The 67,071-nt window shown below is 42.5% G+C and overlaps 1 protein-coding gene across 1 annotated transcript; it reads right to left on the bottom strand.

The window, feature by feature from the left end:
• Window positions 1–8,716: 8,716 nt before the first annotated feature.
• Window positions 8,717–56,832, bottom strand: C4H3orf20 (chromosome 4 C3orf20 homolog). Its single transcript, XM_056574311.1, has 20 exons — window positions 56,791–56,832; window positions 52,870–52,936; window positions 50,547–50,609; window positions 44,048–44,151; window positions 43,253–43,815; window positions 40,822–40,896; window positions 39,009–39,108; window positions 36,886–37,110; window positions 35,226–35,369; window positions 34,544–34,664; window positions 33,502–33,633; window positions 33,307–33,417; window positions 30,175–30,328; window positions 29,741–29,987; window positions 25,336–25,428; window positions 21,803–22,124; window positions 18,649–18,765; window positions 16,456–16,598; window positions 12,084–12,159; window positions 8,717–9,234 (listed from the first exon to the last, which is right to left on the bottom strand). The coding sequence occupies exons 2-20, from the start codon at window positions 52,930–52,932 to the stop codon at window positions 9,205–9,207; spliced, it is 2,883 nt and encodes a 960-aa protein (XP_056430286.1). The 5' UTR covers window positions 52,933–52,936; window positions 56,791–56,832; the 3' UTR covers window positions 8,717–9,204.
• Between the last annotated feature and the right edge of the window lie 10,239 nt (window positions 56,833–67,071).

Raw genomic sequence — 67,071 nt, 5'->3', positions numbered from 1 at the left:
GCTACGTACATGGCAAGCAGTGAGGCACTGTGTGTTCCAATACTTTTTTTTCATATCAGCTTTGAATTTTCATTATTTTGTGCTACAGTTGCTCCAGATAGGTACTAGCTACAGCATAGCAGAAACCCTCTACATAACCTGCCCTTTTAAAGATGATCTGACTCAGTCATCCAGCCACCACAATTGGGCCCTGGTCAATCAGACACTTGCACTTGCCCATTTTTACTGCTTCCAAATCAACTGTATCAACATCAAGAAATGACAGATCACTTCAATACTGTATTGAGGAGTTATTATTTATATACCTTTTCTTTTGTGAAGAAAAGGTGCAGATGCTCCAGCTCCCAAATGGAAATAATGTTTAAAAGTCCAAAATGTAATTAATCCATATTAAAAATAGGGAACAACAAAAATCCACGTGAGGTTAAAAACAAAGCTGAAACACCGACGCGTTTCGAACCGTGCGGTTCTTAGTCATGGGCATGAACCATTTGGGAGCTGGAGCATCTGCACCTTTTCTTCATTTGATATTGTTCACACCAAGATGCGGCTTGGACTGCCGCTCCCTGCTCCCAGACTTTTCCTGATCCTCCTGTTAAGATGAAATCTTCAAGGCGGTGGAGCTGGTTGCTTTTTTGCATTTATATATTTTTTCCTTTTCTTTTGTGTCAGAGCTGTGGAGTCAATAAGAAATCCAAACTTCTGACACCTTTAATAGATTTCAGCTTGGTCTCTAACTTGTTCATAAAAGGGGTTTTCCTATCCGAGAAAGTTATCCCCTATTTACAGGATAGGGGATAACTAGTTGATTGCTTGGGGGCTGACCACTGGGTTCTCCCATCCCATGATTTTAAGAATGGGGACCCCAGTCTCCCGTTAGAATGAACACCAAACTGGGTTGTTTTTTTCCTTAGAGAATGAATGGAGCGCAGCATGCATGTGCAACCTGGCGCTCCATTCTGATAACTTTCTCAGATGGGAAAACCCCTTGAGTAATGTAAAATATCAGGTAACTGTAGTAAAATTGTAACATTTATCAATGATATATATGTCAAAGCCAGCACAATTCTTCTGACTCTGCCTCTTCTGACGCAAAACTGAATCCACAGTCCTGCTATGTGTTGGCAATAAAGAAAGGCACAGCATCAAGGGAATGATATCATGGTAAACATTTCTAGATTTTAAATGTATTTTATTCTACCTTTAAGTTATTTTAATAATGACTTGCACTGTTGCCCCACAGAAATTTGACTAAAAGTACTTCTTTGAAAAGTGTAAGTCCACTTGAATTGGAATGACCAGATAGGATAGGCCATCAATATCAGTTTGGTGGGAGACTGTCCCTCGACACCCCAACCCCTGGCTGTTTGAAGGGGCCATCCTGCTTGGTTGAGAACAACAGCCTCTTCTTTGTTTACATTGTTCAGCAACCCTGCAAGCACTACACTTTTTAGTGAGTTTGCCAGCTATTGCAGCCTTGTCTAATTCACTTGAATAGAACAAGACTGCAATAGACTGCATAGCCGGTGCTAACTTTATGTTGTGCTGGAGTATGAACCAATGTAAACAAACAAGTGGCTGTTGTGCTCAACCGAGCAGGGTGGCCCTCCTTCAAAAAGCTGAGGATGGTGGTGCTAAAAGTCAGCCCACTCCAATATCACATTAATGGTCTATGCTATGGATAGGCAATATTTTTATCTCAAAAAAGTAATTTCTTAACTCTTTATCTTTATAACTGTATAATGGTTCTTTATTATGAGAGTTAATTCTTAAAAGTCTCCCTGTCTGTACTTGGGGGAAGCTAGGAGTGTACTGCATATTGCTTTATTATTGAGTTCATTTAATAAATGTATGCAGTAAACTTCAGGTATTTCCCTTATGTTATACTAAGAACCAGGTTTTTTTCTGCCATTTTTTTTTTTTTTTAAAGAAAACTGCAACTTCAGTTTTTTAGCAAAAGCCAGACATGTATTCAAAAGGAATAGGAAATATAAAGGAAGGACTTACACTTCCTACTGGATCCACTTCTGATGTTGGCTCAAAAACTGCAGTGGCAGTATTCCAAAAAACAATTATGCCAGAAAATAACTGGAAACCTAAAGCCTAAACATGTAAACCGATATGGCAGTACATCCTGTAGTCATGACGATAGTATGACTACTGCATTTATTTCCAATGTATGATTTTTATGTCTAGGGCAAAAAGAGACTCAAAGTTTCCTTACTCTTCAGATTTGCAAACCTATAAAAGGTACAAAATAAGGGTTTCCGGACTATTTTCGTGATCGCAAGTCGAAGTAGAATTCAGTATTGTTTCTGTTTACAGCCTTTAACAATGTTTTCTCTTATCCACTGCCAGGAATTAGAAGCTTTTCTTATTGTAATTATGAAGCTTGTCAGCCCTGCCTAGGGGTTGTATGGGCTCATAGACATACTTGATCACACAATACGGCATTTTTGTAAACACTCTTTTCTCTACCATCTCGCCAAAGAGAACAAAAATGCAGGATGTAACCAAAATGAAAGGAAATCTTTACTCTGAGGTTGTGTGGGGTAAAGTCATTCAGTAGAAAGAATTAATAGTCTTCTGTTGTCACATGACCTAAGTTATTCTTCCTAGGCAATGTAGAAAACAAGACAAACTAACCTCCGTGCCAGCTAAAGCCTATTACACAGAGAAAATAAAGTTCTAATTACTGAAACAAATGATACAAGCTCCTGGTTATTTATCAGAACTTTCTCTGAAGGGGATTAAACACAGTGATACAGACAGATTTAATGTATTGTTCAGTATAAGCTGCCATTTCTGGCTGGATGAATGATGGCTTAGTGTGCTTTAATAGGATTACGGAAGAATATGTTACTTTACCTCTTGTTTTGAGGACTTCCAAAATTACAACACATTTATTTTTCTTGATCTGTGACATTTCTCTGTTTCTTTACTGTCACTATGTTCATTATTCCCATTACAGTGTGACATCACTATGACTATATTCCTGTACTGTTACATCACTTTAGTCTGTACATATGTGCTGTGATATCATTTGCAATATTATCCCTGTCCTTTTACTGTCTTGTCTTATTGTGTTTATTATCCCTGCACTATGACTTTATTTGGTTTATTATCTCTGTGATGTGTTGTCTTTGTGTATATTATCCTGGTTAGACTTTACTGTCAGGACCCATTCACGGTCCAGAAATTCCACGGAGGCTTCGCTCTGTGATGTGTTGTCTTTGCGTTGATTCTGCCAAAAGATTACACATGTTCAACATTGTGATGGAATCCACTGGAGAAGTCCCGGCACTAAGCTATTGTGAATGGGACTGCACTTACTGCCCATGTCAGATTGTTGTGATTCCGGAGGAGGCTGCTGTAAGTAAAATTTCCTCATATAAATTCTGGGCAGCAGACATCAAGTGCCATTTCATTCACTACAGCGCAGTGATGTGAGTTCTATGGCAGATTCTTCCAGAAGATTGAACTTGCATGGGGCCTCAAGGTGGCTGTATACATTAGACGGACATCAGCAAAAGTTTTGGCAAGATCTGTCATCATCTAATCTAAAAAGCCTTTTTACTTAGCCGATTATTGACAAAATGATTGTTCCTAAGATAATTGGCCTTCGTAAAAGGGCCAGCGCTCAGGCAACAAATGAGAAAACACACATTGGACAGCTAATATCAATCTTTTGTGCAGCCAATAAGATCCAAATTTTTCCACATATTGTATAAACAGGATGTTAACAGAAGCCCATTGGCATGTGTAAAAGGGTCTTTAGGGGGGTGTCCCTTTTTTTACTCAGTTGCTGGTTTCAACATGCTTGATGTTATGTTCTTAAGGGGAAATCAGGTGCGTCTAGCCCAAATGTGACTGCTAACTCTGCACTTCCTATAGTTACACCCCTGGTTATCGAATTATTATTAGTTTTTCTACAGGAACATGCAGAAAACCCTGCTCTCTGCCAAATACTTGGGATATTTACTTCCTATTAGTTAACAGACTGTAGGACAGCCGTACCAGACTAGCTCTCATTTTTCACAGCCCTATGTAAAATAAAGGAACCCTATAGGTTAACAAGAGTACTTCCATCTCCTTAAAGTTATCTCCTGTATAATGCTTTATTACATTCACAACCACAATGTGATGGAATGATATTCTGTCTATAAAATATGAAAAATAAAAAGAAATCTGCAACTAATGCAGAACAATATATACTGATTTAGGCTGCATTCACATGGCCGTCTAGACCCGTCCCGTTCTTCTCCCGTCAAAAATAAAAAAATGGACAATAACCGATGCAAACGGATGTTATCCGTTTAGATCTGTTATTGTTCAGTTATTAAACAAAAAATAATTTTTTTATGTTCTGAGCATGCTCAGAAGTAAAAACGGATCAAAAAACAGATTGAAAAAACGGATGCAAACCGACGACATTAAAGGCTCAGCCATTTTCCATAGACTTCAATGCTAAATTTACTGTATCCGTTTTTTCTACAAAAGAAAAAATGTGCCGTTTTTTTCTGCCCTCAAAAAAATGGACATAAGTGTAGACTGGTACAAATGGACCTATTCGGATTGTAAAAAAAATTCCATTGACATGAATAAGATTTTTTTTAAACCGTTTTTAACCACTTAAGATGAAGCCCATTTTCATGTTAAGGACCAGGCCAATTTTATTTTTGTGTTTTTCTTTTTTCTTTTTTTCCTCCTCGCCTTCTAAAATCCATAACTCTTTTATATTTCCATCTACAGACCCATATAAGGGCTTGTTTTTTGTGTGACCAATTGTACTTTGTAATGAAACCTCATTGTACAGCGAACCCAAAACATTTTTTTTTTTTTTTTTGGGAGGAAATTTAAATGAAAACTAAAATTTTGCACATTTTGGAGGGTTTTGTTTTCACACTGTACACTTAACGGTAAAAATGACATGTGTTCTTTATTCTGTGGGTCAATACGATTAAATTGATACCCATGGCTACATACTTTTTATATTTTTGTATCGCTTAAAAAAAATCGAAAACTTTTTGTACAAAATCAGTAATCTAAAATCACCCTATTTTGACCACCTATAACTTTTCATTTTTCCGTATATAGGGCGGTATGAGGGCTAATTTTTTGTGCCGTCATCTTTACTTTTTATCGATACCACATTTGCATATATAAAACTTTTCGATAATTTTGTATTAATTTCTTTTGAATAAAATGTGACAAAAAAAAGCAGCATTTTTGGACTTTTTTTTATTTTTTACGTTTACGCCATTCACCGTACAGGATCATTAACATTATATTTTGATAGTATATTTTGGTGATACCAAATATGCTTATAAAAGAAAAAAAAATTACGCTTTTTGGGGGTAAAATGGGGAAAACAGACAATTTTAATTTTTATTGGGGGAAGGGGATTTTTCACTTTTTTTTACTTTTTATTTTTACATTTTTCAACTTTCTTTTGTACACTTTTTATGTCCCCATAGGGGACTATCTATAGGAGACTAATACTGTTCAGTGCTATGTATAGGACATAGCACTGATCAGTATTATCGGTCATCTTCTGCTCTGGTCTGCTCGATCTCAGACCAAAGTAGAAGACCCCGGGAGACGGCCGCCATACTGGATGATCAAATCGCTGCGGGCGATCCGATCATCCATTCAAAGTACCGCACTACCGCAGATGCCGTGATCTGTATTGATCATGGCATCTGAGGGGTTAATGGCGGACATCCGTGCGATCGCGGATGTTGGCCATTACCGACGGGTCCCCGGCTGCTGCTAGCAGCCGGAACCTGCCGTGTATGACGCGAGCACCGCTCCGATGCTCGCGGTCATACACAGGACGTAAATGTATGTCCTGGTGCGGGAAGTACCTCCAAAACAGGATGCACATTTACGTCCGTGGTCGTTAAAGGGCTATCAGTTTACAGCCTGCAAGAACGGAACCAAAACGGGGATAAAAATGGGGACAGACGGCTGTGTGAATGCACCCTTAAGTGTTATGTTCAAGTTTGTATTAGCCCAGTATAGTAAACATTACATTAAATCACATTGTAGCCATTGACCTGACATATTCTTTCAGTTTTGGGTCTAATTGGAGGAAGTAGAAACCAATATTGAGCAACCATATAGGTCACAGCTGACTTTCTTATTATGTGCATGGGCTCCAAAAATGCTTCCTGCCAACAGTCTGAGGAAATCAGAGTTGGTTCTTGTTTAGACAAGTAACAGAGGTGCATTGTTGTACAGATAAGGCTTAAATAATTCATTTCTGTATACTATAATTATACAAGTCAAGTCATATGCCTATATAACCCATTAGAAGGAAGTGTCCTAGCTTTAAAGCAGTACCCTGGTAGAGTTTTTTTTTTCTAATCAACTGGTGCCAGAAAGTTAAACAGATTAGTAAATGACTTCTGTTATAAAAAAGTACTTATCAGCTGCTGTACGCTCCAGAAGTTGTATAGTTCTTTCCAGTCTGTCCACAGTGCTCTCTACTGACCTCTCTGTCCATGTAAGGAACTAATAATACTAAGAATTCTGGCACTCTGGGTCACAGATAACTGGGGCACACTGTGAACTGGTTTAGTTGGACTCTGGGCAAGCAATTTTTTTGGGCCAGCGTGCCTAAACACAGGGTTAATAGAAATGCATCACATGCTCCGCATCACATGCTTTTCCATTGCGGACTCATCATTGCAGATCCTTCTAACTTGAAAACCGCGCCTCAAATTCACAAGGCTGCGGCATCCACATAGTGGAAACATTTTATTTGCCAGCGCCCGATCTAATCTAGCTACTACTTGCATGCTTCACCGCCAGGTGAGATTACCTGGCAGCGTGCAGACTCTGTGACAGCTATCTGCACGCCCAACTGCCCTGACCGGACTTGAGAGCAAGACACAGCGAATCCGACGGCATTCATCCTAAGCAAGCACATCGGCATCTCTGGCAGATGTGGCCTATTCCTAGCTCCAACACACTGCAACCCTGTACTCACCCTACACCCAGCCAAACCAGAGCCAGGTGAGCAGTGTATAACACTGTCCTGGTGTCCTCTATGAGTCTGGGTACAGAGGACTCCACACCGGGTGAGAGGTGCGGTGCACCAAAACTTTAATATAAGGAAAAGGATTGCATTTAAACTTTCCATATATAAGGTCCGGATCTTGTTGCACTTAAGTGCAGGATATACTTACATTCCGGAGCACTCTACCAATAACCCATAAGTGGTTTGTTCATTTACATTTTCGCTTAAAGACTTACAGGATCATCTGCTAAGACTGTATCTTATCTACAGGTGATTGCCCAAAGCAACAGATCGTTACACTACTTGTTAGTGCATTTTAACATTATTGACTCTACCTAGGTGATACAGGAGAGTATTATTACTAAATCTCTCCCAATTCCACCCTTATGTTATCTATGGAAGTACTGCATTTAATGTGAACACAGCCTAAGCACCTTATTTTTAATACCATTCGTTTATTATTTTTACATTTTTTTGTTTTACTAATCATGTATCAATCTTTATTTTTACATATATTGTAACTGTTTATTGGTTTGACTTAAGTGGCGAGCAAGGGCCCTGCAACCCGCCAGTCATCCAGTGTCTCATTATTTGAATATAATAAATTATCCTTATATTTATAACTAAACCAGTTCACAGTGTGCCTCAGTTATCCGTGACCCAGAGCACCAGAATTCTTAGTATTATTTGTTGCCACTTTTTTGTCACCTAGGGTATATATCTGTCTAGCTCTGGATTTATTGACATTCAACAGTCTAGAGCCTCTCCTACACCTTCTCATGTCAGGAACTGTTCAGAGTAGGAATAAATCACCATAGTAAACCTCTCCTGCTCTGGACAGTTCCTGACATGGACAGAGGTGTCAGCAGAGAGCACTGTGGTCAGACTGGAAAGAACTACACAACTTTCTTTGTAGTATACAGAAGATAAGTACTGGAAGGAGTAAGATTTATTTATTTTTTTTTATAAAAGTAATTTACGAATCTGTTTAACTTTCTTGCACCAGTTGATTTGAAAAAAAAAATTCTACTGGAGTACCCCTTTAATGGAGTATGCGCATGTGAGGGTCCTAAAACAGTGGCCCTCAAATCAAAGTAAAATTACAGTATTACCTCCGATATTTTCCAATGGAAGCAAAGGCCTCTAACTTTTTTTCTTTGCAGGAAAACCTTGGCACCATGCATGACTTGTAGTACTGTAGCAAATTTACCATAAATTCTGAGAAACTCACTTTACATCCCTAGTCTTAATTTTTCTTTTACACCAGAGGTTCAATCCCTGGCAAAATATCGTGGCTTCCAGCACTCAACAAAGAGTTAACTCTTATTTTCAATAATTCAGAATTCTTGACACAATCCACTTATTAGAACGGAAGGGTAATCAATAACTGAAAACTATTTTAGTAGTTTTTTTTGGGGCTGCAGTTAAGAATAAATATATGCAAAGAAAAATGGGGGGGGGGGGGGGCGGGAGAGTTATCATTGCTTCTACATGTAAGTGAATTTTTGGGCCTGCTCTTTTATTTTTAATGTTTTTGGGTTATGTGGGACAAATTTATCAAAAGTCGCACATTATAATAAATTTGTATGTATAAATTTGTACTGTCGCAAACTGGCGCAGACTGGTGCAGACATGTCTCAGACACTCTGCGCCAAAATAACCAGACACAAACTGGTCGGTTTCAGCTTAGTAAATGAGGCCCAATAAGTAGCAAAAAAGAAAAACTTTTCAGCCAAAACAATACAAAAAAAAAACAACACCAATAAATCTCCCCATAGAGTGCATACAGCTATTACCTTTAGTGTTGGTTGATAACAAGGTGTAAGGGTAGTACAACAAAAAAGTTAGATGCAGTGATAAATGTATTTTATAGTATTTACTTTGTAAACTATCTATACTGTGATCCTGTTTTAAATACTTGATCTCTGCCGGTATGGTAATAATAGTCCTACCCCATGTGCTCTAACCAGGTGGTAATAACAGCATTGAGCTTGTTATCAGTGATGCCAGTATAAGTTTAATGACATTGTGTACATTAAATCCCAGGTAATGTAGATATTTGTCCATTTTATAAACACTCATCATATAGTGTCAGACTGTAGTCTGTGATATTTTAGGATTCTGCTCTGATGCTGTTGTCCACTTATACTGGTGCTTGCGTGAGGTTGTCGCCTCCTTCTCTACCATATCTGCTGATTTAATGGAGCAACCTGTGGTGAGATGACAAAACAGAAGTTAGACTCGTGCCTCATGATTCATTCACCAATGACTACACATTGTTCTTATGAATATCCTTTGTGCTGTCACTTACGCAGTTTAAAACATAGATGCTATAAATAGTTATTCATTAGCTAATGAGGACAATTTGCACACATAAACATGTCAGTGAAGATATATATATATATATATATATATATATATATAGAGAGAGAGAGAGAGAGAGTCAAAAAAGTACTTAGTCAGCCTCCAATTGTGCAAGTTCTCTCACTTAAAAAGATGAGAGAGGCCTGTAATGTTCATCATAGGTATACCTCAACTATGACAGACATAATGAGAAAAAAAAAAATCCATAAAATCACATTGTCTGATTTTTTAAGAATTTATTTGCAAATGATGGTGGAAAATAAGTATTTGGTCAATAACAAAAGTTCATCTTAATACTTTATTTACCCTTTGGCAATGACAGAGGTCAAACGTTTTCTGTAAGTTTTCACAAGGTTTTTACACACTGTTCCTGATATTTTGGCCCATTCCTCCATGCAGATCTCCTCTAGAGCAGTTATGTTTTGAGGCTGTCGCTGGGCAACACAGACTTTCAACTCCCGCCAAAGGTTTTCCATGGGGTTGAGATCTAGAAACTGGCCAGGCCACTCCAGGACCTTGAAACAAAGCAACTCCATTGCCCAGGCGGTGTGTTTGGGATCATTGTCATGCTGAAAGGCCCAGCCATGTTTCTTCTTCAATGCCCTTGCTGATGGAAGGAGGTTTTCACTCAAAATCTCACGATACATGGTCCCATTCATTCTTTCCTTTACAAGGATCAGTCATCCTGGTCCCTTTGCTGAAAAACAGCCCCAAAGCATGATGCTTCCACCTCCATTCTTCACAGTAGGTATGGTGTTCTTTGGATGCAACTCAGCATTCTTTCTCCTCAAAACACGACGAGTTGAGTTTTTACCAAAAAGTTCTACTTTGGTTTCATCTGACCATTCTCCCACTACTCTTCTGGATCATCCAAATGCTCTCTAGCAAACTTCAGACGGGCCCGGACATGTACTGGCTTAAGCAGGGGGACACGTCTGGCACTGCATGATCTGAGTCCTTGGCAGTGTAGTGTGTTACTGATGGTAGCCTTTGTTACTTTGGTCCCAGCTCTCTGCAGCTCATTCACTAGGTCCCCTCGTGTAGTTCGGGGATTTTTGCTCACCGTTCTTGTGATTATTTTGACATCACAGGGTGAGATCTTGCATGGAGCCCCAGATTGAGGGAGATTATCAGTGGTATTGTAGGTCTTCCATTTTCTAATAATTGTTCCCACAGTTGATTTCTTCACACCAAGCTGCTTGCCTTTTGCAAATTCAGTCTTCCCAACCTGGTGCAGGTCTACAATTTTGTTTCTGGTGTCCTTCGACAGGTCTTTGGTCTTGGCCATAGTGGCGTTTGGAGTGTGACTGTTTGAGGTTGTGGACAGGTGTCTTTTATACTGATAACAAGTTCAAACAGGTGCCATTAATACGGGTTACGAGTGGAGGACAGAGGAGACTCTTAAAGAAGAAGTTACAGGTCTATGAGAGCCAGAAATCTTGCTTGTTTGTAGGGACCAGATACTTATTTTCCACCATAATTTGCACATAAATTCTTTAAAAATCAGACAATGTGACTTTATGGATTTTTTTCTCATTATATCTCTCATAGTTGAGGTATACCTATGATGAAAATTACAGGCCTCTCTCATCTTTTTAAGTGGGAGAACTTGCACAATTAGTGGCTGACTAAGTACTTTTTTGCCCCACTGTATATATATAAAATTTCCTGTGGTATCTGGCATAAAGATGTTAACAATGGATCCTTTAAGTCCTGTAAGATGTGTAACCTACATGGATCAGGCTTGTAGTGGCAGCACATGTCACAGATGCTTGACTGGATTTAAATCTGGGGAATTTGGAGGTCAGGTCAACACCTTTCAATCTTAACCTGGACACCCTAAAAGACCTTCCATTTAGAGATGTTCTAACTAGGGATCAACTGATATTGATTTTTTAGAGCCGATACCAATAGCCTGTAACTTATACCGATATTCCATGCATTTAAATTTTTGGGCATTTTAAAGCAGGGCCATGTACACCTAGGACAAGCAGGGCTCTGTACACCTAGGACAAGCAGGGCTCTGTACACTGAGGACAAGCAGAGCTCTTTATACTGAGGACAAGCAGGGCTCTGTACAGGGCTCTGTGCCCTGAGGACAAGCAGGGCTCTATACATTGAGGACAAGCAGGGCTCTGTGCACCGAGGACAAGCAGGGCTCTGTGCACCGAGGACAAGCAGGGCCCTGTATGAGAGAGAGAGCAGGGCGGCGGGCTCACTGATCGGTGGCACAGTGAACTCAGACGTGGCGCTGCTGTGCTTAGACGTGAGGTCACTTCATCCCCACGGTGACGTGACCTCATGTCTAAGCACAGCAGCGTCACGTCGGAGTTCAAAGCGCCTCTCCAAGGCTGCCACTGCCGTTCTCTTACAAGGCTGCTGTGGCTGTGTGGGAGATGCAAAATAGCAGCCAGCAGCACCGTTCTCCGGGCCCGGGTGTTGCAGGCAAGACGCATTATCGGCAAGGTTATATGCCGATACGGATAACTAACAAAATCGTGAATATTGGCCGATAATTTGGGCCAATCCGATAATCGGTCAATCTCTAGTTCTAACCCGGTCATCTAGCCATCACAATTTGATTTATTATTATTCACCTATCAGTGATTTTAATGTTAGGGTTGATGTATGTACATAGTGTGTGTGAGGTCGATTACACAATATACACAATAGTGTCTATGATGATTCATAATACCTTGGGGTAGACTTTCTCAATAGTTGTGCTTGTTCGAGTTATATCGAAGGATGTATAAGCCATGTGTCCTTCATAGCTTTAGAAGCAAAAAGAGTATGAGATTAGAATGATTAAAATGTTCCTTTAACTTTAGCTAAAAACTAATGCAGATAATATATTATCTAATGCAATGATAGGATTTTTATTGTTTTGGGTGGCAACATTCTGAGAACTCGATGCACTATTACACCTTTAATAATAGTATCATATTGGGTACACTTCTCTGGTTTAAAAAAGAAATGTAATGCAAAATATGAGATTCAGTAATAGCTATCATACAAATATTTAATTCATTTTATAGATTTGCAAACTGATTCAACTCATCATATAGAGGCATCTGCATATTCACAAAGAGTATTTATTGTACAATTTACTTAACAAGTGCTGCTATACTTTGAGGAACAGATCAAAGTAAGGCACACATTGGGTGTCCTGACAGGACCAGGTGCTATTCTTGGAACTAAATATACAGTTCATATTTTGTGTATTTTGGCTGAACACAGCCTAAAATTAGGTTTACACCAGATTTAGCAATTAAAGGTGCCCATACACCTCTCATATTGGTGGCCAAATGCTTGTTTAGATGACAGATACACCTCCCAACATCCCCAAATACATGCTTGCTCACCTGTCTTGTGTTTTCAATGAGAAAAGAAATAAGACTGGCAGCAGGCTATATCCTGCAGAAACAAAGGATCAGGCAAGCTAAAAGTAAACATGCCCAATTCTTTTTTTCTCCCTCCAAATTTTAGGTTCAGCTGACATATAATGTGTATAAACATCTTAGGCTGAGTGGGACTGTCAGAAATCGAATCATCTATTCACTGACGCTATAAAAAAAGAAAAAACACAACATACCACCTGACAAACCAAAATACCATAAGGACCTATTATAACCTTCTGCATGCACTGTAATGCATCTGTGAGCACAGTCTTAGACACACTCGCTGACATGTCTGTACTGAGGGTTTGATTTTCTGACAAGACATTTTAGTAACCCCTTTTTTCATATCTAATAGAAAATATAGTGTTTATTAAGGCTAATAGGGTACTAGGGTAAAAATAAAAATTAGAAATGCTAAATAAGCATATAGAAGTGCCAAAAAATCCAGTTGTTTGGAGGGGGGAGGGGGGGGGGGTTGTCTTAGTCCTGTACTTCCTGGTTAAGTGATTTCTCAGCACTACAATTACTAAACTGCTTTACTTTTCTTTAGCTTTTCACAACAGCCCTCGGCTCCCACCCTCCCTACTCCCCTCCCACAGAAATCCTGCCAGTTCCCCAACCAGAGATGATGCTGAATATTTAATTTCACAGCAGACTATTGCAAAGTGAGGTGGCACCTGCTGCTTTCATTTCCTGTCTGCTCCTCTGCCTGTGGCATTGTTCAGAACAAGGTAGCATGCTGTTAACACACCTCATTCTCCTTAAAGGGGTACTCCGGTGAAAAAATTTTTTTTTAAAATCAACTGGTGCCAGAACATTAAACAGATTTGTGAATTACTTCTATTAAAAAATCTTAATCCTTCCAGTACTTATCAGCTGCTGTATACTACAGATGAAGTTCTTTTCTTTTTGAATTTCATTTTTGTCTCACCACATTGCTCTCTGCTGACACCTCTGTCTCAGAAACTGTAAAGAGCAGGATAGGTTTGCTATAGGGATTTGCTCCTGCTCTTGACAGTTCCTGAGACAGACAGACAGGTGTCAGCAGAGAGCACTGTGGTCAGACAGAAAATAAATTCAAAAAGAAAAGAACTTCCTCTGTAGTATACAGCAGCTGATAAGTACTGGAAGGATTAAGATTTTTTAATAGAAGTAATTTACAAATTTGTTTAGCGTTCTGGCTCCAGTTGGTTTAACATTTTTTTTTCTTCCTGAAGTACCCCTTTAATAATGCTATTTTATTAGCTATATCTCTGCTGTACCACCACGGCACTGTTGTCTTTTTACCAAGATTTTTCAAACTCATGCAATTTTACTACAGCGCTGTAAAACATGCCTTTTTATGGCAATTTCTTTAAGATTCTTTAAAATGCCATGTATAAGCACAACCTAAATGTCCCAATAAAGGAATCTGTGTAAATGACAGGGAGATGGTGATGTAGGCTGTAGGGCTGTTATGAGGTGATGACATCACTTAGCTGAAGATTTAAAGGGGTATTCCAGGCAAAACCTTTTTTTATATATATCAACTGGCTCTGGAAAGTTAAACAGATTTGTAAATTACTTCTATTAAAAAATCTTAATCCTTCCAATAGTTATTAGCTTCTGAAGTTTTCTGTCTAACTGCTCAATGATGATGTCATGTCCCGGGAGCTGTGCATGATGGGAGAATATCCCCATAGGAGCTGTACAGCTCCTGGGACGTGAGTCATCAGAGAGCAGTTAGACAGAAAACAACAACTCAACTTCAGAAGCTAATAACTATTGGAAGGATTAAGATTTTTTAATAGAAGTAATATACAAATCTGTTTAACTTTCCAGAGCCAGTTGATATCTAAAAAAAAAGTTTTGGCCTGGAATACCCCTTTAAAGCTGAGGGACAAAATCCAGCCAGGCCTCCTGAGACATCAGAGATTGTTTATATTACACTTCTGTCACGTGTACCTTAGAACAGAGAAAGCATATGACGTGGACGGCAAATTGGAGCAGGGCTAATAGTGGTGTTTGTGTGTGATTCTTTACTAAGCAGCGTGAAGACACTCAGGGTTTAAAAGAGCAAACCACACTAAACAACTTTGCAGAACATAGCATTCCAGCCCGTGGGATGGCGGCAGAGTCTATGTGTTGTACAAAGATGTTATACAAGCAGGGACCAAACAATGACTTTGTGTAATGTACCACCTGCTGTTTTCTCATTTGAGTCCCAGTGTGACTGCACCGTGCATTAGAGATACATCCACAACAAGGTCCGACCTCTTTTATCCTTTCACTTCTATTAGATCACCTTGGGTGACTGGCGTGTTCTAAAGCACATAATATAGTGATGACTATAACATCATGCCCATTTATAAGGAAACCTATTGTTTACTAATATCAGAAATGTTTCATATTATAACACATGTAAATAAAAATAGGAATACATAGATACGTATCAATATTGAGAATCTAAATCACTTGCCCTGACATTTGCCTAGTAAATGATGTTATTATTTATTTTTATTATCATTAATTCTGGCAAAAAAAACCAGGGAAATAAATTAAAGGGGTATTCCAGTCAATGACATCTTATCCCCTATCCATAGATAGATATATAGGGGATAAGATGTCTGAACACGGGGGGGGGGGCACCGCTGGGACCACCGCGATCTCCCTGCAGCACCCTCATTCTATGTGGGGCTGCTGCTCCAGTCTCGGAAACCTCTGTGTTTCCGGGACTGGAGATGTGACGTCACACCATTCATGTCTATGGGAGGGGGCGTGACGGCACGAGGTGTGATGTCATGTGGCGGACCCCCCGGGTTCAGACATCTTATCCCCTATCCTTTGGATAGGGGATAAGATGTCTTTAGCCGGAATACCCCTTTAAGATCTGCACATTGCAGGACTGGAGAAAAACTCCAGCCCACACATAATTCAGTTCATATTTTTTTTATTCATGGTATTTTCTACAATATTTATCTTTCCATTTGCAGGAGTCCTTTTCACTACTTAAAGGGGTATTCCGGTGAAAAACTATTTTGTTCATATTAACTGGCTCCAGAAAGTTAAACAGATTTGGGAATTACTTCTATAAAAAAATCGTAATCCTGCCAGTACTTATCAGCTGCTGAAGTTGAGTTGTTCTTTTCTGTCTGACAACAGTCTGTCTCAGGAACTGTCCAGAGTAGGAGCAAATCCCCATAGAAAACCTCTCCTGCTCTGGACAGTTCCTGAGACAGACAGAGGTGTCAGCAGAGAGCACTTTTGTCAGACAGAAAAAAAACTACTTAACTTCAGCAGCTGATAAGTACTGGTAGGATAAAACATTTTTTAAAGAGTTTACAAATCTGTTTAACTTTCTGGAGGCAGTTGATATGAAAAGAATAGTTTTTTCACCGGAATACCCTAGTAATAAATATTTCTAGCCTATTCACTGGATAGGTGATAAATGTTAGATCTTTGGGGACTTAATAAGAAGAATGGGGATAAGCATACATGCTGCTGCTCAAAATAATTTTGTAGTGCTTACAAAAACAGAGTGAAATGAGAAAAAAACACTTGCTGTACAAAGTGGTTATCCATTACAAAAAGCGGTAACTGAATTTAATATTAACAAAAAATTACTAAACCAAAAGACATAAAAGAAATTTGAAGATCTCACAATACATTGAGTTAAATTGTAATAAATACCTGAATTTGAAATCCTTGGGCAGATGGCATCCTGTTTGGTAGTCGCTCCTAGTTTTTGTTATCTGTTTCTGAAGGTCTTTTATTGATCTGCTGTATCCATTAAAAATGTAGTTTGCAAATACCAGCTTGCCACAAATATACATCTAGAGCATAATACAACAAACACATGTACCTTCAGTATTACTAACAATTACTACTTTTATGCTCACAATATATATGGTAAGTGCTCAATATTGAAACAATAACAACAATTAAAAAAAAACTTCAAGAGGTTCACCGCTCCTAGAGATCTTAGGGGGTAAGATGTCTGATCGGTGGGGACCACGGCGATCTCCCTGCTGCACCCGACATTTGTTTAGAGCGTTTGGTGCAGCGCTTGAGGCTTGTGATGTCACAGCCACGCCCACTCAATGCAAATATATGGGAGGGGCATGATGGCACGCCCCCTCCCATAGACTTGCATTGAGGGGGTATGGCCATGATGTCATGAGGGGGGTGTGACTGTGACGTCACGAGCCTCCGCCCCGCATCGCCAGTCTTCCGGCACAGAGTGAAGTTCGCTCTGTGCTCCGGATGTCTGTGGTGCCGCAGCCGAGATAGCGGGGGACCCCAGCAGTGGGACTCCCGTGATCAGACATCTTATCCCCTATCCTTTGGATAGGAGATAAGGTGTCTAGGGGCGAAGTACCTCTTTAATTCCCATTACATGAACAATCTGTGTTGGCTTTATGTTCTGCCAAAGGTGCGATTGGATCACAATTGAGGAAATTGGAAAAGCCCACTTTATGGGGGAAAGTTTTCCCTCACTGAACCCAATCTTAGTCTTAACACACATTATGCACCCCCTTCATATCAATGAGCATCTGAGTGCCAATAACCCTGTTGCCAGTCCACTAGTTGCCCTACTTTTGACAACTATTTATAAGTATTAACCACTGTATACTGCAAATAAAGGACAAGGCCTGACGTTTTGGAGATGCATTGTAGTAGTTGTACTGTACATTCAGTTAAAGGGACAGGGGATAAGATGTCTTGGGGCGGAGTACCCCTTTAGCTCATGAGAACAACATCCAGGGAAGGATCAACAATGATTGAGATGAGATGGTAACGTCCTAATAATAAAGGATATAATTGTTCACCCACACTTACAGATAGCACAGTTGCTTCGTCAGATAGAATACAACCAACCACAAGGATCTGCAAACTACATATCACATGGTAGTGTTGAGATTTAAAAAAATGTCAATGCTAGTTTTTTGTGTACCCTTCTTTCACCCAGGTCTTAGCAGGGCATGTTAAAGACAGTAGAGATGAAATGAGGTCATCCCTCTGAATACAGTAAACAATGTATTCAGCACAATTTCTGCTGGGCCACCGCCAAACATTAGATCCTTGACTAAAGAATGCGTTTCACAAAGTTATGGAAATTGGGGCACTCTGTGTTATGCACCTGGGAATTTATGGTGAATAAAATAATATCTATTTTATAAACAAAATACATTAAAATAGCAATGCAGTGTCAATTGAAACATCGCCGATGACACATTATATAAAATTACCATAGAGAAAGACAACATTGTATATTGAATATAAAAAAAGCATTGTTAAAGGAACAATAGGAAAACACTGCAAAGCACAAAGTACATAGAAGGAAATATCCGTGCAAAGCTCTCAGTGATACAAAGAAAGGGGTTTGTGATCAGACAGTGGAGGGATTACATTGCCACCTAGTGGACAGTTCAAGAAGGGTTCATATTATGTATGTGCACAGTTATTTTACGTCATTTACATAAGTTTAATGACTATGCTCTGGGCCTGAGCTGTAATAGAAATATGGAACCTCTTTAAGGCTGCATTCACACCTCGTTTTCAGCCCACGGTTGCCGGATCCGTCTGGGGGAGTGGAAAACCGGGCGCTCCCGTACCTCAGCCGGACCGGCGCAGAAATCCATTTACTTTAACGAGCCGACCGGAGTCAAACGGTGTTGACCAATATCCGGTTTTGTGACCGGACCTAAAACCGTAGTATACTACCTACTGTTTTAGGTCCGGTCAGGAAACAGGATATGAGTCAAAAATGAGCCGACCGGAGTTTTTCCTCTTTTACCCCTTTTACCCCTCCTTTTGCATTCACATACATAGAAAAATATGCTTAACAATACAGAACACGTAATTAAATACATTTGTCATTACCAGGATCATTCCCGGAGCTACATTGTGCCTCTGAACCAGTAAAGGTTGTTTATGACCTGTCAGGATATTACATGTGTTGATGTCGTACTTGAATATACGGAAGGAGTCCACTCGGCTCTGTAACAGAGATACATTTATAGGTTACAAGCACAGAAACTATCATCACAGAAACGATCTCAACTGTAACATTATATAACCATAATTCATTCTTAATTCTTTTATTTATAAGAGGTTTTTGCTTTCATTCACTAGTTTTCTGCTACCTCCTAGGAGGAGAACAATGAAAATAATGGTGCTGGATCCCCTGCATGTCCTACACTAACAGTGCCTGACAGACCACATTGGCCCAGACATAAATGTGTCTGGTTTTTGTTTCAGACAGATAGCAACCAATCACAGCTCCGCTTTCAGTACTCTGGTAAAATGAATGAAGAGCTGTGATTGGCTGATGCATTTTCTGCTCGTTCTTCAGTGGCGGAGTTTGAACCTTGTACACATGTCCAAACAGAATGTAGCCTGTCTTGACTTAAAGTAGTACTCTATTGCCCCAGCTTCCAAAGCATTTTGTTCCGAATGCTGGGTGCGGGCAGCGGGGGTTGTGACGTCACGACCATGCCCCTTGTGATGTCAAGCCACGCTACCTCAATGCAAGTTTATGGGAGGGGGCGCAAGCCCCCTCCCATGAACTTGCATTGAGGGGGCGTGGCCATTAAGTCACGACCAAATGTTCCGAACACTGGGGCAGTTGAGTACCCCTTTAAGGATGTGCATTACATTTAGGATTAGATGCATTAGACACAATTTAGAACGTTATAGAATGCTCTTTTTGAGTCCTAGCTAAGTGGTATACTTAAAAAGGAGCCTTCATTTAGCATTAGAAAAACATAGCAGCCTGATTCCATAAACAGCGCCACTCTTGTCTTCTGAGTGGTATTTCAGCTCAGTTCCAATGAAGCGAATGGAGCTGAGTTTTAATAGCACATACTATCTGGGGACAACCCGTGGCACTGTTTTTGAAAGAAAGAGGCTATGTTTTCTTAACACGGTATCACCCCTTTAACCCCTTAAGGACTCCGTTTTTTCCATTTCTGCACTTTCGTTTTTTTCCTCCTTACCTTTAAAAAAATCATAATTCTTTCAATTTTGCACCTAAAAATCCATGATTGCTTATTTTTTGCACCACCAATTCTACTTTGTAATGACGTCATTTTACCCAAAAATCTATGGCGAAACGGAAAAAAATTTTTAAGAAAAAACGACATTTTGTTAATTTTGAGGGCTTCCGTTTCTACACCGTACATTTTTTGGTAAAAATGACACCTTCTCTTCATTCTGTAAGTCCATACAATAAAAATGATACCCTACTTATATAGGTTTGATTTTCTCATACTTCTGGAAAAATCATAACTACATGCACGAAAATTAATAAAATTTAAAATTGTCATCTTCTGACCCCTATAACTCTCTTATTTTTCCACGTTTGGGGCGGTATGAGGGCTCATATTTTGCGCCATGATCTGAAGTTTTAAGCGGTACCATATTTGTATTGATCAGATTTTTTGATCACTTTTTATTCATTTTTTCCTGATATAAAAAGTGACCAAAAATACGCTATTTTGTAATTTTTTGGCGCATACGCCATTGACCGTGCGGTTTAATTAATGATATATTTTCATAATTCAGACATTTCCGCACGCTGCAATACCACATATATTTATTTTTATGTACACAGTTTTTTTTTTTTTTTTTTTTATGGGAAAAGGGGGGGTGATTCAAACTTTTCTTAGGCAAGGGGTTAAATGATCTTTATTAACTTTTTATTTTTATTTTTAACTTTTTTTTTTGCAATGTTATAGCTCCCATAGGGGGCTATAACACTGCACACAATAATCTTTTACATTGATCATTGTTATCCCATAGGATAACATTGATCAATGATTCTGCCGCTTGACTGCTCATGCCTGGATCTCAGGCACTGAGCAGTCATTCGTCGATCGGCCACCAGGAGGAAGGTAGGGGCCCTCCTTTTGTGTTCCAGCTGTTCGGGAAGCTGTGACTTCACCGCGGCCGTCCCGAACAGTCGACTGAGCTAGCCGGGAGTAGTTAACTTTCACTTTACATGCGGCAATAAACTTTGGACGCCTCGTCTAAAGGGTTAATAGCGCACTATTAGCCACGGATCCTGGCCGTTAGAGGCGGTGGCCCCGCGTTATAGAAAGGGAGTGGAGTCCTTAAGTGGTTAAAGGGGTACTCCGGTAGAATTATTATTATTTTTTTTTTCAAATTAACTGATATCAGAAAGTTAAACTGATTTGTAAATTACTTTTATTTAAAAAAAATCTTCATGCTTCCAATATTTATCAACTGCTGTATGCTCCAGATGAAGTTGTGTAGTTCTTTCCAGTCTAACTACAGTGTTCTCTGCTGACACCTCTGTTTAGGAACTGTTGAGAGCAGGAGAGATTTGCTATGTGGATTTGCTCCTACTCTGGACAGTTCCTGACATGGACAGAGGTGGCAGCAGAAAGCACTGTGGTCAGTGTACAGTGGTCAGCTGATAAGTACTGGAAGGATTAAGATTTTTTTATAGAAGTAATTTACAAATCTGTTTAACTTTCTGAAGCCTGATGATATGAAATTTTTTTTTCCCACTGGAGTACCCCTTTAATACTTCTGTTAGGCTGGGTCCACACTACGTTTTGTCCCATACGGGAGCGCATACGGCAGGAGGGAGCTAAAAGCTCGCGCTCCCGTATGTAACCGTATGCGCTCCCGTATGTCATTCATTTCAATGAGCCGACCGGAGTGAAACGTTCGGTCCGGTCGGCTCATTTTTGCGCCGTATGCGCTTTTACAACCGGACCTAAAACCGTGGTTGACCACGGTTTTAGGTCCGGTTGTAAAAGCGCATACGGCGCAAAAATGAGCCGACCGGACCGAACGTTTCACTCCGGTCGGCTCATTGAAGTGAATGGCATACGGGAGCGCATACGGTGACATACGGGAGCGCGAGGTTTTAGCTCCCTCCTGCCGTATGCGCTCCCGTATGGGACAAAACGTAGTGTGAACCCAGCCTTACTTGAAATGTGCATTGTGCTATGTTGTTCATATCATGCTGCCTGTTACCATAAACTATTTTATTTGTGTTACTTACCTGGATACATGGCATACTTCTATATCGGTTCTTCTTTTCATATAGTTGGTCAAGCACGTCCTTAGTGTCAGTTTTCTCAGAGCCCAAAGATGACACAATACACACAACAATAACCTGCTCCAAGGATGAGGTCTTGTTTATTAGCTGGTCAAACTCCAAGTCTGTCACATGGGGAATCTGGTGACTACTACACCTGCAGAGACTGCGTTCTTCACCCAGCAGCACTTTTTGTAAGACCACTGGGCAGGCATAATGTGATGGGTGCCAAAGCTTCTCTTCATCTTGTTCTAAAGAAAGTAGGGGCCCTAAAAGGCTGAAGGTCCTGTAGGTGAGAAGATAAGGAAATTCAGACAACTATACAATGTTACTGCACAGTAACAAGCCACAAATAAAAAAAAACAAGGCCATTAAATGTGAACTGAACTCTTTGGGGACATTAACTAAAGCATTTGAGACTGTAAACATAGCACAAATGGCAAATGTACGTTACACTATATAGCTCAAACCAGATATACCAGTTAATGCCTATGTATATATGCATAATACTGCGGCAAACAATTAGACTCTCATCATCATCAAGAGTAAGAAGCAACTTGATACAAGCAATTTATCAACACAATTCCAGTAATTCCCATGTATAACATATTCATTGTTATTCTATATAGGTATTGTACCGGGTAGGGGTCTGTATAGTACTATACACAATGTAGCTCCATTACCATTAATAACCACAAAAAAGCACCAAGAGAGCATTACCATTGCCAATACACATCATTTTACTAAACCATGATTTAAAAATTACACCATTAAAAAAAGTCAATATGGATGGGTGGTTCAATGGACGGCTAATATATAAATACAGGGTTCCGGTATAACTGATAGATAACATTAACCATAATGAGGGTGGGTATTGTTGCATTACAACTACTAAAGTGCACTGCGTCTTTCAGCCAGGAATATACCTCCTCTCTACACTATTGCACATCTCCATATGTAGTACATAAGTAAAACAACTTACCCATTGTAATGACTACCGTAGCCTACCAACCTTCCCCTGGGCAACACCACCTGCCCCTACACCTCACATCGCACCCAGACACCACAGAAGGTAGTCCTGCGATGTATGGATTAAAGCCAGAAAACTTTTTTCAGATGATTCCATGTACAAATAGTAGGTACGGTACCTCCATAGTGTGAACAATAATTGTTGTTCACACTGTAAAGGAACAGTATCTGTCTTCTTTTTGTATATGGAATTATTTAAATAAAGTTTTCCGGTTTTAATCCATACCTTGCTGGACTACCTGCTTTTTCATACAAGTGTTCCATGGATGTGGTCAAAGCCTATGGTCCATGCTGAAAGTGAAATGGAAATATGCGGCTAGAGTGTACGCTGAAAGTAGATGTAAAAGATATTAGAAGAAAAAAAAAAAAATAACACAGTACAATGAAATAGAAACAGCCAGTGTAAAAGAACCAGACCAGGCGAGTCCACCCCACTGAGACACCCCAATGCGCATTTCAGATGTTAATCCTTAATCCCCTGATGATAGATTAATAGCCAAAACTACATAGTGGTGTCTGTGTGAGGTGGAATCCTCTGTATATTGCTTTTTCTGCATAGAACCAGTGTAACGCCGAGCACTCCGGTCCCCGCACCTGGACCGGAGCGCTTATGGCGTGTGTCCCCAGGCAATGCTCCGGCATCTCAACTTGTGCGCCCGCACCAGGACTCTTAGATCTAAAGGGCCAGTGCACCGGTGATTGGTGCCTGGTCCAAAGTTGTTAATTAAGGGTTAAGGTTTGTGAGAGGGAGTGCTGTTTGGACTTAATTAGGCCTCACCTGTGCACCGCGCTATAAGTACCATCTCCTCTCACAGCCTCCTGCCGGATCTTTGTTGCCTTGAGCCTGAGTGAAAGCATTCTTTGTTCCTAAGTTCCCTGCCTGTTGCCGTACCCGTTGCTACTGACTACCGCCTGTGAACCTTTGCTGCCTGCCCTGACCATTTGCTTCGTCCGACTATGCCTTTGCCTGATCCCGCCGCAGCAAGTCCATCCCGCTTTGTGGCGGGCTCTGGTGAAGACCAGTAACTCCTTAGACTCTGTTCCCCTGGTACGGCCCACATCATCACCTCTCTGGCTCAGCGGATCCACCACCAGCCTCCGCTACTAGCCCAGATCCTGACAACCAGCATTGTAGTGCTGGCTACTAGAGATGAACGAATTTACAGTAAATTCGATTCGTCACGAACTTCTCGGCTGGGCAGTTGATAACTTATCCTGCATAAATTAGTTCAGCTTTCAGGTGTTCCGGTGGGCTGGAAAAGGTGGATACAGTCCTAGGAAAGAGTCTCCTAGGACTGTATCCACCTTTTCCAGCCCACGGGAGCACCTGAAAGCTGAACTCATTTATGCAGGATAAGCCATCAACTGCCGAGCCGAGAAGTTCGTGACGAATCGAATTTACTGTAAATTTGCTCATCTCTACTGGCTACTAGTGTTGAGCGGCATAGGCCATATTCGAATTCGCGAATATTCGCGAATATATGGACGAATATTCGTCATATATTCGCGAATATTCGCATATTCGTTATATTTTCGTTTTATTTTCGCATATGCGAAATTTCGCGTGTGCGAAAATCAGCATATGTGAAAATTAGCATATAGGAAATTCGAATACTCGAAAATTCGCATATGTGAAAATTAGCATACACAAATTTTCGCATATGCGAATTTCGGCACGCCAGTCTCACACAGTAGTATTAGAGCCTTCTTTACACCACACAAGCTGGAAGCAGAGAGGGATGATCACTGTGATGTGTACTGTGAAGAAAAAAAAAAAAAAAAGATGAAAATTCGTAATTACGAATATATAGCGCTATATTCGCGAAATTCGCGAATTCGCGAATATGCGATATTCGCGAATAATATTCGAATTGCGAATATTCGCGAGCAACACTACTGGCTACCATTTGCATTGAACAATTTACAACTAGCTATTATTGCCATCCAATACACACCCAATGATGTAATAAAGATATGCATTTTATTATTACTTTTTGTCATTTGTGAATTCATTTAGAACTACATAGTTTTTGAAGTATTTGTGGGCATGTACCATAGTGATAGCCCATTCGGCTGCTATGGTGCCCTAGGAGAGAAGTGGGCCCGTCCGGGGGGGGGGGGGGGGGGGGGGGGGTGTCCATTCCTTTTTGCTATTGGTAAGAAACTGTGCAGAACTTCTCTTTCTCCACAGAAATGCATTGTCAGCAAATTAATGGAGAGGGTATTGCCAATGGTTCAGGGAAAGCAAAGAAAATAAACAGCTAACCTTTCTGTCCTCGGGCAAAATAAGATGCCATTATAAGGAACCTGTATTTGCTTTGGGGCCTTCTTTCTTGTATGTACACCACTGGTACAGTGCGCAGGGATATGATAATGGACACGCTTTTTTGAGTTTGGTTTATACAAAATTTTACATGGTAAAATTAAAAAATTTAATTGTAAGCCTATGTCAAACCTGGGTTCCTTACCCTGATTTATTAACACTTATTTCATTTCCACTTTTACTTAAAATCGAATCAGCAGCAATTTGTTCCCGCTTCATGCTGGAAAAAGATGAAGGCCTAAAACATCAAAATAGAAATGAATAAAACACAATGTAATGTAGACTTAGAAAGAGCCATCATTTAGTTTGCGTTGTGGAAGCCCAATATTTGAACTTAAAGCTGACCATATTATTTTATTGCCATAGTGACTTAGGAGTAGTGTGTGTCCTTGAGGAGACCATTACAATGGCATATGGCAGTGGTCTCCAACCTGCGGACCCCCAGATGTTGCAAAACTACAACTCCCAGCATGCCCGGACAGCCGTTGGCTGTCCGGGCATGCTGGGAGTTGTAGTTTTGCCACATCTGGAGGTCCGCAGGTTGAAGTCCACTGGCATATGGAGTCCTACAAGTCGTGCAATGCTTCATGGAAAAATAATATGCAAAGTAGCTGTTTGCCAGAAGGAAATTACTGGAGGTAGGTTCCCTTAAAATCAATGTATGACTCTTTGAGAGCCTTAAAAAATGATTCGGGATTATGAGGGAGATTTATCAAAACCTGTCCAGAGGAAAAGTTGCCCAGTTGCCCATAGCAACCAATCAGATCGCTTCTTTCATTTTTAACAAGGCCTCTGCAAAATGAAAGAAGCGATCTGATTGGTTGCTATGGGCAACTGGGCAACTTTTCCTTTGCACAGGTTTTGATAAATCTCCCCCTATATGCCAAGTCAGAATCTTCTTCAATAGGGAAGTTTTCCTATGAGTAGACAGACCTCTTATAGAAATGAATGAAGGGGGGCGTGGTGTGATGTCACGAGGGGGCGTTGCTAAACGTCACGTCTCCAGTCCCGGAAACAAAGAGATTTCCGAGACTGGAGACGCAGCCCCGCATAGAATGTGGGTGCTGCACATAGATCATGGGGGGTCCCAGAGGCAGGCCCCCTGCAATCAGACATCTTATCCCCTATGCTTTGGATAGGGGATAAGATGTATTTGGTCGGAATACCCCTTTAAGTTAATTTAAAAGGGTCTTTCCATGAATAACATTTATCACCTATCCACATTCTACTATATTTGGCTGTTTTCGGCAGTCCCATAGAGTTAAATTCCAGAAAATATGCCTGGGACCCCAAGCTGGATTCCCCATTCTGAAGATTAGTGGAGGTTCCAGCTGTGGGGCCCCCATGAATCAAACATCTTGTCATCTAGTTTGTAAATAGATGATAAATGTTATTCATACAAAATCCCCTTTCAGGGGCTATTCATGCATACTGGATCTGCTGTAGATTTGAAGCTGCAGATTTTATGCTGCAGATTTCAATGTAAACTAATTGAATGAACACAGAATTAAATATACAGCATGTCCTGGATGTGTGAATAAACGCTTAGGGTCTCTTCACATAGGCGGATTAAGTTGCAAGATAGCAATGTGTTTCCCTCTGTAAGTTTGAATGTGGGTGGGCTGTACGTGGCAGATCCCAATGGGATGTGGATTTTCTGCAGCAGAGAAACCGCTGCCAAAAATCTGTCACGGAAAGCCTTCCCTGATTCAAAATCACAAAGGGAAACATGCTGAACGGACCCTTAGAGTTTATTCACACATCTTCATTTTATGCTTCAGATTTGCTGCAGGTTTGCTACAGCAGATTTTGCTACCCATTGAAGTCAATGGGTACCTAATCTCATGCAGCCTATCTGAAGCAAAAATAAAGACGTGTAAACTGACCCTTAAGGGGTTATCCAGAGACACTAAAAAAAAGTTCTTAGTTCTTAGTACTGGCTGAGCTGCAATGTAACATATTGGGCTCCAGCATAAGGCTGGAACTCCACTGAGGTTTTTGACCTGCGATTTTTGTGGCATAAAAACGCCAGAAAAAACGCCAGAAAAACTGCCACAGTTTTTCCCTGCGTTTTGGCATTTTTTCTGGCGTTTTTTACCTTTGTGTGGAATTTGCCGTTTTTGGCCCCTTTTGCTTTTTTTTTTTTTTACAAAATAGTTGGGTACCAAAAAAAACAAAAGGATGCAGTAGGGATGTAAAAATGTATTTAACTAAATGTTTATTTTTTATAACAAAATTTTTATAAATATTTTTTTATAAAGTGTGTGTTCGTTTAACTTATTTTTTTTTTCCACATTTTTTATGTAGTACTACTACTCCCAGCATGGAACAAGACTGTTCCATGCTGGGAGTAGTAGTACCTGTACTATAGACATATTGCCCCGGGTGTCAGTCTGACACCCGATGCGATCGTCCATAATATAGCAGTGATGTGGCTCTATACAGCGCTCACATCTCTGCTCTATTCACATCACTGGCCATTCATATTTCCCACCCAGAGCTGTGATTGGCCAGATGGTTTCAGCCAATCCCAGCTCTGAGGAAAAGATGAATGAATGAGCGGCCGGCCCGGAGTACAGAGCAGAGCAGGGATGTGAGCGATGTATACAGCCACTCTGCATCTCTGCTATAGACAGGACGGTCACAGCGGGTGTCAGTAGTGACACCCGCTGTGATGTGTCCTTTAGCAGGCACTACTACTCCCAACATGGAGCACACTCTGCTCCATGCTGGGAGCTGTAGTACCTGCATTAATGGACAGATCGCTGCGATCTGTCTATTAATGCAGGTACTACAGCTCCCAGCATGGAGCAGAGTGTACTCCATGATGGGAGTAGTACTTGTAGTTAAGGAAAGATCACTCCTGGCACCCGCGGTGATGCTCCTGTATAATGTATAGATGCAGCGGCCGGCGCTCTCCTATGGTCCCCTACACGGCCGCATATATACACATTCTGATTTCTCACAGAGAGCTGTGATTGGATGGAACCATCTGACCAATCACAGCTCTCTACAGGAAATATGAATATGTGTATATATACGGCAGTGCAGGGGACCAGAGAAGAGCGGCCGCCGCATCTATACATTATACAAGAGGATCGCAACGGGCGATCTATCAATAAGTACAGGTAACTACTACTCCCATCATGGAACAGTGTGTTCCATGCTGGGAGTAGTAGTACTACCTAAAAAATATGTTTTAAAAAAAAAGGGAAAAATGCACACACACTACATTTTTATTATTGTCGGCTACATTTTTAGCGCTTTACCCGCTCACACAAATTGATCCCTGTTTAAAAATTAATAAACATTTCATAATAAAAAAGATACATTTCATTAGGTACAATTTTTTCCATCACTCCTGTATCTTTTTTATTAATTTTTTTATGGTCCCCTACGAAATTTTTATAAAAAAGGTATCTCCATATTTTTCTTGGATCGCTAAAGTCGAAAAAAGAATAAAAAACGCCTGCAAAAACACAAAATTTAAAACCAACATTCTAGACTTCTATGGGAGGAAAACGCCACGATTTCAGGGCAAAAATGCCAAACTAGGTTTTTGCAAGGCGTTTTGAAAATCCAGCCTCTGAGCCTGAAATTGCTGAAAAACGCCAAAAGGATAAAAAAAAACGCCAAACTGAAAAACGCCAAGTGAATCTGGTATTTTGCAGTTTACCATTGACTTGCAGCTAACATCTGGACGCGGCGTTTTTTCACTGAAAAAACGCTGCGCGGGAAAATTGGCGTTTTTGACGGCGTTTTGCAAAAAAAACCTCAGTGGAGTTCCAGCCTAAGGAAGTATAGCACGGCAAAGAACTGGAGGCTGATGGCGGAGGCTATGGGAACTGAGAAAAGGTAAGCATGAAGTATTTTATCTCTATGGATCAACAATAAAGGATTCGTTTTTATCCCTACCACTCCGGAGTGCTGGTGCCATTCTCTGTATGGATTTGTTTCCCTACAAAGTCAAGTGATTATCCCTTCTACGGCAACACGGCTGCAGGCTTTTTCTGTGCACCTGGAGATGGAGTCTGTGACTACACGTACATCTAGGAGATGCTGAGCTGTATCTTATCCCCTTTTTTTTTTTTTTTTTCTATATATTTTTTTTTTAAGCAAGCGGCCTGTCCATGTTTTTAGAAAAACACTTGTCGTCGCACCATCACACAAAACAGTTTTTTTTGTAAAACTGACTGTGGAATTTTTGATCCCAAACCAAAAGCTGATTCAAAAGAAATAGGAAATATAATGAATTTATACTTCTTTTTCCATGCATAGGGAGATTTGGGAGTTTGCGAGGGGTCCCAGCCATGATGAGACACTAATACCTTGTGGATAGGGGATAAGTTGCCAAACTTGGGGTTAGGGTTGTGTCTTATATTGGAGTTCAGCCTCAATTCACATTAATATCAGACACAACACATGGACATGCCTCTATTTCCAAAAAATTATTTTTTTTTCTTTCTTATCCTGAACAAACCCTTTAATGGAGCAGACCCAACAGCCTCTTTATATGTTTTTAACTCGTCATGTAAGGAATGCTTCCATACCTGGGTGAAGCAGAGCTCAGGGATGTATTCCATTTCATATTATGATGATGAGCAGGGGCTGATAGAAAGCGCCCATGTAGAAGGAACCTTTCCTTCTGAAGTGCACTCTCTACATCTGTTTCTGTGACAGGGTGCGACTTTGAAGCAGGTGATGTAACTGGGAATGCAGCAGCAGATTGGACTTTCCTTTTTCTTGACATTTTTGGTGGAGCATCAGACATCTTCTGTATATGTGGAGAATCAATTCCTGCAAAATCAAATGGCCGTACTATCAGCTTACCTATATAATCCTACAAAACATCACTGATGCATAGTAGTAAACATAAACTAAGTGCAAAAATATATAGAAAAAGGCATTGCATGGCAAAAAGGAACTCTATGCTAGCTTGGCCGTCTTCCAAAGTTTTTACATAGCAATGAAATAATAAACTTACCTGAAGCCAAGCGGTAATGCTCCATCCAGTCATCTACAATATTTCTGATTTTTCGATGAAGCTTCCTGAGCTCAACAGCTGCATTGAAGTCATTTGAAGGACTAATATGATCCTCAGGAATTACAAGGGTCTTTGCTATCTCTGCTAAAATTGTCTTATTTAGAAAAGGAATACATATTTGGTTAGAAATCATTGACTTCTTGAAGTGGATCTGACATCATATTATGCAACCCTATGTAAGGCCAGCTTAGTATGGGGACAAAACCCATCTCCTATTAGAGTACAAGCATTTTACCAAGCCAAGTAATGTAGACATGTATACAATATTACAGGTTATAATACTGTGGTGGCCCAATACAAGAGTTGCACCCCTGTTCCCTTGCTGCCCTGTCAGGCAGCCTCCATACAATGACCCCTGGCACCCTCTGCACCTGTTCCTTTGTATATCTGCTTCTATGCTTGTTATATAGAGTATTGTATATAATATGTGTTAAGCCTTTAAGACCCGTTGTCATGTGATTGTAACCCACTGAGGTACCAGTGACCATGTGACCTAAGGATGACTTATGGGACCCCACCAGAGTCACCCCATATAAGCCCTGGGTGGAGCCTCCTCTCTCTTTTTAAGTCTTTGCTGAGTTGCGGTAAGGTCAAGTCTTAGGTGTGTGTCTGGAGTCCAGAGGAGGCCTAAAGTCTACCATGCAGCCACGGATCCTAAAGTCCAGTACCCCACAGGTCAAGTCAAAGCCTGATAGGCTACAGAAGTGGTGAAGTCAGTCATAGTTTGCCATAGTCAAGTCAGTCCGAGTCAATCTGTCTTCAGTCAGCGTGGTTCTGCAGCAAATTGTCCCAATCCACCATAAGTCCCAGCAAGCCTTGAGGTCTCTGAAGTCACTGGTCACCTCCTTGGGCCCAGCCAAGTTGTATAGACTGTTACACCTGTCTGACTCCGTGAAGCTGCCGTTGTTCCGTAACTTGGCGTCAGAGTAATTATTTGTCCCCCGTGCCTAGCCCAGGATCCAGTGATATACCTTCGGGTGGTGAAGAGTTAAAACCACGCTCTGGCGTCACAAACACAAGGGGTTAATGCCATCTGCCCTTAGGGTAATCCCATCTGCCCTCATCACACCCTCACCACAATACATGTAGTATATACTGTATTCTTGAAAGAGCAATTAGCAAACAAACTACTTGAAATGAAAATGAACATGATTGTAAGTATCAGATGTTAATATTTAGGCATATGTAGGAGCTAAAACATTGCACACAGGGGCGGACAAATCACATGTGCAGCATGTTCAGCTGCACAGGGGCCCGCCACTACACATGGGCCCTCAGGTACTGGCCAAGGGCCCCCTTGAGAGAGAGGTGCAGCTGATGAGGATCCAGGACATATATATTTTTTTTACAATCCCTGCGCTGCTCCTGCTCCGGTATCATTAGGGTGACACGCAGTAGCGCAAGGATGAAGGCATCTGATTCATGGCTCCGCCCCCAGCACAGGAAGAGGATGGAGGCCGAGAGCTGACAGGCCTCCCAGGAGCACAGCGGCTGTGAGGGTAAGTTATGTCCCCTGTCCTGCCTCTCTTCTCACTAGCAGTATAACCTGGGGCTGGGGGGTAGCATCCCAGTGGGGTCACTTTCCCTGCTCTGGTGTCCACGGGTCACATTACAAGAACAATTTTTGGGAAAAATTGCGGCAAAAATGGCGCGGTTTTACCGCGATTTTTCGAAATCGCTGTAAAACTGCACAATTTTTGCTGCGATTTTTCAAAAAATTGTTCTTGTAATGTGACCTGTAGGTGACCTGTGGACCCCGGAGGAGGGAAAGTGACCCCACTGGGGCCACAACATGTGGACACACTGCTTGTTTATTTATCATTAATCCATTAAGGCAGTGTTTCCCAACCAGGGAGCCTCCAGCTGTTAAAAACTACAACTTCCAGACAGCTAAAGACTGTCCGGGTATGCTGGGAGTTTAGTTTTGCAACAGCTGGAGGCACACTGGTTGGTAAACACTGAGATAGATAGATTGACTGGGCATAGATCAGTGTTTTCCTACCATGGTGCCTCCAGCTGTTGCAAAACTACAGTCCAGGCATGCTGGGAGTTGTAGTTTTGCAACAGCTGAAGACACCCTGATTGGAAAACACTATCTATCTACCAATTGATCTATCCATCCCACAGGGTGCCTCCAGCTGTTGCAAAACTACAACTCCCAGCATACCTCAACAGCCAAAGGCCTAGGAGTTGTAGTTTTTTAGTTTTGCAACATCTGGAGGCACCCTGGTTGATAAAAAGATATCCATGTCCTATCTATCATCTATCTATCTATCTATCTATCTATCTATCTCATATCTATCATCTATCTATCCATCTAATATCTTTCTATCTATCTCATATCTATCTCATATCTATCTCCCATCTATCTATCTATCCATCCATCTCATATCTATCTATCTATCTCATATCCATCTCATATCTATCAATTATCTATCTATATTTCCATCTCATATCTATCTATCTATCTTATATCTATCTATTTCATATCTATCTATCTCATATCTATCTATCTCATATCTATCTATCTCATATCTATCTATCTATCTATCTCATCTATCTCATTATCTATCTATCTGTCTATCTCATATCTATCTATCTATCGCATATCTATCTATCTATCTATCTCATATCTATCTATCTCATTTCTAGCTATCTATCTTATCTATCTATCTCATATCTATCTGTCTATCTATCTATCTATCTCATATCTATCTATTTCATATCTATCTATCGCATATCTATCTATCTATTTCATATCTATCTATCTCATATCTATCTATATCTATCTCATATTTATCTCCTAGCTGAACAATTGATGTATGGGGGGGGGGGGGGGGGGGGGCAGGCACGTTCTTTTCACAGGGGCCCTATGCTGTCTGTGTCCGCCCCTGATTGCACATATATGGGTGAATAAACTACTAGCTTTGTTTTACTGCAATAAGTTTTAGATAGTTGTTATCCTATATAAATAGATATCGTAGACACAGTAGACACCTGGTCTGACAAATAAAAATGGCATTTATATCAATGCCATAGGCTAGAAAACTTAGAAATCATAATTTTATTTACAGTTTTCTTTGGGCTCCTCTTTGCATCCTTGTCTTTTGCTTTCTTTTTGTTTGCTTTGGTCATTTCTCTTGCATTTCTTGAGGAGAAATTCTCACTTGTCATGAGCTGGCCCTATGACATAGAGCATGATGAGCAATATATCAAGCACTGTACCCAAACTATTATGAGCATCCTCCAGTATTCCTATAAGCTTACCAAATCTTCCATTTGTGGAGGAGGGACATCCAGAATTGGTGACAGAGATAAACGTACGGTCTCATGCTGCCACCTAAAGATTAGGCAAATAGCATACTGGCCAGCAATCTTAACAGAGACATATTCATTGACCTAGATAAGAAGGAAGGAGTACTCTGATAAAGTGTGGAACAAAAAAAAAGAAAGCAGATGCAGATGAAAAAGTAGAAAAACAAAACAGACTGTCTTGTCTTCTGCCTTACAAGAGAAAACTGAGTAATAGATTTAAAGTGAATATCCACTTTACACAATCCATTTGGGTTTGCATGGTCCCAAAATTTGACCACATGGTGCCCCACTGCAAAGATTCCCCTAGCAGAAGAATGTCCCTTCTCCAGCCTCTATATCCCAGGAGAACATGTAGACCTGTGAGAACCAGTCTAGACCTGACTTTTGCCAGAGTAACATCTCCTAGCCCTGCACTTGCTGAAAGATTTAGACAGCCAGCATAGTGTGTATTTTTCCTAGTCCTTGTTGCTGCTATGCATGCCTACACCTAGTCATTGTTCTTGTTCCTGTTCCATCCAGACTGTGAGGATATGCTACAAGATTCCAGTCTCTGAGAGGGAGAACTTTGAGAGGAGAAAGCTGAACAAGGTCATCTCTTGAATACACTTATCTTTCAGTTTGCCTATGGTCGAAGTTAGTGCTGCCTGTCTGCCATGTCAGGAAGACTTCCCTGGATGCCCCTTTCCAGGTGGTGTGTCGCAAGACCATCGCAGAGAGTAAGTAAAGAAAAGTCTACATTTTGCATCATAATGTACCAACCTGAGAAGATCCTCAACAATAGTTTCAGTAACTTTGGGCTGAGAATATGAGAACCAGAGGGCACATATATCTGCATTAGTAACTACATGTACAAGTGCAAGAAAGCACCTTTAGATTGTTATTCAGTAAAACTTCTATAAAATTAACACTGAATTCAGTGCCTCCAATATAAAGCTTACATGTTAGTGCTCTATCTGAAGATACCAGTTACCACATCATTCAATAGTCATATTACCTGCACTGTAAAGGGATCCGATAGTTTGCCCTTTTTTGGCCAGTCCCATTCTTTCATTGTTTCTCCTTCTTTACTTGTCAACAATCCTCCAACTTGGTTGTATTGCAGTAGGAAAACATTACTACAAAATATTAAAACCGACCGTCAAGTGATCACACAAAAAAAACTACCGAATGATTCACTAGCTAAAAACATATAGTTACATAGTTACATAGTTAGTACGGTCGAAAAAAGACATATGTCCATCAAGTTCAACCAGGGAATTAAGGGGTAGGGGTGTGGCGTGATATTGGGGAAGGGATGGGATTTTATATTTCTTCATAAGCATTAATGTTATTTTGTTCCAGGAATGTATCCAATCCTGTTTTAAAGCTGTTAATTTTTCCTGCTGTGACCAGTTCCTGAGGTAGACTGTTCCATAAGTTCACAGTTCTCATGGTAAAGAAGGTGTGTCGCCCCTTGAGAAAATATATATTAAAGTTATATTCCTGATTCCTGTAGCCTAATAGATTGGGCTGTAGATTTCTGCATCTTTGTATATTCTTCATGTTGTACGTGGTCTGTTAAAACTCTCAATATAAGAAACCATGGATTAAATACTGTAGTCAATGAGCTAATTTATTAGTAACATATTAACTTGTGTATACTTATCTTTGAAAACCTGATATACTACAGTACTAACCTTTCAGGAGAATGAAGGCTGCCATGTCCAAATGGGGTGAATGTGCCCAGCATGCTCTGCTCAGGGGAAAATATATTAGTATAAAAACCTCCACATGCCAGACCAGAGTGGCTATGACACACAGCCAGATGTCCAGAAGGATAAATAAATTGTGAGTTAAGGGAAGATTTAATATAATTTCAAAATGTTAAAAAAAAACAAACTTGCCTCCCGCCACTTGCCTCTGGTATTCTGCTCCCAGCCCTTTGCTGCGGTCCTCTTCCTGGTTGCCAGGGGTCGACGCATCAGACTGCTGCTCAGCTAATGATCGGCAGCAGTGATGTCCCTACTCGGCCACTATTGGCTGAGCTGCAGTGTGACACATTAGGTCCTGGTACCAAGAAGAAGAGGAGGCCGGGGCTCCAAACATCACACTGCCGCTCAGTACCCCTTTAATATGATAATAATGAATGCTGTGCCAGGCTGAAACTATAAGATAATTGTGGGGTATGAGCAGAAAGATTTGTCTATAATATGATTTTGAGACATGTGGTAGGACCAGTTAATAATAGGATTATAATGCATGTGTTCCAGGAGGTAAGTGTGGCTTGTATGTCTAACCTACCGTATTTTTCGCCCTATAGGATGCACCGGCATATAATGTGCAAAATCTAGAAAAAAAAGATTCTGAACCCAATAGTGATCTTCAACCTGCGGACCTCCAGATGTTGCAAAACTACAACTCCCAGCATGCCCGGACAGCCGTTGGCTGTCCGGGCATGCTGGGAGTTGTAGTTTTGCAACATCTGGAGGTCCGCAGGTTAAAGACCACTGGTATAGGAGGTAGTACTCACGTGTCCCCGCCACTCCGGACCGTCACCGCTGCCCTGGATGTCGCTCCATCACTGTCGCCGCGTCCCTCTGGTGTCCCCGACTCTCCGGACGTCTTCTTCCCCGGGATCCACGCTCTCCATCGCCGTCATCACGACGCTACGCATGCCGCTCCCATTGGATGACGGGACGGCGTGCGCGACAAAGTGATGACGACGAAAGAGAGCGCCAGCCATGCAGGGAATCCCGGCACGGAGCAGACACTGAGGAGGCAGGTAAGGTCCATCCCTGTGTCCTGTAAGCTGTTCGGGACGCCGCGATTTCACTGCGGCGGTCCCGAACAGCGCGACTGAGCAGCCGGGTTAGTGTCACTTTCCCTTCAGACGCGGCGGTCCGCTTTGATCGCCGTGTCTGAAGGGTTAACACAGGGCACCACCGCGATCGGTGATGTCCTGTATTAGCCGCGGGTCCCGGCCGTTGATGGCTGCAGGGACCACCACGATAGGTGTGTGTATTTGCCGTATAAGACGCACCAACTTTTTCCCCCCAGTTTTGGGGAAGAAAAAGTGCGTCTTATACGGCAAAAAATGCGGTAATGATAACTATTGTGTATACCTGTTTGTGTGACAGGACCAAACACTATTGTATGAACATTTTTGTCCTTTGTATCATTTGCTTTTCCCATGTGATGTGTATGTATGTTTTTGCCATTGTAACCTATAAAGCCTTACACTTTCTGCTAGAACATAGTATTGTCTAGCAGTGTATCTCCTTTCAATATTTCTTTTGATAGCCATTTATAAAATAAACTACAGCACATCGTTCATCAATATTTACATTAAAAGGATATTAAACCAATGTAGAACCATCAATGAGCGAATAGTGGAGTTTGCGCAGAGAAGAATTTTCCCGTATGATGTCTGGAATATGGGGTTTTCCATTTGTCAGCACAGGTAGTGAAGGCTTAATGTGTTTCCTTTTCTTTATTATTAAATCTTTTTTTGTAGTTTCATAGTATCGGAGGATAACAGGTTTGCAGAATCCTTTTTCATTTAACAAAGATAACTCTTTGTTTCTGTAAAATGATGATGATAATAAAAATAATAATCTTAACATAAGAACTTAAAACTTTAAATCAACTGGTGCCAGAAAGGTATACAAATTTGTAAATTACTTCTATTTAAAAATCTTAACTCTTCCAGTACTTCTCAGCTGCTGTATGCTCCAGAGGAAGTTGAGTTGTTCTTTTCAGACTGACCAGAGTGCTTTCTGCTGTCACTCTCTGTCAGACACTATGCAAAGCAAGAGCAAATCATTATAGCAAACCTTTCTTGCTCTGAACAGTTAGAGGTAGCAGTCGGGAGCACCATGTCTGACTGGGGAGACTATACAACTTCTTCCAGGGCGTACAACAGCTGATATGGCTTGGGCTACAGGGCAAATAACAAAGAAGCATACTTACCTGTCCAATTCAGTTAACCCATGTGTGGTGGCCCAGTATGGGAGTTTTTACCCCGTACCCTTGCTACCCTGTCAGGCAGCCTCCCTGCAGTGTCCCCTGCCGCCCCGCGCCCCCCCCCCCCCTGCATCTGTTCTGCTGTAATTGTATATTATACCCTATGTTATGTGTTTAAGAATGTTGTATCTTTAGGAAAGGTTAACATGTTATCACCAGTTGTCATGTGAGTAGTCATGTGATTGTAATCCAGGAGGTATCAGTGACCAGGTGACTTAAGGGTGACCAATGGGACCTCACCAGAGTCTCCCCCATAAAAGCCCTGGGAGGAGTCTCTTCTCTTTCTTAGTTCCTGAGTCTTTGCTGAGGTGCAGTCAAGCCTAAGAGTGTGTGGAGTCATAGGAGGCGTCAAGTCAAGTCTGCAGCCGCAAGTATACAAGTAAGGCCCCTTTCACACTATAAAAACACTTCCGTTATGAACGCCCGTTAGGAAATCGGCAGTTATACGGCCGGTACAAAATTACTAACAGCCGTTAGAAAATCCCAATATAGTCTATGGGATTTTTCTAATAGCTGTTTTAACCCGTTATCGCCCGTTATTAATAACGGCCGTTATTTTGTGACGGACGATAGTAAGGGAAAAATAGTGCATGCACTATTTCTTCCGTTCATTCGGGTCCCGTGCAAGAGTTAATGGGGGGGTCCCAGCGGTCAGACCACCTGCCATCTAAAACATATCCCCTACCTTTGGATAGGGTATACGTTTTTCTGCATGATATATCTCCTTTAAAGGATAAGTCTCATGCTAGAAAACAAAACTTCCGCCCGAAGTGGGGGCCGCCACTCCCCCTCCATAAAGCTTTATGGGAGAGCTGAAGGTTGCTCAACGGCTCTCCCATAGAACTATATGGAGGGGGTGTGGCAGGCTCTGCTTCGGGCGGGGTCGTGACGCGCTCCTGTGCTAAAGCACAGGGGCTCCGTACAGGAGATCACGGGGGGTCCCAGCGCTAGTACTCCCCACAATCTAAAACTTATCCTTTGGATAGGGGATACATTTTCCAGCATGAGACTTATCCTTTAATGATGAATGCATTGGGAGCTCTTAGCTGACCATCTGCACTTATATCTTCAATAGGTATTCTCCAACCACAGTGGTATCTTTCTAATGGACAATGCTCCATGTCATCTGGTTCAGATGACTAAGGAGTGGCTTGAGAAGCATGACAATACATTCTCCACATTGTAGTGGCCCCCAAACTCATTAGACTGTAAGCACATAGAACATGTTTGGAATATGTTGAAAGCTGTGAGTTCTGCCCCTAATCCTCAAGAAAAAGTGCACAACATGATGGAGCTTCTGCATGAAGGACTCACCATCATTTGGAATCTGTTCCCCCTGAAGCCTGCAAGATGTGATCATTCACAAGAGGTGAACCAACCCATTATTGAGTAGATGTTCCTAATGCAGTAATCTTTCAGTGTAGTAACCACATGATTTACTATATGGTGGTCCTTACATTTGGATCTGTGCAATTTGCAGTCTCTCCAAAGCCCAGGAAATCAACCCTTTCCACTCCATATCCTCAGATTTGGATTCATTTGTTTGTGAAATCCATCCTGACCAAAGACACAAAGAATAAAAAAAAAAGAAGGTTAATATGCTGGAGTAGCTGTTACTACAAGAGATACAGACATTTACATTAAACTACATTGTACTCAGCTGGTAAATAGACTGAAGCAGGGAAAAGACGTCATGATTATTTTCTCATTTTGGATAAAGTACTGCAAAACATTTTGTTTAAATGCATGAGCAATAGAGTCCATTGTATATGTTATAAATGGTTCATGGTCATGATGTGTTTTTAAAGAGGCCAGAACAGTTGGCGCAGACGGGCATCCTGAGCGTGAGACAAACTTTCTGAAGATCATTTACTCTAATAGGTCATTCTGGTGCATGTTATGGCCAACTCTAGATAAAGGAGCAGCAATAAACAGTATACAGTCATGGCCGTAAATGTTGGCACCCCTGAAATTTTTCTAGAAAATGAACTATTTGTCACAGAAAAGGATTGCAGTAACACATGTTTTGCTATACACATGTTTATTCCCTTTGTGTGTATTGGAACTAAACCAAAAAATTAGGGGGAAAAAGTAAATTGGACATAATGTCAAACCAAACTCCAAAAATGGGCTGGGCAAAATTATTGGCACCCTTAACTTAATATTTGGTTGCACACCCTTTGGAAAAAATAACTGAAATCAGTCGCTCCCTATAACCATCAATAAGCTCCTTACACCTCTCAGCTATCTTGGTCTCATCTGTCCACAAGACGTTTTCCCAGAAGGATTTTGGCTTACTCAATTTCATTTTGGCAAAATGTGATCTTGCTTTTTTATGTCTCTGTGTCAGCAGTGGGGTCCTCCTGGGTCTCCTGCCATAGCGTTTCATTTCATTTAAATGTCGACGGATAGTTTGCGCTGACACTGATGCTCCCTGAGCCTGCAGGACAGCTTTGAATATCTTTGGAATTGTTAGAGGCTGCTTATCCACCATCCGGACTATCCTGCGTTGACACCTTTCATCAGTTTTTCTCTTCTGTCCACACACAGGGAGATTAGCTACAGTGTCAGGGTTTGCAAACTCCTTGATAATGTTAAGCAATGTGGACAAAGGCAAATCTAGATATCTGGAGATGGACTTGTAACCTTTAGATTGTTGATATTTTATTCACAATTTTGGTTCTCAAGTCCTCGGACAGATCTCTTCTCCTCTTTCTGTTGTCTATGCTTAGTGTGGCACACACAATGCAAAGACTAAGTGAACTTCTCTCCTTTTTATCAGCTTTCAGGTGTGATTTTTCTATTGCCCACACCTGTTACTTGCCCCAGGTGAGTTTAAAGGAGCATCACATCACAATTTTGAAAGGGTGCCAATAATTTTGTCCAGACCATTTTTGGAGTTTGGTGTGACATTATGACCAATTTGCTTTTTTTCCCCTCCCTTTTTTGGTTTAGTTCCAATACACACAAAGGGAATAAACATGTTTAAAGCAAAACGTGTTACTGCAATCCTTTTCTGTGAGAAATACTTTATTTTCTTGAAAAATTTCAGGGGTGCCAAAATTTACGGCCATAACTGTACATTTTGCTTTTGGATGCTATGATCGATGGACAAAGTTTGATTGATGGACAAAATAACAGAAGAGAAATAGAGAATTGGAAAATAACCTTCCATACAAAAAAACCTACTGTTTATATTCTTATCATTATTATTATTACAATTATTTATATTAGCATCATAATCAAAATCCATATGGGATTAAAGTGTACCTTTGTCTTCACATACTCTAGATGACATTGAGAAACTGATGGTTACTGATAAATGGGCAGCAATGTTTGGAGGGGCTAGACAAAGAGGAAAATAAATATTTTACTTGTAGGCAAAAAATACATGTAAAACTGTATAACAACAAAACAACATATTTAATATAAAACATCCCCTTAAAATTAAAAGACCTATACATATACAGTAGGCAGACTTGCTGCTCAGTACTTAAAAAACTGGATGATAAACATGTTGCGAGTTCACAATCAAATCTGCCTGTGTGAACAAGCCCTTATGGTACATTCACATGTGCATATTTTGCTACTGATTTTCCTATCCATTGACTTCAATTGGTAGAAAAATCAGCAGCAGAAAATCTGCAGCAAAATATGCCTGTGTGAATGTACCATAGGGCTAACTTCACACTGCAGAATATTTATATTCCAGGCGTACACTCTGCAAATAGCTGGCACTGGCAGGACATATAGGTGCTAGTGCCATCTCCATAGACAGCAATGCATCTCCAAGCAAATTCTGCTGAAAGAATTGACATGTCAATTCTTTCAGCAGAGGCCCGAGTCAGGATACCCGTGGTGGCCATTACGTAGTATGCTCAGTAAGGGTATGTTCACACTACAGAGTGTGCACGGAATCTCCGTTCGCTGAATTCAGCGAGCAGAGATTCAGACTGGCAGCCGGCGGCGGCGGAAGGACCGCGAGGCACTGCGCCGTTACCATTGACAGCTATGCAGTGTTCGTAGACTACGCGCAAAGAATGAACATGTTCTTTCTTTGCGCGGAACAATTTCAGCGGCGGGTCCGCAGTGTGAACGGGTCTGTTGGAGACCCATTCACACTAATGTTAAGTTCACACTGCGGAATTCCGTAGTGTGAACATACCCTAAGGCAGAATCCCATTGAAATACCAAGCAGAAAAATTCTGTTGCTACAATTGGGTAGCAACATCCTCTGCAGAGAAGCTGCAGCAAAATACACACATGTGAATGTTTCATGAGGGTATGCTCACAATTAGGTATTGAAGAGGAATTTACTCTAGTAATTCTGCTTGCTTATTCGGCTCCTATTTAATCTAAAATAAAAGTTCCATTGACTTTAATGGACTTTCCACTGCCCTGTTCAAACTGAAGAATTTCTGCTAGCAGAATTCTGTTCCACCTGAGAAATTAACATGTTCATTCTTCAGGCGGTATCTGTGGCTAAAAGACCATTGAAGTTTTTTTTACTAATGAAATGAATTCCGCACGAATTCTGCGGAAGGTACAAAATGGCAAAAAAATAGATTTTCCTGACCGAAATTATTCCTCTTCAATTCATCTTCAATTCCTCAGTGTGAACATACCCTAAGGCCGTGTTCACATGGTGGAATGTCTGTACGGAATGCGCCACCTCCATAGACAGTTATGAATTCCGTGCGGAATCATCACAAAGAATGAAGGTCTTCATTCTTCGTGCGGACATGGAAAAAGGAATTTCCATGCTGGAAGCATCTGGCATGGAAATTTCAACATTACATTCCAAGCGAAAGTATTTCTGTCGTGTGATCGCGGCCTAAGGGTGTATTCACACAACAGAATGCAGATTCTGCATCAAATTAAAGCCCAATAGACTTTAATGGGATTCCGCACTCCGAGCAGCCACACAGGGGCCTGCGAGTGACTGCGGGCATGCGCAGTGTACTCAGACATCGCGGCTGCTCTGCGATGTCTGAGTAAACTGCGAGTGCACTCAGTGACTCACAGGCCCCTGTTTGGCTGCTGGGAGTGTCGGATTGCCACTGCGAGCAGGCCAGGTAGGGGGTGAGGCGGAGTAACAGCTGGAGGCACACTATGGGTTGGGTCACCGGCGGATTTACAGCATAAAATACGCTGCGGATCCCTTACGTGTGACCCTACCGTAGGGGTACTTTCACATGTACATATGTTTTGCTGCAGATCTGCTGCAGATTTGCTGTAGTAGATTTTGCTACCCATTGAAGTCAATCATATCTGCAACAAAAATACGTAGGTGTGAACGTACCCTAAGGGTACATTCACACAGGTGAAATTTGCAGCATATTTCCCACTGAAAAGGGGGTGGTCTCCACGAGCTGTCCGCAGCATATTTTTGGCAGCGGAATCTCCGCTGTTGAAAATCCACCGCAGACCCTATTAACTTCAGTGCTTCAGTGGGGTCTGTGGCGGATTTTCCGCAGTCTACATATAATCTTTTTATGCCCAATAATTCCAAAGGGTAGCCAACCTTTTACTTAGTTTTACCTGTAGCATTACTCATGTCTAACCCTGCAGATGATAACTCCCAGCAGTTGAACCCCCAAGATTAACCAGCATTCTCAAAAAGGTTTGTTGAAACCAGACAACTCTTGACCATGCTGATCTCTAACAAAAAGAAACAACTAGTATTGATAGGTGAACCTACATTTGCTTCCCTTGGGCTTAGCCTGGCTATGGTCTTGAACTGCTTTTTCCTTGCTGCCCTCCATTAGGGTAGTATTGGCTTTATTTTTATTATTCTTGGCATTGTCTACATTCTCTGGATTGGCAGGTACTTTGTAGTCATTCTCTTCTGCAGCCATTTGTGCACTTGTGTCTGTGGTCTTCTTAGAAGTCTGCGATTGACACTGCTTTTTGGGGTATATTGCTCCTTCAATAAGCTCCTGCCAACTGTAGTTTAGCACATTCACCAAACCTTGAGGAAAAACAATCTCATATTGTGAGAAGAAATGCAATAGCTTTCCAAGTTCATAAAGCAAGGTTGGAGCAACATATTTATAGTCTTCAAATGGGTTCATCAATTGATCTTCATCATTGATGCCCTGACTGAGCTTCCGGTTGTGGATGTCACCACCACCCTTCACAAAGCTAGATGTGCCGATCTCTGGGAGCACTCCATACTTCTCTTTATGCAGCTTGTCTTCCTTAGGTGAGGTCACTTGTTTCTTTTCAGCTTGGGCAGAAACCCCTTTTTTACTTTTATTCAGACTGGTATAAAACACAGAGTATTTTACAGTTAGGTTTTTGAATAAAAATATTTTATAAATATTAATGTAAATATGATCCTACAATATAATATACTACAATACAAAAAAAATTGTTATAAAACAATATTTCAATTAAAATGATAAGTACTACAAAAATAAATACCTGTGATGTGTGCACAGAGCAGCACTAGGTAGCTATGAGAACAATTAAAAGGTAAGAATTATAAACCTACCTGTTAATAAAGCTTGCAAGACGTGGATTAATATTCATGTACTTCATATCTGAGGGTAATTCTTCTGGCACCTTCTTAGTTCTTTTTACTGTGCTGGTTCTCAACTAAAATATAAGTCAAACAATGAAAAAAATGCTCATGTATCACTTATATAAATAAAAAAAAGATCCCCTCCTGACCCCATGAATTTAGATTTTTGGCTTACCGTATATACTCGAGTATAAACCGACCCGAGTATAAGCCGAGGCCCCTAATTTCACCCCAAAATCCCAGGAAAAGTTATTGACTCGAGTATAAGCCTAGGGTGGGAAATACATCATCCCCCCCTGTCATCATCCAGACCCCCGTCATTAACGTCCTCATCATTATCACCCTGTCATCATCCAGACCCTCATCATCATCACCTGTCATCATCCCCTTGTCATCATCCCCACCCCCTTCATCATCCCCTTGTCATCATCCCACACCCCCCCCTTCATCATGCCCTTGTCATCATCCCCTTGTCATCATCCCCACCCCCCTTCATCATCCCCTTGTCATCATCCCACACCCCCCCTTCATCATCCTCTTGTCATCATCCGCCCTTAGTGGTCTTCAACCTGCGGACCTCCAGAGGTTTCAAAACTACAACTCCCAGCAAGCCCTTGCTGGGAGTTGTAGTTTTGAAACCTCTGGAGGTCCGCAGGTTGCAGACCACTGCGGCCTTCGACATCATCCAGCCCCCTCTCACTCCCTTTAGTTCTGTACAGTACTCGCCTCCGCTCGGCGCTGGTCCGATGCTGCAGGACTGTCCGGTGGGGAGGTCGTCCGGTGGGATAGTGGTTCCGGGCTGCTATCTTCACCGGGGGCGCCTCTTCTCCGCGCTTCGGGCCCAGAATAGAGGCGTTGCCTTGACGATGACGCAGAAGGACGTTGGTAATGAACGTACCTCTGCGTCGTCGTCAAGGCAACGTGACTATTCTGGGGCCAGGCCCGAAGCGCTTAGAAGAGGCCTCCCCGGTGAAGATAGCAGCCCGGAACCACTATCTCACCGGACGACCTCCTCACCGGACAGTCCTGCAGCACCGGACCAGCGCCGAGCGGAGGCGAGTACTGCACAGAACTAAAGGGGGTGAGAGGGGGCTGGATGATGTCGAAGGCCGCAGTGGTCTTCAACCTGCGGACCTCCAGAAGTTTCAAAACTACAACTCCCAGCAAGCCCGGACAGCCGATGGCTGCCCGGGCTTGCTGGGAGTTGTAGTTTTGAAACCTCTGGCGGTCCGCAGGTTGAAGACCACTGCAGGTGGAGAGTTCACTCGAGTATAAGCCGAGGGGGGTGTTTTCAGCACGAAAAATCGTGCTCAAAAACTCGGCTTATACTCGAGTATATACGGTATGTTTTCTTCCACTTCAACTTCTAAGATCCATAATGTTTTTATTTTTTGTTGTATTAGGGTTTATTTATTGTGGGAAAAGTTTTTTCTTACAGGTACCTTCACTTTACTCTGTAACATATCACAAAGCCAGAAAAAAAATTGAAAAACTCCACAGATCTCAATCCATTGGTGGTCAATCCTCAAAAAGTGGGTGGACAAACAAAAACACAGAAATTGTGGTAAGCTACAGGCAGTGATTAGGCAAGAATGGGTTGATATCGGTCAGGATTTAGGGTGACGTCACATGTGGCAGATGATTGTAGAAATGTTCCCATTCAGATAAACGGAATAGTTTTTAGAGATGCAGAAATTTCTGAAGCTAATCTTCCATGTGTAAATGCAGCCCTTACTCAGTAAGTCAGCAGCTGCTGTATTCATTTCCTGCCTGTTCCTCTGCATTTGGCATGCTATAAACACTCCTCATTCTTCCTACAATAGGTCATTTTATAATTTTTTCAAAAGTGTGTGTAGCTTTACCCTGCTATTTTTCAGTGAACATATTAATTCATTTCCGGATACATCTTTATGTGGTTTGAAGCTCTAGTCATCTAATACAGATTGCCTAATTCCCATACATATAGAAAGAGTCAAAGCAGTTTGATCTTCCCCTTATAAAGCAGACCTATATGGCATTTTAGAGGAAGAACAAAACCTCTGTAGAGGAAGATTGGGGCAGTTGCAATTGCACATAGCAACCAATCAGATTGCTTCTTTCATTTTTCAAAGCCCTGTGCCACTCTTCGACTACAGAGGTTTTGAAAAATCTCCCCAATAGACTCCATGGAGCTGTAAGGAAAATGCCTGGTTTACCCCTGCTTACCCAGGCAAAATTAGAGAATTAGAACCCATTCACACTATGGATATTACGTATGGATTTCATTTTTCAATGCCAATTTCGAAGCATTGCAAATGGTATGGATCCACTTTGGAAATTCATCAAACATTGCTCATGGGACAGAAAGTTTCACCCAAGTCCTACGACCAAAATATTTAGTGAAACTTGTCGGAGACTAACTGTTGCACAATTTCGTTACAGTTGCATATTGGCTGCAGCACAAAAATCACTGACAGGTTGCCGTCACATGCAAATTATAGTGTGGTCAATGATGGCAAAGATGTTTGCGGCTTGTGACTTGCTACCAAAAATCCATCAAGGAGTTTGTGACTGTTCTGCTAGTCACACTAGGTTGCAATTGCAACCGTCACACCATTGACTAACATTGCATGCAACATCGCAGTGTAGCCCTAGCCTTACATTTTATGGGCTTCTATGTAAGACATGAACTTTTCAAGTTTACCAAAGCAGGAGCAGCTCTTAATGGCTGAGATTCCATTCTGGCACATAGAAGGCATCACAAATGGGGTATCCTCCTTAATGATATCCACATGCCCTTTATCATTTAAAGTTTACCTGTCGTCAACAAAATGTTTTTATATAATGTAGATAATACAATTATATGTAGATTTGTAATATACATTGGTTAAAAAATGTGTATATTTATGGGTGAAAAAGTGCTGTCCCTGCAGCTATTGTCTGTGAGGAGTCCAAATAAAAGGAAGTGGGGACACGACAAGCAGGGCTCTGTGCAGGCTCCTGGCTTGCCAATCATCCTCATGTGTGAGCCCATAGCATGTCACAGAGCCTAAGTGTACAGAGCCCTGCTTGTCCTCAGTGTACAGAGCCCTGCTTGTCCTCAGTGTACAGAGCCCTGCCTGTCCTCAGTGCACAGAGCCCTGCTTGTCCTCAGTGTACAGAGCCCTGCTTGTCCTCAGTGTACAGAGCCCTGCCTGTCCTCAGTGCACAGAGCCCTGCTTGTCCTCAGTGTACAGAGCCCTGCTTGTCCTCATTGTACAGAGCCCTGCTTGTCCTCGGTGTACAGAGCCCTGCTTGTCCTCGGTGTACAGAGCCCTGCTTGTCCTCAGTGTACAGAGCCCCGCTTGTCCTCAGTGCACAGAGCCCCGCTTGTCCACAGTGCGCAGAGCCCTGCTTGTCCTCAGTGCACAGAGCCCTGCTTGTCCTCAGTATACAGAGCCCCGCTTGTCCTCACTGCACAGAGCCCTGCTTGTCCTCACTGCACAGAGCCCTGCTTGTCCTCAGTGCACATAGCCCTGCTTGTCCTCAGTGTACAGAGCCCTGCTTGTCCACCCTCACTTGCTGTTTTTGGACTTCTCATAGAGACAAACAGTCAATAGCTGCAGGGACAAAAATATACATATTTTATAACCAAATGTATATTACAAATATAAATATAATGGTATTATCTACATTATATAAAAAGTTTTTGTTGATGACAGGTACACTTTAAAAGCATACGCCAGTTTGTGGGTTACATAGTACTGTGACAGTGTCGGTGCATGTACATACCCTCGAAAATTAAAATGGCTTTTTTTAATCAGTTTTGCCCAACAAAATTTTTTATTTTGTTTCACCATAGATTTTGTGGTTAAAGGAATAATGTCATTACAAAGTTTAATAGGTTGGGCAAAAAGTACAAGTCCTATGGGTCTGTTGGTGAAAAATTAAAAGCATTATGGCTTTAGGAAGGTGAGGAGAAAAAAAAATGAACATGAAAATAAAAAATAAAAAATGATGTCCTCAAGGGGTTAATAACAATTCCTTAAACTGATACTTCTTGCATATCAGACTATACTTGACTTTAAGGATACAGTATAATATTTGTATTAATATTAAACCACAAAAAAAAGCATGTTCTGTGAACGAGAGCACAAAGAAAATCAGGTTTGCATGCTTTCAGAGTTTACAATCCAGTGGTGTAAAATAAAAGGAGACTTTCACATTTGTTGGTACAGAAAAGAGAATATAAAAGCTTAAACAAGCCATTTCTGGTATACAGTTAGTGAAGAAACAAATCTTTGATATTTCTAAATGTGTATGTTCTTACGGGATACAATAATCGCTCTAAATCCTTGCATCTGCCGACATTGCTAACAAAGCCAGATACATTCCAACAATTTCTGAGCAAAGAGGTTTGTGCTGGATCTATAAGAGCAATTGCCCTGATTTGCATTCATAGACCCTGTTACAATGTATAAATTATCTGTACACAAATGTATTACACATATATAATGTTACTCAGGGGTCAAGTCCTGGGAAAAAAAGTGTGGGAACTCACCCAAGATTTCCATTTAAATGGGTACTCCGCCCCTAGACATCTTATCCCGTATCCAAAGGATAGGGGATAAGATGTCTGATTGCGGTGGTCCCGGCACTGGGGACCCCCGCATTCTTCCTGCTGCACCCGGCATTCGTTTAGAGCATTGGGTGCAGTGCCAGAGGCTCGTGATGTCATGGCCACAGCCCCTCAATGCAAGTCTATAGGTGGGGGCATGACGGCCGTCACGCCCACTCCCATAGACTTGCATTGAGGGGGCATGGCCGTGACATCACAAGCTTCGGCCCCCCTTCATCAGTCATTCGGCACGGAGCAAAGTTCACTCCATGCACCGGATGTCTGGGGTGCCGCAGCCAAGATTGCTGGGGTCCCCAGTGGCGGGACCCCCGGGATAAGATGTCTAGGGGCGGAGTACCCCTAGGGCTGGTCCTGCAGGACTCCTGCTAATGGGAACTGCATTCCTGCTGAGGAAAAAGTGCAGGAACTCCGTTCCCATGAGTTCCTGCAGGACTTGAGCCCTGATGTTACTATAGGATCTTCTACTCTTTCCATCACTTAGGGAAAGATTCAGTTTGCTACAATAGTCATGCACCTTAAAGGGGTACTCTGGTGGAAAACTTTTTTTTCTTTATCAACTGGTGCCAGAAAGTTAAACAGATTTGTAAATTACTTGTATTAAAAAATCTTTATCCTTCCAGTACTTATTAGCGGCTGTATATTATAGCGAAAGTTCTTTTGTTTTTGGATTTCTTTATTTTTTTTCTGTCCACAGTGTTCTCAGTGCTGTGTCAGCAGACAGCATTGCGAATAGAAAAAAAAAAAGAAATCCAAAAAGAAATCCAAAAACTTTCTCTGTAGTATACAGCAGCTAATAAGTACTGGAAGGATAACAATTTTTTAATAAAAGTAATTTACAAATCTATTTCTGGCACCAGTTGATAAAAAAAAAACATGTTTTCCATCGGAGTACCCCTTTAAGGATCTATTCACACATACAATATTCTGCACAGATTTGATGCGCAGGATTTGAAGCTGTATTCACTCATTCAGTTTATGCTGAAATGTGTGCAGAAAATCCTGCACATCAAATCTGCACAGAATACTGTACGTGTGAATAGACCATAACACCTCTGCTATGACATAGTGCCACACCACCAAACATATGGTTTCCTCTGAATACTTTTACAAAGTTCAAAGGGGTACTCCGGTGGAAAACTTTTTTTATTTTATTTTTTAAATCAACTGGGGCCAGAAAGTTAAACAAATTTGTAAATTACTTCTATTAAAAAATCTTAATCCATCCAGTACTAATTAGCTGCTGAATACTACAGAGGAAATTATTTTCTTTTTGGAACACAGAGCTCTCTGCTGACATCTCTGTCCTTTTTAAGAACTGTCCAGAGTAGGAGAAAATCACCATAGCAAACATGTCAGAGATGACAGAGATGTCAGCAGAGAGCACTGTGTTCGTGATGTCAGCAAATAGCTCTGTGTTCCAAAAAGAAAATAATTTTCTCTCTATTATTCAGCAGCTAATAAGTACTGGAAGGATTAAGATTTTTTTATAGAAATAATTTACAAATCTGTTTAACTTTCTGGCACCAGTTGATTAAAAAAAAAAAAAAAAGTTTTCCACCGGAGTACCCCTATAAGCATTTTTACAATGAATAAGAACAAGAGGAGCTTATGTTGTGCGGTCTGCCTTTTTCATCTGTAACAATTCCAGTCCTTTTCTTTCTTTTAATTATTTTTTAATTCTCTAATATTGATTATTGGACTGCACTTATGTTCGGTTGTTACCCATGATACAATTCTCTTTTATAGTAACTATTGTTCTGTTTTGAACAAATTATGTTGACTTCCCTTCCAATATCTCATTAAATTTATGCTTCATAAAAACTTTTTGAATGATAAAAGAACAAAGGCTAGTAAGGTGAACATGAGTCGTACCTGGTCGTAGAAATACAGAGGTCCTGTTTTTAGCATCATGGATTTCATCAACTCTATGGCACGCTGGAAAACATGTCAAACATATCATTTTTAAATACATGATCCCTAGTTAATATATATTATATCTATATATATATATATATATATATATATATATATTAAAATGTGGTTGAAACGTGACGTTGAGTTGTTTGTTTCTCCACTAAGGGAAAGCAGAGTAGATCAAGATAATGGTGCAAATATTCTCTTGAGGCCGGGTCTCCACTGAGTAATTTTTCGCAAAAACGCTGTTAAAAACGCCCATTTTGCCGCATGGCGTTTTTTTTGCGAAAAAAACGCTGCGGCCAGATGTTAGCTGTAAGTCTATAGGAAACTGCAGAAACCCTTATCCACTTGGCGTTTTTGAGTTTGGCGTTTTTTTTAATCCTTTTGGCGTTTTTTAGTGATTTTGGTCAAAAACGCTGGATTTCAAAAACGTCTGCTTGCTGAGGGTCTGGCGTTTTTTTTCTCGCAAAAACGTTGCGTTTTTCCCCCATAGAAGTCTATGTGGGTTTTAACTTTGGCGTTTTTGCAGGCGGTTTTTAATCTTTTTTGGACTTTAGCGATCCAAAAAAGTGAGGGAGATACCTTTTTTATTTAAATTTCATAGGGTAACATAAAAAAAAATTATAAAAAATATACATTAGTGTTAGAAAAAATTGTATCTAACGAAATGTATATTTTTTTTATAAAGAAATTTTATTTAATTTTGAAACAGTAAGCAATTTATGTGGGCGGGCAGGGCACTAAAATGTATCCGACAATTATAAAAAATATAGTGTATGTGAGTGTCTTTAACTTTTTTATTCATTTTTAGGTAGTACTACCACTCCCAGCATGGACCACACTGTTCCATGATAGGAGTAGTAGTACTTTGACTCACTGTCAGATTGCCCCGGCTGTCACATTTGTCAGCCTTGGCGATCCTCCAGTATACTGTATAGGCTGGCCGCTCTCCTCTGGTCCCCTGTACTGCCGTATATTTACTAATATTCATATTTCCCGCTGAGAGGTGATTGGCCAGAGGGTTCTAGACAATCACAAATGTCTGGGAAATATGAATATTAGGACATATACGGCAGGGACCTTAGAAGAGCGTCCGGCCGGATCTATACTTTAAACGGGATGATCGCAGCTGATGTCTAGAGTGACATCAGCTGTGATCATTTCTACTACTACCCCCAACATGGAGCACACAATGCTCCATGATGGGAGTTGTAGTACCTGCATTAATAGATCGCAACAAGCGTCACCTCTGACACCTGTTGCGATCTGTAAAAGTACTACAGCTCCCATCATGGAGCACAGTGTGCTCCATGTTGGGAGGAGTAGTAGAAATGATCACAGCTGATGTCACTCTAGACATCAGCTGCGATCATCCTGTATAAAGTATAGATGCAGCCGGCCGGCCGCTCTTCTAAGGTCCCTGCCGTATATGTCCTAATATTCATATTTCCCAGACATTTGTGATTGGCTAGAACCCTCTGGCCAATCACATCTCAGCGGGAAATATGAATATTAGTAAATATACGGCAGTACAGGGGACCAGAGAAGAGCAGCCAGCCGATACAGTATACAGGAGGATCGCCGTGGCTGACAAATGTGAGAGCCGGGCGATCTGACAGTGAGTCAAAGTACTACTACTCCTATCATGGAACAGTGTGTTCCATGATGGGAGTAGTAGTACTACCTAAAAAATGTAAAAAAAATAAAGGTTAAAAAGTTAAAAAAAACACATACACTTTATTAAATACATTATTAAAAACATACTTTTTTTTTTTACATCCTTACAGCATCCTTTTTTTTTTCTTTGGTACCCAACAAAGGGTACCAAAAAAACGCCAAAGTGCAAAAAAAAGCTATTTCCACATAAAGCCTCAAACGCAAGATAAAACGCTAGAAAAAAAGCCAAGAACGCAGGGAAGTTTTTCTGGAGTTTTTTCTGGCGTTTTTTTGGACAAAAAAAAACCACTGTAAAAAACTCAGTGGAGACCCAGCCTGATGCTTGCAGTGTGGCAGGACACAATAGCCCTGATTTACTAAAAGTGGAGTGTAGTGGTGGGTTTTTTCTTGGTGACTGGGGTCTACATGAATGCCAGGACGCAAGGTTTGCCACTAGAACATTGTCTAGCATGATGTTTTTTAAACAGTGTGTCTCTAGCTGTTCCAAAACTACAACTTCCAGCATGCCTGTACAGCCATGGTGGAAGTTGTAGGTTTGCAACAGCTGGAGGCACACTCTTTGGAAAACACTGGTCTAGCACATCACACCGCCTTCACTTGCCTTCTTCTCAGAGTGCATCTTGGTGTCAACTCTTTCCCAGGTAAGTGACACTCTTGCAACCATCTGCCTACATAATGTAAAGGAAAACATTACTATTGAGACCAGGGCTGCTTCTTCCATTGCTTCATGGTTCGGTTCTGATGCACACGTGAACCTTGTATCTTGTAAACACTTTTGATGATGGACAGGGGTCAGCAATGGCACTCTGCAGCTACCCAGCCCTATATGGAGCAAGCTGCGTTAGGCCGGGTTTACATGGCTGAAAATGTGTGGAATGTCCTCATGGAGAACATGGGCAGACATTCCAGACATATAAATGATCCGGCAGGAACTAGAACCGCTCAGAAATGCATTGTCTCAAAGACAGCAATACATTTCCGAGCGGGATCCGCAAAAAGAATAGACAAGTCTATTTTTGCAGACGCCGGAATCAAGAAATTCCGCTGTGTGACTGGGCTTTAAATCCAGACGGAAAAAAAAAAAAACACAGCGTGGCTGTTTAGGCATTTTTGTCGTTGTTTTTACTAAGATGAAAACTTAGCCTAAGGCCCCTTTCATATGAAGCACAATAAAATCTCTCCAAAAGACCATAGCCCAGATTTATCAAACTGTGTGAGAGAAAAAGTGGAGAGATGTTCCAATATCAACCAATCACAGCTCAGCTTTCACTTTACCTGAGCTCGTTATCTGAGCTGCGATTGGTTGCTGTGGGAAAATCTCTTTATTTTTTGTCTCACACGGTTTGATAAATCTGGGCCCATCTCTTTGCAAAAATCACCTCCATTTCCAGACCAGATTTCCAATGACTAATTTTACAATCCACTGCTTATTATGGATTCTATGAGAAATCCACTCTTGTTGTGCAATTTTGGATAGTCATATTATTTTGATCAGTACTTGGTCAGTATTTTGATCAGAACTTCAAACGCCAGAACCTGCAGTCGAACTAACACAGAAAAAACTAAAATAGAAAGACTTGCATATTTTTCTCTGTTTTGGACCCACTTCTGGTTTTGGGAAAAATACAGACCAAATACTGACCAAAATACTACATCTGGTCCAAGCTTTAGGCTAAGTTTCTACTTGCTTTTTTTGTTTTTGTTTAGTTTTTTGTGCTTTTTTTCTAAAAAAAAAAAAAAATGATAAAACGGCACCCATGGCGTTTTTTCATTGAAAAAACGCTGTGGACAGATGTTAGCTGTAAATCAATGAAAAATTGCAAAAAACATTTTTCCATTTTGCGCTTTTCAGGTTTTTTTTTAAATCCTTTTGGTGTTTTTTTTTACTCTTTTTTGGTGTTTTTCAGCTCCTTAGCCTTTCCCCTGAAATCGTGGCGTTTTTCTCCCATAGGAGTCTATGGGAGTAAAAAAAACGCCAAGAAAAACGACATGTGGGTTTTAACTTTGGCGTTTTTGCAGGCGTTTTTTATTCCTTTTATACCTTTTTTTTTAATAAAATTTTGTAGGGTACCATTAAAAAAAAATCATCAAAAAAAAATACAGTAGTGATGGAAAAAATTGTATTTTACGAAATGCTTCTTTTTTAATACGAAAATTTTAAGGATTAATTTATGTGTGCGGGCAGGGCACTAAAAATGTAGCCGACAATAATAAAAATGTAGTGTGTGTGTTTTTTTTCACTTTTTTTTCCTTTATTTTGTAATTTTTTTTAGGTAGTACTGCTACTCCCAGCATGGAACACACTGTTCCATGATGGGAGTAGTAGTTCCTGTACTAATTGACACATTGCCCTGGGTGTCATTTCTAACCTGCGATTCTGCGATCCTTCTGTATAATGTATAGATCCGGGCGGCCGGCTGCTCTTCTATTGTCCCCTGCAGATGTATAGATGCGGGCGGCCGGCTGCTCTTCTATTGTCCCCTGCACTGCCATATATATACACCTATTCATATTTCCCACAGAGAGCAGTGATTGGCCAGATGGTTCCAGCCAATCACAACTCTGTGGGAAATATGAATATGTGTGTATATACAAATACATCAGTGCAGGGGACCATAGAAGAGCGGACGGCCACATCTAAACATTATACAGGGGGATCACAGAGAATGTCAGGAGTGACACCCGCTGTGATCTTTCCTTAACTGCAGGTACTACGACTCCCAACATGGAGCACACTCTGCTTCATGCTGGGAGCTGTAGTACCTGCATTAATAAACAGATCGCAACAGGTGTCAGAAGTGACACTCTGCTCCATGTTGGGAGTAGTAGTACCTGCAGTTAAGGACAGATCACAGCAGGTGTCACTCCTGACACCCACTGCGATCGTCCTTCATCCTTCAACCTTGAGATGCGGAGCGGCTTTCTCCTGCGCTCGCATCTCTGCTCTGTAGTCCGACCGGCCACTCACTCATTCATATTTTCCTCTGAGAGCGGTGTTTGGCTGCCACCATCTGGCCAATCACCACTCTGGGCAGAAAATATGAATGAGTGATGTAAATTTCTATTCACATCACTGGCCGCCCCGGAGTATAGTGCAGAGATGCGAGCGCTGTATAGAGCCACTCCGCATCTCTGCTATATTATGGACAATCGCATCGGGTGTAAGGAGTGACACCCGGGGCGATCTGTTTATTAGTACAGGAACGACTACTCCCATCATGGGACAGTCTGTTCCATGCTGGGAGTAGTAGTACTGCATAAATTTTTTTTTTTTAAGAAAAAATTGTGAAAAACACACACACACTACATTTTTATTATTGTTGGCTACATTTTTTGTGCCCTGCCCGCCCACATAAATTGATCCCTGTTTAAAAATTAATTAAAATTTCGTTATAAAAAAATATAACTTTTGTTAAATACATTTTTTTCCATCACTACTGTATCCTTTTATTTTATTTATTTATTTTTTTTTTGTACCAAACAAATTTTGAAAGGGGCCAAAAATGCTATTTCCACTCAAAGGCAATAAACGCCAGAAAAAACTAAAGAGAAAAATGCCAAACATAGAAGAATGGTTTGTGTTTTTCTCTGGCGTTTTTTTGGGACACAAAAAAACCAAGTGGAAACTTAGCCTTATACTTTTAAGATTGTGAGAATAAATGAAGTAAACTCCAGCTCGGTTCAGGAATATGTGGCTTTATTCACATCAACGAGGCAACAGGTACAGGGAGGAAGTGACGCGTTTCAGCCAGGTGCTGGCCTTAGTCTTACGACGAAGGCCAGCACCTGGCCGAAACGCGTCACTTCCTCCCTGTACCTGTTGCCTCGTTGATGTGAATAAAGCCACATATTCCTGAACCGAGCTGGAGTTTACTTCATTTATTCTCATTGCTCTGGGTGAGGTCCACACCTTCACCCTGCTCGGGATCCAGACCAGGGATAGAGCCGGAATACTTCTATTTTCATATTTTAAGATTGTGCTAAACAAGTACTGTAGTAAAGATAGTATGAAATCTCCATGAAATTATAAAGCAATCTATGAACTGAGATCTACAGCTTATCCACAGATGTAGCTGTAAACATACTGGGGGACATCTACTGAGCAATTTGCTCCTGTGGAAATTAGGTGTTTAGTCTGGTGTATCATGCTTGTGAGATTTATTATGCGCCTTTCTCTTGTGTACTTGTCATTTGTGCCATTTATGCCAGTAGCCGCCTGAAGTCTATGAAGTGGGTGGGGTTTTATAGGCGCAGGCTTATTTGCATGATTTATCATTTGAGTTTTTTTTTTTTTGCACATAAATGCACACATCCTACTCTACCATCAGGCATTGCATCTAACTACGCTGTGTTAACTTTTTAAGTAAACAGGCTGCTACGCCGAGCGCTCTGGGTCCCTGCTCCTCTCTGCAGCGCCCCGGTCAGACCCGCTGACCGGGAGCGCTGCACTGACACTGCCGGCGGGGATGCGAATCGCATAGCGGGACGCGCCCACTCGCGAATCGCATCCCAAGCTACTCACCTGTCGAGGTCCCCGGCTGTCACATCCTGGCGCGCGCGGTAGCTCTCTAAGATTTAAAGGGCCAGTGCACCACTGATTGGTGACTGGCCCAATCACTGTAAGTAGCTTCCACCTGCTCCACGCCTATTTAACCTCACTTCCCCTTCCCAGTATGGCCGGATCTTGTTGCCTTGTGCCAGTGAAAGCGTTTTGTGTATGTCCCAAGCATGTGTTCTTGACCTTCTGCTGTTGCCCCTGACTATGACCCTTGCTGCCTGCCCTGACCTTCTGCTACGTCCGACCTTGCTCTTGCCTTGTCCCTTGTACCATGCCTATCTCAGCAGTCAGAGAGGTTGAGCCGTTGCCGGTGGATACGACCTGGTTGCTACCGCCGCAGCAAGACCATCCCGCTTTGCGGCGGGCTCTGGTGAATACCAGTAACCCCTTAGACTCCATTCCCCTGGTACGGCCCACGTCATCACCCCACTGACACAGAGGATCCACCTCCAGTATCCTCACAGTACCCGGATTCTGACACAGGCCACTTTTACAATACAATTTCTAATTTGCACAAATGTATTACCAGGCGGTAGACTAAGGCTATGTTCACACGATGGAATGTTACATGGAAAATTTCTGTGACATTCCACCGACAGCAGGGCACTGACAGAACATGCCGACGCTCGGACTGCTCAAAAATGCGCCGTCTCATAGACGGCAATGCATTTCTGTGTGGACTCTGCCATAAGAATAGACATGACTATTCTTTCTGTAGAAGCCAGAATCTGATGTTTCTGGTATGGAATTTCTGCTATCAGCCAAACCAAATTGCACAAACACTGCAAGTCTGCGCAACAAAAAAACAAAACGTGAATAATAAATTTCCCTCTGATATTCATAGTAGACAGCTCAAGGTTCTACAGACTGCAGTGTGACTCAATGTAAATACATTCTGTAATACAGTGGTCCCTCAACATACGATGGTAATCTGTTCCAAACGGACCATCGTTTTTGAAACCATCGCATGTTGAGGGATCCGTGCAACGTAAAGTATAGGATAGTGGTCTACAACCTGCGGACCTCCAGATGTTGCAAAACCACAACACCCAGCATGCCCGGACAGCCAACGGCTGTCCGGGCATGCTGGGAGTTGTAGTTTTGCAACATCTGGAGGTCCGCAGGTTGAAGACCACTGTTAGAGGAAGTTGTACTCACCTGTCCCCGCCACTCCGGACCGTCACCGCTCGTCACCACTGCCCCGGATGTCGCCGTCCATCGCTGTCGCCACGTCCCCGACGCTCCGGCAAGGCCTCTGCTTCCCCGACATCATCGCTCTCCGTCGCCGCCATCACGTCGTTACACACGCTGCTCCTATTGGATGACGTCGATGGAGACCGCCAACGATGCAGGGGATCCTGAAGAGGACGGTCCGGAGCCCCGAGGACAGGTAACTGATCGTCAGCGGAGCACACAGGGCACCGTAAACGGCTATCCGGCGGCAGCTGAAGCAGTCTGCGCTGCCGGATAGCAGTTTATGCGATGGCCCCCGACATACAAAAGCATCGTATGTTGATGCTGCCTCTGAGAGGCCATCGCATGTTGAAATTATCGTATGTCGGGGCCATCGTAAGTCGAGGGGTCACTGTACATGATTTAAAATATAAAAATACATATGATTATTATTAATTTTTTTTTAGATTGACCTAACAGAATAAATGCAAACACCCTTATCCCTACATACACAACTGCTGGTAAGCAAACAGCTCCACACAGCTTCTTGCAGTTCTTCTTTTCTATATTATAGTAAAGATAACAAATACTTTATACAAAAATATATGACTTACATTGAGATGAGAACCTTGTTAGAGAGTGCAGGGTATTCACAATAAAGTAATGTGTGTAGTCGCAGGAAAGCATTTGCTCTGTCACACTGTGCATTGCCTTGTAGAGTTTGAAGGCTGGTTGCCTGGTTACATAGGCTTTCACCCTGGCTCTGGCTGGGTATTGAGTTTCTACATTACAGACTGGCTTTTCTTGCTGCTATCAAGAGCCTGTCCCAGATCGTGAGGACTTTTCTCTTGGAAATGTTTTGCATTCAGTCGTACTGAAAAGGCTAGTTAAAGGGGTACTCCGGTGGAAAACCTTTTTTTTTTTTTTAATCAACTGTTGCCAGAAAGTTAAACAGATTTGTAAATTACTTCTATAAAAAAAATCTTAATCCTTCCAGTACTTATTAGCTACTGAATACCACAGAGGAAATTCTATTTCTTTTTGGAACACAGTGCTCTCTGCTGACATCTCTGTCCATTTTAGGAACTGACCAGAGCAGCGTATGTTTTCTATGGGGATTTTCATAACACCAGAGCAAAAGAAATACTGTATAGAGTGCACACCACGACAGCATAAATATAATGTAATCAATAATCTTTATTACTTACAAAATACAGTAAAAATACACACAGAGGGCTAAAACCAATTAAAAAGCTTAACAAAGCATGATCCAACATGGGAGAAGGGCCATGAACCCCCCCCCCCTCGCCAATGTCCTGTCCCTGTAATGTGCACACTCAATGTGGCTGCTGATACACAATAGCAAATGTAGAGCTGACACGCTAAACAACTCTGAAAAATTACAAGCAGATGCAATATAACTACTAAATAACAAAGATGAGCAAAGTGCAAACAGAGAACATAATATCACCAAATGTCGACAGCCACAGACAGAGGATCCATAGCAATGTGTGTGTTACGCCGAGCGCTCCGGGTCCCCGCTCCTCCCCGGAGCGCTCGCAACATCTTCGCTACGGCAGCGCCCCGGTCAGATCCACTGACCGGGTGCGCTGCGATACCGCCTCCAGCCGGGATGCGATTCGCGATGCGGGTGGCGCCCGCTCGCGATGCGCACCCCGGCTTCCGTACCTGACTCGCTCCCCCTCGTTCCTGTCCCGGCGCGCGCGGCCCCGCTCCCTAGGGCGCGCGCGCGCCGGGTCTCTGCGATTTAAAGGGCCACTGCGCCACTGATTGGCGCAGTGGTTCCAATTAGTGTTTTCACCTGTGCACTCCCTATGTATACCTCACTTCCCCTGCACTCCCTCGCCGGATCTTGTTGCCATTGTGCCAGTGAAAGCGTTCCTTGTGTGTTCCTAGTCTGTGTTCCAGACCTCCTGCCGTTGCCCCTGACTACGATCCTTGCTGCCTGCCCCGACCTTCTGCTACGTCCGACCTTGCTTCTGTCTACTCCCTTGTACCGCGCCTATCGTCAGCAGCCAGAGAGGTTGAGCCGTTGCTAGTGGATACGACCTGGTCACTACCGCCGCAGCAAGACCATCCCGCTTTGCGGCGGGCTCTGGTGAACACCAGTAGTGACTTAGAACCGGTCCACTAGCACGGTCCACGCCAATCCCTCTCTGGCACAGAGGATCCACCTCCTGCCAGCCGGCATCGTGACAGTAGATCCGGCCATGGATCCCGCTGAAGTACCTCTGCCAGTTGTCGCTGACCTCACCACGGTGGTCGCCCAGCAGTCGCAACAAGGCCACCAGCTGTCTCAACTGACCGTGATGCTACAGCAGCTACTACCACAGCTTCAGCAATCATCTCCTCCGCCAGCTCCTGCACCTCCTCCGCAGCGAGTGGCCGCTTCAGGCCTACGACTATCCTTGCCGGATAAATTTGATGGGGACTCTAAGTTTTGCCGTGGCTTTCTTTCACAATGTTCCCTGCACTTGGAGATGATGTCGGACCAGTTTCCTACTGAAAGGTCTAAGGTGGCTTTCGTAGTCAGCCTTCTGTCTGGAAAAGCTCTGTCATGGGCCACACCGCTCTGGGACCGCAATGACCCCGTCACTGCCTCTGTACACTCCTTCTTCTCGGAAATTCGTAGTGTCTTTGAGGAACCTGCCCGAGCCTCTTCTGCTGAGACTGCCCTGCTGAACCTGGTCCAGGGTAATTCTTCCGTTGGCGAGTACGCCATACAATTCCGTACTCTTGCTTCTGAACTATCCTGGAATAATGAGGCCCTCTGCGCGACCTTTAAAAAAGGCCTATCCAGCAACATTAAAGATGTTCTGGCCGCACGAGAAATTCCTGCTAATCTACATGAACTCATTCATCTTGCCACTCGCATTGACATGCGTTTTTCCGAAAGGCGTCAGGAGCTCCGCCAGGATATGGACTTTGTTCGCACGAGGCGTTTTTTCTCCCCGTCTCCTCTCTCCTCTGGTCCTCTGCAATCCGTTCCTGTGCCTCCCGCCGTGGAGGCTATGCAAGTTGACCGGTCTCGCCTGACACCTCAAGAGAGGACACGACGCCACATGGAGAATCTCTGCCTGTACTGTGCCGGTACCGAACACTTCCTGAAGGATTGTCCTATCCGTCCTCCCCGCCTGGAAAGACGCACGCAGACTCCGCACAAAAGTGAGACAGTCCTTGATGTCAACTCTGCTTCTCCACGTCTTACTGTGCCTGTGCGGATATCTGCATCTACCTTCTCCTTCTCTACTATGGCCTTCTTGGATTCCGGATCTGCAGGAAACTTTATTTTGGCCTCTCTCATCAACAGGTTCAACATCCCGGTAACCAGTCTCGCCAGACCCCTCTACATCAATTGTGTTAACAATGAAAGATTGGACTGTACCATACGTTACCGCACGGAGCCTCTTCTAATGTGCATCGGACCTCATCAAGAAAAAATTGAGTTCTTGGTCCTCCCCAATTGCACTTCCGAAATTCTCCTTGGACTACCGTGGCTCCAACGCCATTCCCCAACCCTGGATTGGTCCACAGGGGAGATCAAGAGCTGGGGTACCTCTTGTTTCAAGGACTGCCTTAAACCGGTTCCCAGTACTCCCTGCCGTGACCCTGTGGTTCCCCCTGTAACCGGTCTCCCTAAGGCCTATATGGACTTTGCTGATGTGTTTTGCAAAAAACAAGCTGAGACTCTACCTCCTCACAGGCCTTATGACTGTCCTATTGACCTCCTCCCGGGCACTACTCCACCCCGGGGCAGAATTTATCCTCTGTCCGCCCCAGAGACTCTTGCTATGTCTGAGTACATCCAGGAAAATTTAAAAAAGGGGTTTATCCGCAAATCCTCCTCTCCTGCCGGAGCTGGATTTTTCTTTGTGTCCAAGAAAGATGGCTCCCTACGTCCTTGCATTGACTACCGCGGTCTTAATAAAATCACGGTAAAGAACCGCTACCCTCTACCTCTTATCTCTGAACTCTTTGATCGCCTCCAAGGTGCCCTCATCTTTACCAAACTGGACTTAAGAGGTGCTTATAATCTCATCCGCATCAGGGAGGGGGATGAATGGAAAACGGCATTTAACACTAGAGATGGACACTTTGAGTATCTGGTCATGCCCTTTGGCCTGTGCAACGCCCCTGCCGTCTTCCAAGACTTTGTTAATGAAATTTTTCGTGATCTCTTATATTCCTGTGTTGTTGTGTATCTGGACGATATTCTGATTTTTTCTGCCAACCTAGAAGAACACCGCCAGTATGTCCGCATGGTTCTTCAGAGACTTCGTGACAATCAACTTTATGCCAAAATGGAGAAATGTCTGTTTGAATGTCAATCTCTTCCTTTCCTAGGATACTTGGTCTCTGGCCAGGGACTACAAATGGATCCAGACAAACTCTCTGCCGTCTTAGATTGGCCACGCCCCTCCGGACTCCGTGCTATCCAACGTTTTTTGGGGTTCGCCAATTATTACAGACAATTTATTCCACATTTTTCCACCATTGTGGCTCCTATCGTGGCTTTAACCAAAAAGAATGCCAATCCTAAGTCATGGCCTCCTCAAGCGGAAGACGCCTTTAAACGGCTCAAGTCTGCCTTTTCTTCTGCTCCCGTGCTCTCCAGACCTGACCCATCTAAACCCTTCCTATTGGAGGTTGATGCCTCCTCAGTAGGAGCTGGAGCGGTTCTTCTACAAAAAAATTCTTCCGGGCATGCTGTTACCTGTGGTTTTTTTTCTAGGACCTTCTCTCCGGCGGAGAGGAACTACTCCATCGGGGATCGAGAGCTACTGGCCATTAAATTAGCACTTGAGGAATGGAGGCATCTGCTGGAGGGATCAAAATTTCCAGTTATTATTTACACCGATCACAAGAATCTCTCCTATCTCCAGTCTGCCCAACGGCTGAATCCTCGCCAGGCCAGGTGGTCTCTGTTCTTTGCCCGGTTTAATTTTGAAATTCACTTTCGCCCTGCCGATAAGAACATTAGGGCCGATGCTCTCTCTCGTTCCTCGGATGCCTCGGAAGTAGAGCTCTCTCTGCAACACATCATTCCTCCTGACTGCCTGATCTCCACGTCTCCAGCCTCCATCAGGCAAACTCCTCCAGGGAAGACCTTCGTCTCTCCACGCCAACGCCTCGGAATCCTCAAATGGGGTCACTCCTCCCATCTCGCAGGCCATGCGGGCATCAAGAAATCCGTGCAACTCATCTCTCGTTTCTATTGGTGGCCGACTCTGGAGACGGATGTTGTTGATTTTGTGCGGGCCTGCACTGTCTGTGCCCGGGATTAGACTCCTCGCCAGAAGCCCGCTGGTCTTCTTCATCCTCTGCCTGTCCCCGAACAGCCTTGGTCTCTGATTGGTATGGACTTTATTACAGACTTACCCCCATCCCGTGGCAACACTGTTGTTTGGGTGGTCGTTGATCGATTTTCCAAGATGGCACATTTTATTCCTCTTCCTGGTCTTCCTTCAGCGCCTCAGTTGGCAAAACAATTTTTTGTACACATTTTTCGTCTTCACGGGTTGCCCACGCAGATCGTCTCGGATAGAGGCGTCCAATTCGTGTCAAAATTCTGGAGGGCTCTCTGTAAACAACTCAAGATTAAATTAAACTTTTCTTCTGCTTATCATCCTCAATCCAATGGGCAAGTAGAAAGAATTAACCAGGTCCTGGGTGATTATTTACGGCATTTTGTTTCCTCCCGCCAGGATGACTGGGCAGATCTTCTACCATGGGCCGAATTCTCGTATAACTTCAGAGTCTCTGAATCTTCTTCCAAATCCCCATTTTCGTGGTGTACGGCCGTCACCCTCTTCCCCCCCTCCCTACTCCCTTGCCCTCTGGTTTGCCCGCTGTGGATGAAATAACTCGTGATCTTTCCACCATATGGAAAGAGACCCAAAATCCTCTCTTACAGGCTTCATCACGCATGAAGAAGTTTGCTGATAAGAAAAGAAGAGCTCCCCCCATTTTTTCTCCCGGAGACAAGGTATGGCTCTCCGCTAAATATGTCCGCTTCCGTGTTCCCAGCTACAAATTGGGACCACGCTATCTTGGTCCTTTCAAAATTTTGTGCCAGATTAATCCTGTCTCTTACAAACTTCTTCTTCCTCCTTCTCTTCGTATTCCTAATGCCTTTCATGTCTCTCTTCTTAAACCACTCATCATCAACCGCTTCTCTCCCAAACTCATTTCTCCTACTCCTGTCTCCGGTTCTTCTGATATCTTCACCGTAAAGGAGATACTGGCCTCCACAAAGGTCAGAGGTAAAAAAAATTTTTTAGTGGACTGGGAGGGCTGTGGCCCTGAAGAGAGATCCTGGGAACCTGAGGACAATATCTTAGATAAAAGTCTGGTCCTCAGGTTCTCAGGCTCTAAGAAGAGGGGGAGACCCAAGGGGGGGGGTACTGTTATGCCGAGCGCTCCGGGTCCCCGCTCCTCCCCGGAGCGCTCGCAACATCTTCGCTACGGCAGCGCCCCGGTCAGATCCACTGACCGGGTGCGCTGCGATACCGCCTCCAGCCGGGATGCGATTCGCGATGCGGGTGGCGCCCGCTCGCGATGCGCACCCCGGCTTCCGTACCTGACTCGCTCCCCCTCGTTCCTGTCCCGGCGCGCGCGGCCCCGCTCCCTAGGGCGCGCGCGCGCCGGGTCTCTGCGATTTAAAGGGCCACTGCGCCACTGATTGGCGCAGTGGTTCCAATTAGTGTTTTCACCTGTGCACTCCCTATGTATACCTCACTTCCCCTGCACTCCCTCGCCGGATCTTGTTGCCATTGTGCCAGTGAAAGCGTTCCTTGTGTGTTCCTAGCCTGTGTTCCAGACCTCCTGCCGTTGCCCCTGACTACGATCCTTGCTGCCTGCCCCGACCTTCTGCTACGTCCGACCTTGCTTCTGTCTACTCCCTTGTACCGCGCCTATCGTCAGCAGCCAGAGAGGTTCAGCCGTTGCTAGTGGATACGACCTGGTCACTACCGCCGCAGCAAGACCATCCCGCTTTGCGGCGGGCTCTGGTGAACACCAGTAGTGACTTAGAACCGGTCCACTAGCACGGTCCACGCCAATCCCTCTCTGGCACAGAGGATCCACCTCCTGCCAGCCGGCATCGTGACAGTGTGCAGGGACGGGACAGGGGATTTTCTCCTACTCTGGACAGTTTTTAAAATGGACAGAGATGTCAGCAGATAGCACTGTGCTCATGATGTCAGAATAGAGCACTGTGTTCCAAAAAGAAAAGAATTTTCTTTGTAGTATTCAGCAGCTACTAAGTACTGTAAAGATTAAGATTTTTTAATAGAAATAATTTACAAATCTGTTTAACTTTCTGGCACCAGTTGATTTAAAAAAACAAGTTACCCCTTTAAAAAGCTATAGAGAAAAATGTGAAATATGTAAAAAACAGATAAAAGCCGCAAAAATAGAGACAGAAAGACTCATTGCCAAAGAGAGTATAACTAACCCCAAAATGTTCTTTAATTACCGTATTTATCGGCGTATAACACGCACTTTTTAGGCTAAAATTTTTAGCCTAAAGTCTGTGTGCGTGTTATACGCCGATACACCCCCAGGAAAGGCAGGGGGAGAGAGGCCGTCGCTGCCCGCTTCTCTCCCCCTGCCTTTCCTGGGGTCTAGAGCGCTGCTGTCGGCCCTTTTCACCCCCTGGTTATCGGCGCCGCTGCCCGTTCTGTCCCCCTGACTATCGGTGCCGGCGCCGATAGCCAGGGAGAGAGAAGCGGCGCCGACAGCCAGGGGGAGAGAAGGGGCAGCGGCACCCATTGCTGGCCCGCTGCCCCATTGCCTCCCCCCATCCCCGGTGGCATAATTACCTGAGTCGGGTCCGCGCTGCTCCAGGCCTCCGTCGTGCGTCCCCGGCGTCATTGCTATGCGCTGAACGGCGCGGCGCATGACGTCAGAGTGCCGCGCCGTGCATAGCAACGACGCTGGGGACGCACGGCGCCGATAACCAGGGGGTGAAAAGGGCCGACAGCAGCGCTCTAGACCCCAGGAAAGGCAGGGGGAGAGAAGCGGGCAGCGACGGCCTCTCTCCCCCTGCCTTTCCTGGAGGTATATCGGGGTATACACGCGCACACACGCACCCTCATTTTATCATGGATATTTGGGTAAAAAACTTTGGATATTTGGGTAAAAAATGAGGGTGCGTGTTATAGGCCGGTGCGTGGTATACCCCGATAAATACGGTATATAAAAATGAAAGTGTTGGCCCTTTAAAAAATGATGAGGAAGTAATTATAAACGGGGATCAGGAAAAAGCAAATATACTAAACAAATTCTTCTCCACTGTATTCACAGGAAAATGAAATGCCAGGTGAAATACAGTGCGATAAGGTAAACTCCCCAGTACAGGTCACCTGTCTAACCCAGGAAGAAGTACAGTGCCACCTACAAAAAATCAAAATAGACAAATCACCAGGTCCAGATGGCATTCACCCCCATGTTCTATAGGAATTAAGTAATGTAATAGACAGACCCCTATTTTTAATATTCAGGGACTCTATAGTGACAGGGACTGTTCCCCAGGACTGGCGCATGGCAAATGTGGTGCCAATATTTAAGAAGGGGTCAAAAGGTGACCCCGGGAATTATAGACCTGTTAGTTTAACCTCGGTTGTATGTAAATTGTTTGAGGGTTTCCTAAGAGATGTTATTTTGGAATATCTTGATAAAAATAAATGTATGACCCTGTATCAGCATGGATTTATGAGGGATTGATCCTGTCAAACTAACCTTATCAGCTTTTATGAGGAGGTGAGCACCAGACTGGACCAGGGGCAATCGCTGGATGTCGTATATCTGGATTTTTCCAAAGCATTTGATACGGTTCCACATAAAAGGTTGGTGCATAAAATGAGAAGATTTGGGCTGGGGGAGAATGTGTGCAAGTGGGTAAGCAACTGGCTCAATGATAGGAAACAGAGGGTAGTTATTAATGGTACTTATTCTGATTGGGTGACTGTTACTAGTGGGGTACCCCTGGGGTCCGTCTTGGGTCCTGTCCTATTTAATATATACATGAATGACCTTGCAGAGGGGTTG

This window comes from Hyla sarda, chromosome 4, assembly GCF_029499605.1.
Source record: "Hyla sarda isolate aHylSar1 chromosome 4, aHylSar1.hap1, whole genome shotgun sequence".
Classification (NCBI taxonomy): Eukaryota; Metazoa; Chordata; class Amphibia; order Anura; family Hylidae; genus Hyla; species Hyla sarda.
This window is presented reverse-complemented; position numbering and strand designations above follow the sequence as displayed.

Bases quoted from the DNA above. Each gene is read 5' to 3' on its own strand.
- C4H3orf20 (XM_056574311.1), bottom strand. From the start codon at position 52,932: ATGGTTGCAAGAGTGTCACTTACCTGGGAAAGAGTTGACACCAAGATG. The intron at 50,610-52,869 runs GCAAGTGAAGGC...CATGTTTTCCAG, and splicing joins AGATGCACTCTGAGAAGAAG to CGTGCCATAGAGTTGATGAA. The intron at 33,634-34,543 runs GTAATATGACTA...CTTCTTATCTAG, and splicing joins CGGATCCCTTTACAGTGCAG to GTCAATGAATATGTCTCTGT.